At 37.7% G+C, this 72,089-nt stretch overlaps 2 protein-coding genes, 1 long non-coding RNA gene and 1 pseudogene across 3 annotated transcripts in view; all 4 read right to left on the bottom strand.

Annotated features, from left to right (window-relative positions):
- Positions 1 to 26,461: 26,461 nt before the first annotated feature.
- On the bottom strand, positions 26,462 to 30,649 carry LOC104585759 (G-type lectin S-receptor-like serine/threonine-protein kinase At4g27290). Its single transcript, XM_010242736.2, has 7 exons — positions 29,352 to 30,649; positions 28,578 to 28,712; positions 28,044 to 28,171; positions 27,721 to 27,931; positions 27,319 to 27,559; positions 27,040 to 27,190; positions 26,462 to 26,924 (listed from the first exon to the last, which is right to left on the bottom strand). The coding sequence occupies exons 1-7, from the start codon at positions 30,640 to 30,642 to the stop codon at positions 26,607 to 26,609; spliced, it is 2,475 nt and encodes an 824-aa protein (XP_010241038.1). The 5' UTR covers positions 30,643 to 30,649; the 3' UTR covers positions 26,462 to 26,606.
- A 16,614-nt stretch (positions 30,650 to 47,263) lies between these two features.
- LOC104585716 (receptor-like serine/threonine-protein kinase SD1-8) lies at positions 47,264 to 52,101 on the bottom strand. Its single transcript, XM_010242686.3, has 7 exons — positions 50,703 to 52,101; positions 48,984 to 49,193; positions 48,688 to 48,881; positions 48,342 to 48,552; positions 48,004 to 48,241; positions 47,738 to 47,888; positions 47,264 to 47,654 (listed from the first exon to the last, which is right to left on the bottom strand). Exons 1-7 carry the CDS (start codon positions 51,985 to 51,987, stop codon positions 47,340 to 47,342), a joined length of 2,604 nt encoding a protein of 867 aa, XP_010240988.1. The 5' UTR covers positions 51,988 to 52,101; the 3' UTR covers positions 47,264 to 47,339.
- An 11,721-nt stretch (positions 52,102 to 63,822) lies between these two features.
- Positions 63,823 to 66,109, bottom strand: LOC109115921 (L-type lectin-domain containing receptor kinase VIII.2 pseudogene; annotated as a pseudogene).
- Positions 66,110 to 69,264: 3,155 nt separating this feature from the next.
- The window catches only part of LOC104585717 (uncharacterized), a 2,880-nt gene continuing 55 nt past the window's right edge, over positions 69,265 to 72,089 (bottom strand). Inside the window, exons 1-3 of the long non-coding RNA XR_733347.3 lie at positions 71,850 to 72,089; positions 71,629 to 71,698; positions 69,265 to 69,941 (exon numbers count right to left, since the gene is read on the bottom strand). The exon at positions 71,850 to 72,089 is cut by the window's right edge and continues 55 nt beyond it. This is a non-coding gene — a long non-coding RNA (uncharacterized LOC104585717). The remainder of the gene's footprint in view (positions 69,942 to 71,628; positions 71,699 to 71,849) is intronic.

Here is a 72,089-nt window from a genome sequence, read left to right as displayed (position 1 = left end):
ATAGGAAATGCTTATGTATACATTAATCTTTTAAACTATCAGATTTACCCTTCAATCGTATGTTATGGGAAATAGACATTTTATGATCATTTTGATGCTATGGTTGAATTTAAAATAATAATAATAATAATAATAATAATAATAATAATAATAATAATAATAGTAATAAACAATAACATAGTATATATATATTCATAAAATTAATAAAATAATGACAAGATTGAATAAAATATCATAAAAATAATTAAAATAATAACATTACAAAAAATCATAAAAATATATTAACAAAATAATAGTATTAAAATAGATAAATAGTAAAAATATTAAAACTCTGAGATAATAGTAATTAAATCTTAACATATGAATAATAATATGTTTATCAAATATTAATAAAGTATTGATAACATAAGAATCAAATAGAAAAAGATAATAAATGTCTAAAACATATTAAAAAATAATAACAAATATTACCATATTAATAATATATTAAAATGTAGATAATATAAGAAAAATATTTTGTTATTAATAAATTAAGATATTAGTAGTAATATTTTAATAATATATTAATGAGCTAATAAAAATAATAATATCCATAATACAAAAAATGGTAAATATAACTAACATAATAAGGCCATATTGGGGGCTTCCCAATACACCCCTAGAGGGGGTGTTTCGGGGTCCTAACTGGTTCAGAGGGTGGACTGACCTTAAACAGGCTCCTCTGAACCAGATTCGAAAAAACTAAAAGAATAAAAAAAGCTACCGATACTGTCCAGACGTATCGATATTTAGAACCTTGTTTTATAATAATGTTCTATTATATTGAATATTTTATTATTTTAATATGAACAAAATAATATAAGAAAAAAGTAGTAAATTTTCCTAGGAATGTAAGACATAAGAGGGTTTTAATAATTCGCCAAATGGTTTGTTAGTGTAAAGCATAATTGTAGGAGATTTGTGCGGAGGGGGGTTGTTTTTCTCTTACATCTCCATATGCGTGTGCTCCTAGTGATTGGGGTTGTTAATGCTTCAAGAATATTCCTGGAGGTAGCCTTGTTGTTTCCTTCTTTTGATCATGATGGTTGAGAGTTGAGACACATTAATTGCAAGGTAGGAGGTTCTTGGGCTGAAATCTAGAAGGCATGGTTTGTGTTTAGAATATTCAGGGCACTTTTGATTCGTAGGAATAGTGGTCTGAAATTAGAATCATAATTGGTCATTTTAATTTCAATTGTTTGGTTAGGCAGGAATCAAAATTCTATTCTTATTTTTGTTGGAATGCATTTTCCCATTTGATTCCTTTTACTTTCTTGAAAATGAAATTCCATTCCAGTTCATAGGAATAAATCATTCCTATTAGACCATTCCACTTCGGATTCCAAACAGTGTTTCTATGGTGTAGCAGATGGACTAAAAGAGCTGTATGGTGCGTTTTTTCGGTGATGTTGTGGACATACAAATGCCACATGCAATGATTCGTGGGGAATCAGTGTTTGGAGATATATCATTGCTGCTACATCATCTACTGAGAGGTTAAGTTTCATTGTCTCTCAGCTAAGGGAAGGGAGTGATTTCCTCGATAGTGGGGACCTGCTAGAATTACCAGCCGTCGTTATAGATGAGATTCAACTGGGAAGTTACCGTTTGCAGTTACTGTGATTTTCGAAGATGTTGAGATAGTGTCAGTGGTGACATGTTTCTCGGAGATTTCTTTTATCTCACAAATACATTTAACGGAATAATGGTTTACATTTTCTTTTCATGGGATAGCGATGGTTTTGAGTGTGGGAGAGGTAGTTTTTCATGGGCCTGCATTGGTGGAATATATAATGGTTATAGAGAAATTAGGATACAAGTGAGGGTTAAGGAGGGATAATAATAGAAATATAAAATATTATATATAATTTTATAAAATATAATTGGAATAATAATAATTAAAGGGGTAATAATAGAAATAGATATATAATTAGAATTGATGAAGAGTGATTTGGCACAACCTATTAAGTATTGGTCATGTGAATGCATCTGCCCGAAGGGTGGCAACTTAACAAAATGAGCCTACTCAGTAGTTTCAGAGCTCGGGTGTTCGATCACCTCGGCACAAAGCCATCTCGGCATAGAGTCACCTCGGTGTGAAGGCATCTCGGCACCTAGTCCAGTTCAGGGCTCGAAACCCGGAGTGACACGTAATCGACTCCAGAAGCTGCCCAACGAGGTTTGAACCTCACAGGATCACACCGCATAACGGCAGGGCTTATCCTCTCCCCGCCTGGATCGGGTGGCGATAGACTTCCTTAACTGATATCTTACTCCCCGATTAAAGCGGAAACGGATTTCATCTACTCAGGCCGAAGATCTTGGGACTGTTTCGTGAGATCCACAACAACTCAACTATATAAAGGCAACAACCCCTCCAAAGCCCAAGATATGCGTGATTGTTTACAATCAAGTTCTTTAGCATCCAAAACTATAACTCACAACCACAACATATTATTGACTTAAGCATCGAAGTGACCTTACCGGATCTTCCACCCCAGTCTCTCTGATCCCTATTTCACAAAATAATTGAATCACCCAGATATAATAACTGAGGGACAATAGTGGAAATAGATAGGTCTTTTGATGATAACCATTCTCATTTTTATAAATGAAGATGAGATACAGATATAATAGAAGCAAGCATTAATCTTTGAACTCGTTAGAGTTGGTTTTGCAGGCTTGTTTTCTTCATGTTTAGTTGCACTTTGATTCAATCTCTATTGGAGGCAGCAGCAATCCCTCCTTTTTCGCGTTTTCAGAAATTTAATGCCATTTGCAGAGGTTTCACGAGTTATCTTCTCTCAATGCTCAGTTTTTCATTTTTTTTTGGTTCAGTGATTTGGTTTGCTAGGTTTAGGATCTTTATCTTTGACATATTATATGTTTGGTCTTTATTGCTCTTTTGTATATTCTCCTGGGTTGTATCTGAGCATTGGGATTTTGGCTGGTTAGCCTTTCCAAAATAAATTAAATAAATAAGTAAAAGTCTTGTAGCCAGATAGATTCGACTAATCCAATAACTGTACCAAAGATGTAGGGAAAAAGTACAATAAGTTATGGATATTCTGCTTGTTGGCCAAGATTTAGGGTATTAAATAACCTGTTTACGGGTCGGGTTTAGGTCAGTTCTTTTTTTTTTTTATTTTACTTTTTCCAAAATTTGAATGGGCCCGGCCCAAACCAGTATAGAATCTTTATGGGCCGATCCCGAAGACTGGCCTGTGAACAAAGTTTAAGACCTGTGAAGCCATCAAATTGGTTGGTACCTTTCTCTTTGTAGGGCTCTGTTGATTTTTTTTTTCTTTTTATTTTTTGGTGGGTTATGATGGAAAAAGGAATCCTATATTCAATTAGTCAAGGTTCTGATATTCTTTTGGAAATTAACAAAGAAGGGAGAACATTTGATTTGGTCAAATGCAAAAAAGGGTACGTAGACTTGACATCACTACAGTTATAGTTACTGTATTTTAGCTATCGTAGCTAATAATGAGATATAGCGATAGATAATTTAATGTCCGTGGCAAGAAAATGAACTTTAACAATGGGCATTTTGGCGATGGTACAAACTGTTTGCCCGTGGCTAAACGATGCTTATAACCACGGTTTTAAGGTATTCGTGGCTATAGGTTACATCACTAGAAGTTTAACTGTAGCTACGGTCATTGTGCGTGGCTAAAGGATTTTTTTGGCCGTAGGTAGAAGCTATTTACAACTATAGCCACAGATTTTAGTTATCCATGGCTATAAGTATGAAGAAATAGATCTATAGCCACAGATTTTAGTTATCCATGGCTATAACTATGAATATATAGATCTATAGCCACAGATTTTATTCATGGCTAAATTACACTTTGTCTGTGGCTAAAAGCTATGTATAATTATAGCCACGATTTTAGTTATTTGTAGTTATGAATTTATTTGAAAATATTATAAATTAATAAATATATTAAAAATTAATTTAAGGATATTTAATAAATAGATAAAAATTAGTGGGCACCCACGCAATGCACAAGCTTTGTTAAGTGAATTTTAGAAAATAGAAACACATAAGAGTAAACAACTTTTTATATTTTAACTTTTTAAATAATTAAAAATTATTTGTTTATATACTATATTTAATAATTTTTTATAATTCAAAAATAACAATAATTAATTTTAGATAAATTAATAGTCTAATATGTAATAAATGACAATAGCTTAATTTCCAATAATTATTGAAAATTTATAGAAAAAAATATATAATTATAGAAATGAATTTAAGAGAAAAATGATCGTTCATTTCCTCTTATCTCTTTAATCTCTTAAAGAAGAAACTTACATTAATTTTTTAGTTTTCCAATGATATTCAAAAAACACAAAACACTTCTTCTTCCGTATAACTCAAGGGCCTCATATGCAATAAAAATAATTATTAATTTAATAATAATAATAATTATTATTATTATTGTTATAATAATAATAATAATTATTATTATTATTATTATTATTAATAAAAGTTAAGTAGTGCTAATTAATAATAATTGCTATAATAATTATTGATTATTATTTAATTATCAAACATTATATGAATTTTTAATATTACTTCTTTATTGAAACAATAAATTAATAATTATTATTATTAATTTCTAATAATTATTAACTCATAATTAATTATTGTACTAATTATTAATAATTAATAAGTAATAAGAATTATTTTAATTATTTATTTTAATAATTAATTAAAATAATTATTATTATTAGCTGGAAATTAATTATTCATTATTATAGTAATTATTATTAACTATTAACTATGAATAATTAATATAATAATTATTCATTACTTATTAGTTTTTAATTAAATATTAATTATTATAATTAATTATTAATTAGTAATAAATAATTAACATTAATTATTAGTAGTACTAAGCATCAAAAGCCATTAGTCAGTCAAAAACCGTTCACTTGGTAAAAAACCATCCAACCTTATTGGTTCAACTATCGACCCATTTAACTAGGTCACTAGGTCGCAGGTTGCATACTCAACACATGCAAACTTTTGAAGGCCATAACTTTGCACTTCGATGTTTGATTGGGTGATATTTTTTTCATTTTGGGTAACTTTTCTAAATCTATAAGTCCCAAGGTGACGTAGATGTCTTTCCCCTCTACTTTTTGTGAAAAGAAAACCTTTTTTGCCTTAAATTCCATTTTTTATTTTTTTATAGATAAAAATAAAAATTGGATTAAAAACATAAATTAAATATAAAATTTTATATATAACATATCTAAAATATAATTATACATTATTTATTGATAAAATATGTATTTGTACACACATACAGATGTGGCACGGGTAGTCAAGTCAATGCCTAGTCTAGTTATTTGAACATTGTATAAAAACATGCTCAAAATAAAGGTGATCATTTAGCCATTTGAAAAACTCCACGCTTAGACCTAGGTTTTGTGCTTAGGTCCAAGCCAAGGCTTCGGCCTTCATCATCAGAGCAACAAATTAGGGTCAGGTCTACGCATAGTGCTTTCTCAACTCGTCGTCAATCCAACTGGTTGAACTGTTCGAACCATCACTTAATCAGGACTCCGAGTCCGATTTTGTCAAAACTAGGGTGTTCACATTAAATGTCAAATTGATCAAATCGGCCCAACCCAACCCGAGGTGGTCGGTTTTTCAAAATCACTAGTCGATTTCGATTTGTATAAAAAAATAAACCAAAAACTCAATTCGGTTTTGGTTTTCATGTATGAAAACAGAAGCTAAATCGAACCGAACCAATCCTATATTTTTAAGTACTTATTAATTAGTCCCTACCCTATATGTTAAATGTTGATATATTTTATTTGTGTTTTGTTTAAACTTAAAAAAAATGGTTATTTATGATAAAAACTAAAAACATAAAACCAATACAAATATAATACAATGGTACAATATTTAATTCATTTTTGTATAAATTTAATTATATATTGACAAAAAAATTAGTTTTGCATAAAAATTAATCAATTTAAATATACATTTTGGTTTTGCATAAAAACTAAAAAGAAATAAACTTAGGTGGCGTTTGATTACACTTTTTAGACATCTGAGGTTTGAATTAGTTGCTTTTCAGATGCCACCAATTTCATATCTTAATTCGTAAAAGGTGGGACAGGTGCTTAATGCGCTTAAATGTATTTCAAATGTGCGTAAAAGACATTATTGTCCTCAAAGATAATTTAAAATGACATTTTTGTCCTCCGTATATATAAAACTCGAAAGTTAGGTCATTCAACCCTCTCCACGACCTAAACAAGCTCCACTGCTGTTTCTATCTCTTCGAACCCTCTCTACGACCTGAACAAGCTCTACCAACGTGAAACTCTTTTCAAACCTTCTCTGTGACCTAAACAAGCTCTACCGGCATGAAGCTCTCTTCAAACCCTCCCTACGACGTGAACAAGCTCCGCCGCCATGAAGCTCTCTCACAGGTATGGTTTCTTGCTTCGATTTCTCTCCACGACTTTAGGCTTTGTTTTCTTGTTTCTATTTGCAATTTCTCTAATGGTGTGTGTAACATATAGTAGTTGATTTTGGTTGACTGTTTGAAATATGTCGTGTACAACTTTAGCTTTGTTTTACTTCTATTTCTCTCCATTCTAGTGTGAAGCATGACGTGTTTTCTTTTCAATGAAATGCATACAGTGTTTGGATTCTATTTGAAATATCTTCACCATAATGGAGATTTTAGGATTTTTGGCATTTTTTTTATTTTCTGGGGTTTTGTTTTTATCCCCTTCTATTAGAAACAGGATCAAAAGAATTTATTGGATGAAAAAATAGAGGTAAATGCCAATTGAAAAAGGTTTATTGCTAGCTTCTAGTTTCAGCCCAATATTGATGATTCTTTTGTATGATGAATCTAATATGCAAGTGCCTAATGAAAATGTAGAGGAAGTAGAGATGGAAGAGCGTGGCGATGGAGAGAGACCTCATGGGTAAGCTGATGCATAGTTCATGGCTTCGTTGCGGAAGGAAATTGCACAAGATTTATTAAATCGGAATATGCATTGAACTACTTATCTTTGATCCTAGTTATGCACTTGAACTTTATATGGACCAAAAAGTGCCAGCTCGCGTTTGATGAGCTAAAAAGGTACCTAAGTACCGCCTCGATTTTGACCCGACTTGAGGAATGAGACAAACTAAAGCTATATCTCTCCTCGAGTGACGAGGTGGTCAGCTTGATACAAATCAAAGGAGTAGACTGGGTCCAATGACCCATCTACTATGTAAGTAAAGTTTTGCAGGACGTAGAAACTAGATATCCTGACATCGAAAAGCTAGCGTACGCACTAGTAGTAGCAGCTCAGAAACTATGCCCATACTTCTAAGCCCATACCATTATCATCCTTACCGATAGACATCTGAGGCACATTTTACTTTAGCTCGAGGTGTCCGGAAGATTGACGAAGTGGCCATCGAGCTAAGCTAGTACGACATCCGGTTTGAGCCATGCCCAGCGATCAAAGCCCAAGTCTTGGCAGAGTTCATGGTAGAATGCACGTTCAGCATGCCGGCCCTGGAACCGACTGAGCCCGCTAACGTGTTAGAGGCATCAACCAGCGTGGCACCGGTCCCGGTCAGAGTAGTACCAACCTAGGACGAGGAGCCTTGGATCCTCCACATCGATGGCTCGTCCGACCAGCGAGGAAGTGGTGCCATACTGATATTGTACGGCCCGAGCGAGGTGAAGTTGGAGTATGCTTTTCGGTTCGGATTTGAGGCATCGAACAACGAGGCAGAGTATGAGGTGCTAATTGTCGGGCTAAACTTAGCAAAGGAAATGGGTGTAAAACACCTCGTCGTGTGCAACGACTCTCAGTTGGTGGTTAACCAAGTCAATGGTGACTATGAAGCTCGCGACTCAACCATGGCAGCCTATCTAGCCAAAGTAAGAGAAATCATACCAAGTTTCCATTCATGGTTCGCCAGGTAGATACCGAGGTTCGAGAACACCGAGGCCGACGCCCTATTATGATTGGCGAGCTTAAGCGATAACATAATGCGAACTGTGTACATAGAAGACCTACCTCAACCTAGCATTCTCAGGGAGGCAGAAGATGTCGCTCCCGTGTTGCCAACAGAGCTGAGCTAGATCGACCCACTCGTTGATTACCTGCTCAACAGGACCCTACCATCCGAATGCAATGCATCTCGGAGGGTAGAGCATTAGTCAGCCTAGTACGTTCTTATAGATGGGCAGCTATACAAGAGGTCTTTCACACTCCCCTACCTACATTGCTTGCAACCTTTAGAAGCAAACCGAGTACTCCACGATATCCATGAAGGGATTTGTAGAGGACACCTGGGGGGTTGGGCGCTAGCTCAGAAGGCGCTGAGGCAAGGATATTACTGGCCTACTATGAAGGCAGACGCAATTGAGCTCGTCAAAAAATGTGACAACTGTCAGAGACACGCCAACATCCTCTATCAACCTGCTGCTAATCTAAGGTACTTAACCAGTCCGTGGTCCTTTGTGCAATGGGGGATAGATATACTCGAACCATTTTTGCCTACAACCGGGCAGAGAAGATTCTTAATAGTGTTAGTGGACTACTTCACGAAGTGGGTGGAGGTTTAGCCCCTAGTGACAATTACGGCCCAGAACGTGCAAAATTTCTTTTGGAGGAATGTAGCATGCCAGTTCGGACTACCTAAAGTACTAATATTGGATAATGGGAAGCGGTTTGAGGATATTAAGTTCTAGAACTGGTGTAAACTTCACTTTGGTAGCAAGGGTTTGTGGGTGGACGAGCTAAGGGTCATCCTCTACCGATTGAAAGATCGTTTGGTGCGAGCTAAGGGTTTGTGGGTGGATGAGCTGCCCAGTGTCCTCTAGGCCTATAGGACGACTATCAAGACCGCAACTGGTGAAACACCCTTCAACCTGACATATGGAACAGAGGCCGTGATCCCTGCCGAAATCAAGGTGCCGACCTTGCGACTTGATGCATACGATTTGAGGGTCAACAACGATGAGCTCCGGACCATCTTAGACCTGATTGAAGAAGTATGTGACTTGGCTTATATTCGGACTCCAGCCTACTAGCAGCGGGTTGCTCGGTATTACAATGCCCGGGTCAGGAAATGACAGTTTTGAGTTGGTGACCTAGTGCTCCGCAAAGTAATGGTACCTGGGCCCGGCATAGGTAAGCTCGGATAGAACTGGGAGGGTCCGTACCGAGTGAGACGAGTGTTTGGAGAGGGTACTTACGAGCTCGAGACTATGGAAGGGAGACAAGTACCTCAGGCCTGGAATGTCGACAATCTAAGGAGGTATTACCTATGAGCTCGTGACTCCAACATAACAAAAAATTTACTAAGTCCACAAGGCCACCAAGTTGGTTAAAAGGACATTGAGCTAGAGAGAGGACTATGAGTCATTCCCAAAGCCTAAGGGCTATGGTGCTGAGCTAACAAAGACCTTAGCACAAAATAAGTTCCAGTCACCTCTTCGGTATGGGCAAATAATTCCCGGTCACCTCTTCGGCATGGTCAAATGAAAAGGTAGCTTGTGGACAGACAGATCAGGCATATACCCTACAGTGCCTGCCCATTGTAGGCACTGTGAGAAGATAGCCTCGCACTCGGCAAGGAGAGCCTCCTCCTCCTCAATCTCCTTTTTTAGCTCGCAGATATGTTCCTCCTTTCGCTTCGACTCCTCGCGCTCGGCAAGGAGAGCCTTCTCATCCTCAATCTCCTTTTTTAGATCACGGATACGCTCCTCTCCTCCTTTTGCTTCGACTCCGCTTCTCGCTTCGTCGCCAGCTCGACAGCCCTTATCGTATTGGAATGGCACTCCACCGCTTTCGACTCGGCAGCCTAAACCTTAGCCTCCAAGACTTTCACTTTGACTCTGAGATTTGTAATAACTCTATCTGACAGTCGGATTGCTCAACTAGTGAGTGAATCATCGAGTTCGTCTGCAAGAGAGCTACACCGATTAGTAAGGCAGGAAAAGTATCAAGTACAAAGAAGCGAAGTTAGAGACATACCACCATCAGATGACCCCACGTAGTGGCAGCGAGCTTGGAGTGTGGCATCTCAGAGTACTTCGACACCTTGGCAGGCAAGACGGCTTCCTTACACTTGAGAGTGGCAACCTGGGCATTGAAAATGCTTTGGCCCTCCTCGGGGGCTGTGCCAGAAGCAACGACCTTGGGTTGGATAGGCTGGGTTTCGAACTCCTGGGCCACCTCGGGCTTGTGGGCTGTCGACCTGGTTCCCTGGTCATCTTCAACCAGGTCGATGACGGGTGCGTCCTCTTTCATCCTCGAGGCTATAGGTGCGGTGGGACTGGCGACGGGCTCGACGGCTTGGGGATCACTAAGAGATGCCTTTCTCTTTTTCCTCTTCTTCATGTCAGTAAAAAGCTTGGAAACAGGATATCCGCCATAGTACCTGTAGCACAGACATAGACTTAGCAATGAAATCAATGGGAAAGAAAAAGTCCAAGTAGAGACCTACCCGGACTCAACCCTGCATTAACCAACCTCTCCTTAGCTAGGAAGTAGTCCATTTCCAACCTGAGCTTTGCCTAGGCATGGACTTGTTCCCTCATGTCCTTGTCTAACTTGACGTTGGGGTCACTAATGGCTGTCCTCCAGTGTGTCGGAAACGGCCACCCCCCAGCCACAGTGACAATAAAGTAACGTCTCTTCCAGGCTGAGACTTTGTTGGGGAGGCCATGCAGGATCTTGTACCCAGATCGGGGGCTGAGGTAGTAGCTATGGTGTTCGGAAGAAGGAAGGCTAGCCGAGTTTTTCTTAATAGAATAGATCGAGCTAAAGGTGTTCATGGTCAAGGGTTTACTGTAGTGATGGAATAAGGAAATGGTACCTACTATGGAATGAACTGAGTTCGGGTGAAGCTGACCTATGGTTATGTTGAAGAACTGAAGAATTTCCACGATAAATGGGTGGAGCGAGAAGAGCAGCCCAGCTGTCAATTGCTCCTTGAACACCACGACCTCGTCAGGATCGTGGTCCCAAGGGTATCCCTCCAAAGGGATACACCAGCCATGGTCATTGGGGAACTTGTAGTATTTGGCCAGTGTTTGCAATCTCTCCACAGTCATCACGGAAGGACCGAAGCAGTCCGGCCCCGACCTCCGAGAACTACGGGAACTCGAGGCTTCTTTCCCAGAGTCTCCTCGCACCTCGGCTTGGGAATCCACCTCGCTAGGCTCAGAACCTCGTGCCAAGGTGCCCACTTCGGCAAGACTAGATTCTACTGCTTGGCCCGAGGAGTCCACCTCAGTTTCACTCGACTCGCCACTGGCATCCAACAGGTACCAGTGCTAACACTTGACATCGCAATAAAAGGGAAACAAGTTGAAATGGAGGCTTACCTAAATCGAAGAAAGGAGCGGATGAGTTCAAAGAATGAGAATAGATGACATCGACCTAGAAGCAGACATGTGAGCTCAGAACATGAATGCACAGATCATAGCAAAGAAAATGGGGACCCCATGGCCCCTATTTATAGCCACTGTAGTCGGTTTTTGATAGACAAGATCAATGTAATCCAACGGCTCCCATGAAAACCGGTCACACTCCCATCGAGGCAAAAATCAGTGGAGTACGTGTTTTGACGTCCGCGGGGTTGATAAATCCGCGTGACACCCATGCGTCCTTGATACGCGATCTATGATCTGGTTTCTTGGTCGAATCGGAGTGGACGATGAGAACAAACCACTGGACTGGCTGAAGCCAAATCTACCTCAGCCCGACGTAAACTCCTCACACCAAGTCGTGACCCACACATGAGGAGTGGGGGGCAATTGATGAGGGGTGATTTGGCTTGACCTGATAAATAGACACGTGGGTGTAGACTACCAACTGGACGATGACTCAACGATATGCCCACCTCGGTAAGGCAAATCACTTCAAAGTCCCAACCACCTCGGAAAGCTCTGAGCTCCGGGGACACCGGATGGTTGAAACTGTTAAATGCGATATGCAACAAGTTCTAGAAAGTTGCAAATTATCTCCGAGCTTTTCGGGATCATGACACGGAGCTATAGGCCTTATCTGCATCTTGTCCGAATCGGATGGACACGATAAGCGCTATTAGTTAGCACGTTATCCCCCTATCGGAGCGGAACAGACTCCCACTTATCCAGCCCAAAGATCTCGGAAAGGCTCCGTGAGGCCTACGACAACTTGACTATATAAGAGCACTCACCCCCTAGCAAAAGGTACGCGCGATTATTTGCTCACTGGCACTCTAGTACTCTAATATTCAGCTCGCATCCATAATACAGTATTGACTTAAACATCAGAGCGACCTCGCCGGGTTAGCCACCCTAGGTTTTTTGATCCTTTATCTTGCAGTTAGGTCCAACTCGACACAAATAAAGACCAGATCATCTTTTAGCTTGGAGCATCCAGATCGCTCACTATCATTTCCCATCTTCAATCTATCAAAAAACCCCACATCTCTCTCTATCTCGTGGTCTCATTCTATGCCACTTCTCTCTCTATCTTTTACTTGCACAAGAACCCTGTACCTGGAGAAAGAATATACTTGTCAACAATCCTACACGGTTTCTCTTTCTTGAGAAACAAACAAAAATAGTTGTGGTAAGATTACAGTCATTGTAGTGTGTATCATTTAGAGTATTTTCATATTGATATCCTATGTCTTTTATGGACCGATAGAATGGATTCTCAGATCTTCGTGAAGACAGCATTATTTGCGTGATTTCTTTCCATGTAGAGGATGTCCATCTTGTTATTTATTAGTCCTTTGCCTGGGAATATTGAAATATTTTTCTTGGTAATTGTAGTTTATTGTTGTTATTCTTAGGGAGAGGAACTCAGCAGGTACTGATATTAAGGGCGGTGCTTATTTTATTGAGTGTAGCTCAAAAATTCTGCAGGTACTGATAACATATAAAATCCTTTGACCTTTGAGCCTCCTAAGTTCCAGAAGATAAACTAGAGTTTTTCAGTAGATGACATATAAAAAGGGGTTGGGTCAGGTTTGGGAAAGATGGATTGTTGGGTCTCTGTAAGAGAAATTCTTTCTCATCTTTTAGCTTGGTAGGGAGTTTAATTTTGTAGTTATAAACAGATATGGTGCAAATTGGGTGAACCGGGCCAGGTTTAAGGCTAACTCAATGTTAGTAACCCCACCATTGCCGAGCTCATGCCTGAGGCAATGCTAGACAATCTAAGCCCATCCCAAACTAAATTTTGGCAAAATTCCTGTTGTCTCTGTCTCTATGTGCTATGTGTAATACATCTTTTCTGCTTTCAATCAAATTTATTTTGTTTTTTATCAAAAAGGAATCATGTGTCCTCTTATTCAATATGAACTTTTTCAAAAGTCTTTGAGTCATTGATAAGGGGGTCCATATGGCTGTTTTGAACTCTTATAATTTTACTACTATAAGAATGCCAATGCAGCCTGGCAAATTGTCTTTCATTCCACAGTGTGGGGCTTTTTCTTATCTTCCTTGTTGAATTACAAAAGGTCATATCTTCCTTATGATAAAAATTAAATCATGGCTTCCTTGTTCAACTCATGCAGTTTTCTTGAATTTGTATTGTGCATGTTATGGATTGGGTGACTTTTGTCTTGTGTGCTTTCTGAATTAATTGTAAACAATGGTGGGGGGGAAATAGTTACCCTGACTTTGGTAAAGATAGACACAGGTGCATGGGGAGTGAATGGACTTACCGATGTTTAGCCAAATCAGTAACATAGCCCTTGAAGTACTGAATGAAAATCATTCTTAGGGTGGTGCATGAAGAGGATGAGTATACCCCTACTTTTAGTCAAAATGGTAGTGTGATCCTTAAATTGAATGAAAGTAATAAGAAGGAAAGGAGGGATGACTCTAAATTTTAATGGGAGTGTGTTAGCAATCCAGGAGCAGCTGGTATAGGAGGTATAGTAAGGGACAGAAGGGGTATTTCTATTTGGACTTTTAGTGGTCCAATAGGTGTCGCAGACTCCACCAAGGCGTAAGTGTTGGTGGCTCTCATGGGAACCAGAATAGTTAGAACCTTGGGCTGCAAAATTTAGCCATTGCAGGGGATTCCACAAATACCATGAAATGGCTAAGAGACAAAGTGGGTGGTCGGTGGAGATTGAGTCATTTTTTGACAGAAGAGCTAGAAGCTCATTGAAATTACTGCTAAATGCAAATATGACTTGAGATTCCAAGGGATTTAAACTTTGTTGCAGATGGTTTAGCTAAAATGGGTGCCTATTTGGATGTCTTATATAGAAATGGTTTGATTGTAGGTCCCTGTAATTTCCCCTTTGTATCTCATGTACTTTCACTTTTACTAAAAAATCTGTTATCTTTTGCAAGTCCCTGCTATCTTTTCAGATTTCCCATATTTTTCTTATTATTTATTGTGGTATTTTTGTTTTAGCTTTTATATCTGGTCCTCGTTAATTTGTTTGATGCATAAAATGGCTTCACTATTATGTATGATATGGCACTAGGGAGAATGAACATTTGTTTGCTATTTTTCACACGTTCTGACACTGAACATGATTAGTTTTTAAATGGATTTATTCAATTATCCTAATGTTTATTACTTTATTAGATGAAAAACAAAAATGGATCAAAGCTTACAAACAAGATGGTTGTGAATTTTGTGGTAGAATAAGCAGAAACTATTAACTTTTAATAGAGTTTTCTCCACTAGTTAGTTTCTCATTTATTGTTACTATTTCCTTTCTGATTTGAACGCAGTTCATTATTTCACTGTAGTTGGGTGGTAAAGGAGTCTCTAATTGCTGTTATTAACATTCATGTAGGTATAAGCGCAGATAATTACCAAGTTTTCATCTTAAGACTTTGAGCTGTTAAAGTCCTCTAATAAAGGAAAAGTAAGCAAAGTTTTTTTTTTTTTTTTAAAAAAAAAAAGCTAATTTAAAACAGAAAAGGAATTCATTCTAACTAAGCATCAAGTATGCTTGGTCAATGGCCAGAGTATGTAAAAGTAAAACCCTGGATGGGTTGAGGACTGAGGAGGTAGCTCCATACAGAGTTACTTTGTAACAGAGTTGTCAGGTCTCGGGTGGTGAGTGGACTGAAGCTTTGACGGGGATTGGGATGTTGGAGGAGGATGGTCCCGGAACTGCTTGTGTTCTAGGTCTGTGGCTTTCCAACGCAAAAACATGCATGTGATGTAGTCCTGCTCTTGCAGATTGAATAGCCATGACGTGGTCTGGTTCAATGTATTCAAAACATTACCACAATTTCTGTGGATTCACAGGCTCAGTAAGGTGAGAGTTTTGATGTTGTAGAGTTGTAGTGTTAATCCTCAAAATTTACATTTTCGGCATCAGTTGTGGATGCATGGTAGCATCAGCATGGATCCAAAGTCCAAACCCAACACATTTGATATATGGAATGGATACCGAAACAGAGGCATTCAAGTGTCTACTCATTTGAATGGAACATGGAATCAAAGTTGCACCTTTGGTAGGACATCTCCAGCCCAACTTCATGATTCTAAGGAGAGCTCCCTTCTAATTAGTATCCTACCAAATACAATAAGTCTATTGTATTTTCACCTTCGGAATCGCTTCTCTCTTGTTTAGAAACCGAGAGGGGCTACACAAGACGGGGGTAGAAACAACAACAATATATTGGTACCAAAAACAAATTTCAATCAAACCCAAATGATGTACTTACATGGCCTAGAAGGCTATGGCAGTGATCTAGATGGTAAAACCTTCTGTTATTTGGTAGTTCCCACTACTCTCTTTGTTTTTTCCCGAGTTTGATCTCCCCTGAAAGTCCTTGCTACGCCAAAGTCAGAAATTTTGGGATTCATCTCATTAACATCATACCAAAAATAAATCTATCCAAGCTTTTGTTGGACATGTACACATGGACCAACATTCTTTCATCATCTTGAATGCAGCAACCCAAAAGCCTAACAAGATTCCTGTGCTGAAGCTTGGAAATCAAAATAACCTCATTTTTGAGCTCCCTGAATTCTTCGAAAGCCTCTTTACTGCTATTTCTTGTCCTGATGATAGCTGGCCCTAGTGAACGTATAACATGTAAAATAATATGTACATTCTCAGTAACGTTATGAGTCGTTTCTTTTCTTATGTTGATAATTAAAGTTGAGACTTTGTTAAACCAATTTTACCTTGTAAACTGGACGAAACCCACCCTCTCCAATCTTATTTGCAAAGGAAATGTTGTTGGTAGCTGATACAATGGTAACCAAATCAAACAAAGGTAATTCCAGGTCTTTCTCTTTTGTTTGCTTGGCCTGACAAACAAAGCATTATACAAACAGGTAAATAAAAGTTCTATTCTTTGACCCATCTATCCTTTGTCAATAAGGTTCGATTATGATATCGAAATTCAATAATTAGGCCTCCCAAAAAAAGAAGCCTGTTGTAATTGTAGAACCAACCAACAGGCTGGCATGGCAGATTGTTATGGTCTGTAGACTTATTCACAGGCCAGGTTTTGGGCTTGGCTTTGCACTGTATTGGGTTCGGGCTTTGAGCCGGGGATGTGAGTGTTCACAACGATGATGGGGCAACGGGGCCTGACATTACCCTAAAAGTGCAGAGAATAGGATTTGGTCGGTTATGAACTCATATCCTATCCTGTTTCAGTCTTTCAGAGATTACATTGGCGTCCCACAGAGTTCGCCACACGACACATCCAGATGTGCATGTGGGGCACCTGTGGGGCGCGCTGTGTAGGGTGCAGATATGAATTCCACGTTTCGGCCCCGTTGCCGTTGAGCAGGACAGAAGGAATTATTAGCAAAGTAGCACGGGATAATATCAATAGTGGTTGCGGAATGAATGAATCGTTGATTTTACCTTCTCTTTTTCTCCTCTTCATTATAATAATGCAGCTGATAGAAGCCAAGAGAAGCATCCCAGAAACCACAGATACTATGGAAATCACAAGAACTCTGTATTTCTTCTTAGTTGGCTCTTCACATTCATAACATTGAATTAGTCAATTCTATATATAACAAAAAGAACATGTCAGGCAATAATTTCATTTTTCTTTTTCCTTTTTCTGTTCATCCAAGAGAATGTGATTGACTAAGGCTGTTTTTGGTTTGAAAGAACTGTAGGAATTTCCCTTCTTTTTCCCTACCTTTTCTTTCAAACAGAACACATCCTAAATGATTTGTATTCCTTCTCGGAGAAAGTTTACAGCTATACCCAATATAAGAAGCTAGTAGCTATCAAGTGTTGCAGTGAAGAGTTCATCCAGTGGCTAATTGATCCAAACCATTGAAGGACCATAACATACCCCAAGTAATGGAGCAGTCGCAGTCTCATTCTATGTAGGGACTATAGGGAGAGAATGGTAAGCAGAACAAGGCCGGACTCTAGCAGAACAAGGCCGGACTCTAGGAGTTAAAACAGTAGATGTATAGTAATAAAGCACAAGATATTCATACATACCTACATCAGAGAAGCTGCCACTCGCACATAGAATTCTTGCTCACCATCTCCTTTTCCTTATCTCATGTCTATCAAACCGAGCCAAGCCGAGCCGGGTCGGGTCAGGGTGTGGGTGTGTGTATGTGTACGTGCGGTGCATTGAATCATTTTGTTTTATTCGAATTACACCTTTCAATTTTAAAACGTGTCTCTTCAAATTCAAATTTAATTTTCAAAAAATAATTGTTTTCTTTTTCGTGTCTCTTCTTCCTCTTTATGCACTGTTCTGAAGAGGCTCCTGTCTGAAATGACACATCTGTATCCACTCGGGTCTGAGAGCACTCTATAAGAAGAGTGTTGGCCGACCCAATCTTTACACATACACCATTTTTCGACAAGCTTTTCTCTGAGAAATCTGAGCATCAATCTTCAGTGGCATATGGGTTGTTTTATCTTGGCGACCGGTTTGCAATCACCCGTCTGCACTGTAGGGGAAAAATACGGTTTTAAGGAGAGTGACCAAGTGGCACGACTCAGCCCTTCATCTTCCTGCAATTCCCAGTTTTGAGTTCCTGCAACAACTTCGGTTTGGAAAGCGATTACCAATAAGTTCCATTTTGCCTCTCTATTTACTATTTTTACAATATTCTTAAAACCGTATGTATGGAACCTATCTCTGCTACCCCTTCATGAGGAACCGGATACTGTCAATAGTTCCTAATTTCCCTAAACTTGAACCCTTCAATAGAACCAACTACAAGCATTGGAGACAACGCCTGTTGTTTGCCTTAGAACAGTTAGGGGTAGCTTTCACTTTGACTGAACCGAATCCATTAAATATGGAGGAACCAAACCATTCTGTTGTTGCAGAACATTGGACTATAGCCGACCACCTCTACACCAACCATATCCTAAACTGCTTGTCCAATGAACTATACAATGTTTATTCTTCCTATAATTATGCCTATGAAATTTGGAATGCATTAGACACTAAGTATGCTCTAGAAAATGCCAGAAATAAGAAATATGTAATTGCCAACTTCTTGCACTTCACTATAAAAGAAGACATAGATGTGTCTGCTCAAATAGATGAGTTTCAGGTTCTTGTGGAGGAACTAGCAAAGGAAGGCATGGTACTGCCAGACGAATTCATTGTCAGTTCTCTCATAGAGAAACTGCCACATAAATGAAATGATTTCAAGACTAATATGAAACACAAAAGGACACTACTTTGGACCAAGTAGTGATCTGAATTAAAATAGAAGAAAAGAACAGAAAGAAAAATGAGGATCAACTTTCTAAAACTAATCTAGTGTAGGAAAAAACTACAAAATTCAAAGAGAACTTGAATGTGAAAAATGATTAGAAATTCAAAAAACAACAAAAGAAATGAAACTACTATGTATGTGGGAAACCCAGACATTACAAGAAGGATTGCCAGTACCAAAAGAAGGACTCTGGGAAACCCAAAGTCAATTTGACTAAGGATGTTATCGCAGTAGTGATAACTGAGGTAAACTTAGTGGATAAGACGAACGAGTGGGCATTGGACATTGGTGCTACCAAGCACATCTGTGGAGACTGCAATTCCTTCTATGAGTATACAACTTTGTCTGAAGGAGAGCACGTCTTCATGGGAAACTCACAAACTTCGAAGGTCATCGACAAAGGAAAGGTGCTCCTAAAATTGACTTCAGAAAAAATCCTTATGCTGAATGATATACTGCATGTGCTAGAGATCCAATGGAACTTGGTATCGGGAGCACTCCTCAACAAAGTAAGACTGAAACTCACATTTGAAGCAGACAAGGCTGTGTTGACTAAAAATAATGTATTTGTTGGAAAATGGTACAATGTTGGTGGATTATTTGTAATGAATACCCCTGATATTATTATGAATAAAACTGCTTCTTCTTCTGCTTATATTGTTGAATCTTTTGATATTTGACATGCTAGACTGGACATCGCAGTGCTCCTTATTTAAAATGTTTATGTAAATTAGGAGTTTTGAATGTTCCTATTAACTTTACAAATGAAAAATGCCAAGTATGTGTAGAAGCAAAATTTACTAAAAAACTCATAAAAGTGTACAAAGAGAAACTGAATTGTTACAACTTATACATAGTGATCTAGGAGACTTAAATGTCATGAAGCTAGAGGAGGAAAAAGATACTATATAACCTTTACAGATGACTTCTCTAAATATAGCAAAAGTAGTTCTACTTACATCAAAATATGAGACTGATCAAGCTTTCATAAACTACAAAACTGAAGTAGAAAATCAATTAGGAAAAAAAATAAAAAGACTTAGAACGGATAGAGGAACTGAGTATGATGGACAAACTATTAGAAAATTCTTTGAAGAAAATGGAATCATATATGAAACAATAGCTCCTTATCAACCTGAATCTAATGGAGTTACAGAAAGACTTAAAAAAAACACTAAAGGAAATGATGAATGCAATGATAATTAGTTCATGTGAACCTCTGAATTTGTGGAGAGAAGTAATCCTAACGACTTGTCACTTGTATAATAGAATACCACCTAAGAAGAAAGGGCAGATTCCCTTTGAACTTTGGTATAATAGAAAACCTAGTTTGAACTTTCTAAAAGTTTGGGGCTGCCTAGCAAAGGTTGGAATACTTGAACCTAAAAGAAAAAAATTAGGACCGAAAACTTGTGACTATATGTTCATTGGCTATGCACAAAACAGTGCGGTTTATCGGTTCCTTGTAATTAAAACAATTGAAAATATTGTCAAAAATAACACTATAATCGAGTCCCGATATGCAAAGTTCTTTGATCACATCTTCCCTTAGAAAAAAGAAACATCAAATAGGGAACCTTCCCAAAACCAAGTTAAACACCAAGAACTAGTGAATGCTCAAGAAACTAGTACTTCACTTAGGCAAGACCCTGACTTAAGGAGAAGTAAAAGACAAAGAAGAGAAACAAACTTTGGTGACGGAATGTTCACATTTTTGGTGAACAAGGACCCAGTAACCTATTAGGAAGCTATAACTTCACCTGATGCAGTAGTTTGGAAAGAAGCCCTAAAAAGTGAAATAGACTCCTTAGTCACTAATCACACTTGGAAACTTGTAGATCTCCCACCTAGAACTATGGCACTAGGTTGTAAGTGGATTTTTAAGAAAAAAAACTAAAACCAGATGGCACAATAGATAAATTAAAGGCCAGGTTAGTCGCTAAGGGGTTTAAGACAAAAGAAAGATGTAAACTTCTTTGACACCTACTCCGCAATTTCAAGATTAACAACAATTAGGGTTTTGTTTGCTATAGCACCCATTTACAAACTGGTAGTTCACCAAATGGATGTGAAAACAATTTTCTTAAATGGGGAAGTAGAGGAAGAAATTTACATTAGGCAACCTGAAGGCTTCATAATGCCAGGATAAGAAAATAAAGTATGTAAACTAATTAAGTCTTTGTATGACTTAAAACAAGTTCCCAAACAATGGCATGAAAAATTTGATAATGTGTTAGTAAGTAATGGATATAGCAGAAATAATTCTAATAGATGTGTCTATAACTAATTTGAAAATAATACAGGAGTCATGATCTGTCTATATGTTGATGATATGCTAATAATGGGAACTAGTCTAGAGGTAGTAAAAGAAACAAAACAATTTCTAATGTCCAAATTTGATACCAAGGACTTGGGTGAGGCTGATGTAATATTGGGGATTAAAATTCATAAAGAACAAGGGAACTTTATTCTCTCCCAATCACATTATGTACAGAGTATTCTTAGGAAATTTGGACACTATGATTGTAAACCGGTTAAAACACCTCTTGAATGTAGTATTCACTTAAAAAACATGTAGGAGAACCTGTTTCACAAAAAGAGTATACAAGTATAATTGGAGTTGTATCTTATTTAATGAATTGTACAAGACTAGACATAGCTATAGTTATGGGAAAATTAAGTCAGCATACTCATAAACCCAGAAATGAACATTGGGAAACTTTATTAAGATTATTAAAATATTTAAAAGGAACCATAAACTTTGGTTTACATTACTTAGGTTTTCCTCTTGTTTTAGAAGGATTTACTGAGGTAGAGTGGCTAAGGATTGGCGGGGTCTGCGGCAGAGTGGCTAAGGAGCTTGCTGGCAGATATACCACTTTGGCCGCGACTGGTTCCGTGCATATCTCTCCATTGTGATAGCCAAGCAGCAATAGCCAGAGCCAAGAACCAGATGTACAACGATAAAAAAAGGCACATCCGCTTACGGTATAACTTGGTAAGATAATACCTCAGTGAAGGTACAGTCGCTCTGGATTTTGTAAGGTCTAAAAAGAACCTTACAAATTCGTTAACCAAACTACAAACTTCTAAGGTGGTTTATGAGGCATCGGTAGGAATGGGGCTGAGGCCCATTACAAAGTCATTAGTGATGGACACCCAATCTATGTAAAAGGAGATCACTGGAATTTGGTTGAATGGGTAAAAACGAGTCGCTAGATGACTTGGGAAAGCACTATCATTTGTGTCCCATTTCAGATGCCGAGGTAAGATAGTGCTCACTGCAGATTGAGGAGGTTGAGCATAAGTCTCTTAATCAGTTAGGAATCGTGTGAGCAATGCACACTAATAACTGACCTAAGTGAGTATGAAGTGTGACCGCTTCTAAGAGAGATCTAGGGCTGACTCTCGAAAACACTCATGATTCCAAGAGGGGAACAAGGCCAAAATGTTCTAAAACAAAAGAACCACTAAAGAACTAGTGAATTGAGTTGGTTGGCCGGTTAGCTAGTTACGATAAAGAGGAAAGGTTGAAGGAGTCTGACTCCACCCGTACTCTATAACATAGCCTGTTATACCTAAGTGTTGATTGAAGTCCAAAAGGCATCACCATGAATACTTTTCTCACTATGATGCTCAGATTGTTCGATCTTCTTGTAATTTTGAATCTTGTGGGAGATTGTTGGAGGGAGATTCAAATTTATAAGAATCTCTCTCCTCCCTCTCTTGCTTTTGTTCTTTCTTCCCTTGAATGACTCCTTGTCCCATATTGCTTGGGAAAGGAGTGGGAGTGGAGTATATTTTTAGTTTTGCTCCCTCTATGGGTAGGAACCCATAGGAGGAGAGGAGAGGACTATAGATATTCCATGCATGGGGGGGGGGTGCTTTTCACAAGTGCGTGCCGAGCCAGACCGAGTCGTGGGCACGGGTATGTGTACGTCAATGCGCGATGCAGTGAATCATTTTGTTTTATCCAAATTACACCTTTTTAATTTTAAAACGTCTCTTCAAATTTAAATTTAATTTTCAAAAAAAATTGTTTTCTTTTTCGTGTCTCTTCTTCATCTTTGTGCCTCTTTGAATAGATGCACTATTCTAAATAGGCTCTTGTCTGAAAGGACACATCTGTGTCCATTTGGGTCTGAGAGCACTCTATAAAAAGAGGGTTGGCCGACCCAGTCTTTACACACACACACCATTTTTCAACAAGCTTTCTCTGAGAAATCTGAGCATCAATATTCAGTGGTTCGTGGAGGTCTGGTAAGTGAGTGCACGCCTACCAATGGCCTGTGAGCTGTTTTATCTTGGCGACTGGTGACCGGTTTTCAATCACCTGGTTGCACCTTAGGGGGGGAATACGGTTTTAAGGAAAGTGACCAAGTGGCATGACTCAGCCTTTCATCTTCCTACAATTCCTAGTTTCAAGTTCCTACAACAACTTCACACCACTACAACTTCGGTTTGGAAAGCGATTACCAATAAATTACATTCTGCCTCTCTATTTACTATTTTTACAACATACTCTCATATGTAAAGGACACTTAATCTGAATTTGATATAAATCTGGGTTTGTAAGCTACACTATCCTTGAGGGCCATGCTGACACTAAATTTATCCCCAAACCATGCCCCAGTTCGGTATTATTTAACCAATCCTTTCAGAAGTACCCCTTGAGAAAGTCCTCGAGGCTCTACGGTGTACATGAAATTTCCTGGAGAAGGTCATCATCATTCTTCCAAGATGTCAAACACCGATAGAGACCGGTTTTCATGTTCCATCCCAACTTCATTCCCGGTAACAAAGTATCAGATAAATGATCAAAACTCTGCCATAGGTAGCCATGTGGACTAAAATCGCTTCCAAGTTCCATCCCTGATAACGAGATTTCCAGAATCCAATAGCTTTGCAACTAGATTCTTGGCTCGTGTGGAAGAATTCGAAGACCAGAAAATGCTCCTTGTTTGATTGATGAGGATAAGATTCTCATTGTCGGTGATCATTAGAACTCTGGATGAATCTGTAAGAGGATTCTCTCTGTTTGCAACCCAAACATATGTTCGCACTGAGATATTCTTATACCATATCCCCACATATCTGCCCTTAGATTTACCAGGACTGAAGAATACTAGTTCAAAGATTTGTCTAGAGGAAACTTGCGTCTGCCCATCACTGATAGATTTTGGAGTAATGGCATCAGCTGCAATGGAGACATCAATAAATACTGAAATTATGAAGTAGAAAATCAACGAGTAAAATCTATCCAGTGGTCTTTTCTGAGCCTTCTCCATCTCCTACCCCTCGCAGCTCTCAAGTCAGTCAAGTTGAAATTTTGATATTGTTGGAATTTAAAGAGAATTTTCGACTGATATATGGTGACTCAGTTGGTAGGATATTTGACTTGTTAGAATAGAGACCTGGATCGAATCTTGTGCTACCAGGGTTTGGATGGGTTTAGGGAGGAGGAATAACTACCCCCGTTGTGTAGCACCATCATCCATGAAGCAAAAAGAACCTATGGTCAGTGTGAACGACAAGGCTTTTTTTTGACAAAATTACATTCTTTTTTCAATTTGGTACATAAATGTGATCACATATTAGGGGATGTTTGGAACCGTGGTCGTTTTTCAAAAAAATGGTACAACGTCGGATCCATATAGGCGTTTCAATAAATGCCCATGTATCTCATTGTTTGGTTCAACCGATTATTAAAAAATCGGGTATGCCTCGAAAACCAGGACCCCATCGATGCATCGGTGAACCGTTTCCCCAACGGTTGACTGATATGTATCCTATGTGGTGTTTACCTGTCAGCACATACATAAAAAACGGTGATGAAAATCACCTTACCAAACAGCATAGTATTGTTCACTGCTTACATGGCAGCGGATTTTGGAAACATCGATATTTTTTCTTAAAAATCAATCCAAAAAACGCCCACACTTCCAAACACCATATTTATAAAAAATGACAGAAGTCTTCAACTACATTGTATGACGATGTCTTCTATATCCATAGTCAATGTACATAAAAGTCAAAAAAGTGGGATGGCAGTAAAGAGAATAACAAAACTGTTCGGTGGTTGGGTCCATTCGAAATGATGCAATGTCATAAGGAAAACAAGAGATAAAAGTCACTAAGGATAACAGAAAAGTAGACCAACAAACCCATGACCAAGTCTGACATGTCCAGGTGTCTCCAATAAAAGGGTGCTTGTAGAGGTGCTCCTATTGCTTCCTGCAATTCCTCTCAATTTTCAATAGAATGGTATATTCGATAGTTGAATTTGTTGCTTATCTTGTCTCTGAGTTCATAGCTCACTTGTCAACTTCGTCCGTCTTTTTAATTACAAGATGGATAAGTTTGATGTTAAGCCAGAAAGTCCCATTGCCTTGGCAGCTTGTAAGCCAATTATAAAACAGAATCCATGTGAAAAATCAACTGTAGGAACCGTGTCTAATACCGTAAAGCATAAAAAATAAATAAAATGTAGAACAATGTCTAATACCATAAAACATACAAAAAAAAATCAACTATAAGAACCATCTCAATTTTCTTCTTTTCTTTTATATTTTTATTTTTTCAATTTGCGCAATGACTGTTGAAATGGAAGGGCAGCTCTCTTAGATTACACATGCCAGTTTTAGTTTTCTTTCTATATCGATATGACCCAGTTACCTATATTCACTTCCCAATACGATTAAGTTTCTTATATCAAAGATTAAGCTGAATGATCAATCGCCTCCTTGGTAGTTCTCAATAAAAGCATTGATCCCAGACAGACAATACAACACCTCATTTAATCAGAGAAGTAGTGAATATAACTCAAAAACTTTTTTATACAATAAGAGAAAATTTTTTATTAGTATTCTATATTGAATTAACATATTTTTAAAGTTCGAGTACTGAATTGTTATGTCTTAAAGTTCAATGACTAAAGTGGCACTAAACCCAAAGTGCAGGATATTAAGAATTTTACCTAAGAAAAAGAAGAAAAACCCTTATTTTGGGGATTTTAGCGCCTCATTTGGATGAAACAAGGTTGAAAACTTGAAAGGTATACTACCACGGGTGTTATCTGGCCCATTTACTTAGGCCCATAAAAATGGCATTGTTCATTATTTAATAAATTTTCTTTTATTTTTTTAAGTTTACTAGTAGAGGAGCACTTGCATTTGCACGTGCATATCTTAGTTGAAAATATTTTGTGATATCCATATTTATTTGGGTGCCTTTTGCAATATATCTGACTGGTTTGTATGTTGGTACTTTCAATAAGACTATGTTTGGTTTGAAGGAAAAGGTAGGGAAAGGAAAGGAAAGGCAATAAAACTTTTACAAACTTTGAATAGGTTTTTATACCTTTTCCTTCATTTCCTTACCTTTTCCTTCAAACCAAACATTGCCTAAAAGTTTGTTTTTCTGGATTTAGATTGCTTCAACACCCATTATTGGAATAATCAGATCAGATGGAGGCAACCGAACCATACACACGTGTTTTGGCCAAACAAAGGAGGACCCAAATGTCGGTTAAGTGGATCAATTGGCATAGATAGTATAAAACAAAAGGTAGGGGTATTATTGGAATCCAAAAATTACAATATCGACAAAATGAGGGGAAGTGAAACTCACTTTTTTATATAGTAGATAGATTAAGAGAAGCCTTTCTCCACATTGCAATTAAATTAAGAAAACTAAGAAGGTTATGATCACACTACATTCTATGAGTAGACCATAGATCCAGTGATAAGTACAGAGGCTCGAAACATTGAACATGTGATAATTTATGGGCTCTAGGCCCACATGTGGTTTCTCCATCCCCAATTTACAAAATTTAGCCCACAAGCGTAAAATGCAAATATTCATTATCTAGCTTCCAATGATGTAATAGTTGCTACATTCTCAGTTTGGCAGTCCTTGTTTACCAATAAAAAACCGCAACCAATGGAACTCCTTTCTATGAAGAACCCAGGCTGTTTGGGTTGGGGTAATGCTGCACATGAACTCCCATTATTGATCAGCATGAAAAGCACAGAAGCCATGTCTGGTCTATCTTCTGGAATTTGTTGCACGCATAATAAACCCACTTGAATACATCTTGATACTTCAGACACCACACACGACTCCATTATATTTGCATCCACTAGTTCTAAACCCTTGCCTTCCTTCCATGCTATCCACGCCTAAAACAAATAGCCCAAGTTTATTTTTTTGAGCTTTCATTAATAAATCACAATACAAAGACTGGGTAAACAGATCAATATTAATTAGTACAGAAAAAAAAAATCTCTTACTTACATGTCCTAAAAGGTTATGGTGGTGATAGGGATGATGAAACCCTCTATTCTTCTTTCCGGTCACTATCTCTAACAACAGAACCCCAAAGCTAAATACATCGGATTTAAAAGAAAAATGTCCATCTATTGCATACTCGGGAGACATATAACCACTGCAAGCCACAAGAAAGATGCATATACATATATAGGTAAGTTGTAAGTGGGGGAAATATTTGATTCTATTCTATTGGTAAAACTATTATATGATGAATATACAACTTTTCTTGCTAGTAATACTTACTATGTTCCAATCACTCTCTTTGTTTTTGCCTCAATTTGATCTCCTTTGATGATTCTTGCAATGCCAAAGTCTGAAATTTTAGCATTCATCTCATTGTCTAGCAGAATATTGCTTGCTTTGAGGTCCCTATGTATGATTCTCAATCTGGAGTCTTGATGAAGATAAAGAAGTCCTCGTGCAATCCCTATGATAATGTTGAAGCGCTTTTGCCAAATCATCAGTGGAGCTCTCCTATCATGGTCTGCTCAATCAATTTATATATATATATATATATATATATATATATATATATTATGCCTTAATATCTTCAACCAAATTAAACTAAAAAATTTTTAAGGAATTCCAATATCAAAAACAAATTAAAATATATGCATGGAAATTAAGCCAAGGGACCATGTATACCAAAAATAAAATAGTCCAGACTTTTGTTGGCCATATACTCGTACAGTAATATCCTTTCGTCCCCTTGGATGCAACAGCCTAAAAGCTTAACAAGATTCCGGTGCTGAAGTTTGGCAATCAAAGCAACCTCATTTTTGAACTCCTCAAGGCCTTGCCCAGAATTCGTTGAGAGTCTCTTCATTGCTACTTCTTGTCCGGTTGGCAATACACCCTATGCATGGTTGTATATATAGAATAGAATAGTATTTTGAAAACGAACGTTAATTATACATCATTTACATATTTCTTTATATATAATGCTAAAATTAAAGAAGAGGCATTACCTTATACACAGGACCAAAACCACCTTGTCCAATCTTATTTGCATATGAAAAGTTATTGGCACTTGATACTACAGTAACCCAATCAAACAATGGTAAATCTAGCTCTTCCTTCTTGCTTATTTGTTGATCTGTTGAATAAAAAACTAAAAAAGGTTATTAGGAAATGAATTAGAAGAAGATTGAAGAGCTTCCAAAAGACGAAGCCCCTTGGACAAATTTATTCCTTTAAATTATAATGCAAAGAGAACACACTCTTCCTAGCTATATCCTATATTGCAACATTTATTCTATATAAGATGCATGCTTGCTTCGATTTTATGCATATATATATATATATGATAAAAGTTTAATTCAAACTACTTGCTAATTACACATGTCATGTGCTTTTACACTAATTTAATTAAGATAATTAGTAGCCAATAAATTTGACAGGTCCGAAACATTCTTAAATAACATGGTGAGTAGGAGAATAATTAATTGTCCAGCTGGTACAGGAGGATTTCCAAGGTTGGATTACATATTTACATTATTTACCTTTTGTTTTTCTCCTCTTGTTCCGAATCATAAACCAGCTGATCCAACCCAGTAGTAGCATGGATGAAGTAATGGATATCACTACGATTACCAAAACCCGTCGATTTGTCTCATTTGAAGCAGCACCAGTTTGATCTGACAAACACCAAATATTAGAGATCAGAAGGTAATATTTTTCTTCGATAACCACTTCATTCGAGAAATCCGATATGACCATGGATCCAATCCTATACAGCTGTTGCATAAAAACTATTCCCATGCACAAAATCGCCTGCCTAGACTGATGTAACACTCAGTTTTTCAGCACTCTCTATTATTGGACGATTAATTTTGTTGAGTGAACTTCTACTCGACCAGAACAAGAATCCGTTTTCCTTTCTCAACAAACTGATCCAGTTAGGAATTAGCTAGGCCCAGTCTGTTTTTCTCAAAAATTGATCACAGTTGCCAGTTAAAGAATGGTCAATTTCTATGATGCCAGCAGGAAAGTATAATTTCCGAAGAAGCTTTAACCAATCAAATCCCCCCTCCCGGGCGAATTTTGATGAATTTCGAAGGGAGATTTTATATAATTTCCCTTTGTCAAAGTCAAGAAAAAATTGGAATTGGTATACATATCTCTGTAACTTAATTTGAATAAATTAAGCACTTTGCCTACAAAAGCCTTGGCTTTGGTGCTCTATGAGAAAGATAGATAATTAACCTTTGAATATTGAATGAATTTTGCCATAGGCCGGGCTTCCAAAGAAAAAAATTAAGTGATGCTGTAAGTACCTATTTCTGGCGATACCATTGCTGTCCATATGTAAAGGTCTTGCTCAACGTTGCCATCCTTGAACTCTCTGACGTCGATCAAATCCCCAAACCAGATGATGCACCCACTACCGCTCCTATTAACAAATGGGTTTGCATAAGCCACGCAAGAACAGTTGTGCAAACACTGTTGCTTGCATTCCTCCAGGCTCATGCTGTTGTTCACCCAAAATTTCATTAAGTCCGGCAGTTTCACCCCTTGGAGCTTCACAAAATCCCTTCCGTTTTTACAGTCCGACGGCCTCGGCCGCGTACATCCACCGGACCAATCCAGCATGACCCAGTCTTTCGGTGATTTGGGCGTAAATCCATTCAAACACTTGCAGATGGGAAAATGATCAGGTCTACATATCCCATTAGCGCCACACTGGTTATAAGCGTTGCACATATCCTTCAGAAGATCAAACATCAGAACCCATTTTTGCCTCTGTCTATTCCATACATAGCGTTGTAGAGCCCCTGATTGGTTCAGCACGAACCTTGTAATAATGGAATTGGAGTCATCGTTGCTTTCGTACGTGTAATATAGCTCGTCAGCATTAGAGACGAAAATAGGTCTGAAGATTGCACTCGAGTTCCTGAAAACGCCACTGAACCGAAGCCCATTCCATGTCCCAGTTCGGAACATCTTGATTGATCCCTCCCGAAGAACTAATTGTGGTAATCCAATATTATCTATTATTCTGTAAGAGAAGTCCCCTACCGCAGGATCATCCGTACTCTTCCACGACGTCAGATAACGATTCAAATTGGTCTTAAAAGTCCAACCCACCTTCATGCCCGGTAACAGCGTGTCAGACGGGAAATCGAAGCTCTGCCACATATAGCTTTCTGAGTCACCCTCTCTTAGAACAAGATTTCCAGAATCTAGAAGCTGCGCAACTGATGACTTCTTTGCTACTATTGACGAATTTGAAGACCAGATGAGGCTTGATGTTTTGTTAACAAGAACGAGATTCCCATTTTCATCGATCTTCAAAACTCCGGATGTATCGGGAATTGGGCTGTTTCGGTTGGCGACCCATACGACTGTAAGCGGAAGCGGTATGTTCTTGTACCAAATGCCCAGGTACCTGTTCTTGGAACTCCCAGGACTGAAAAAGCCTAATTCGAATCTTTGACCAGAGGAAACTAAGGTCTCGCCATCACCGATGGATTGCGTTAAACTTATAGTATCAGTTGCAATGGAGATCCATGAAAATAATAATAAGATCACAGTGCAACAGACAACGAAGAGCCACGGAACCTCCATTGGTTAATTTCTGTTTCTGGATCCAACTTGCTCAGAGAGATAACCCATCTTTTAGGATAGAAATATACAACTTAATACATAGAAATCCACAGAGGAATTGACCCGCTTGGATGCTACACAGTCAAAGAAGAGAGAGATGGTGTCTTAGATTAGAATGCTAAATTAGCAAGTATTAGTTGACTATAAAACAAGTAGTAAGCCGTAACCTAAGTATGATGAATTCACTTTTGACGCATATGGCTAAAAACGTAAACCATGACTATTTATGTAATGCTCCGGCGGTCTGGCCCCACCACGACGACATTTCATCTAATTCAATGTGGGATCACAATAATACATCAAGGCATTGATTCGGAGCTCCGATCTCCTGTCTCATGATTTCATGAATGATAAGGAAAATATTTCCAATGCACATTTGTGGTGTTTGGATATGCAGGGGTTCAGGGATCAGAGATTCGATTGGGTCGAATCAGAATTTTTAAAAATAATATATACTGTGGGTCATATAAATAATATATATAATATATTTTACAATTTTTAATATGCTTAAATGTGGTAGATGGATGGTAAGCTTCTTAATTTTTAAAATAAATGATTATGGTTCAATCCTTCTAACTTATATTTTTACCATAATGTAATATGTATAATAAATAGTCATTAATTATAATAAATAAAGAGGTAGATTAGTGGTAATCAAGTAATTTGTAAAAGCAAGAGGCCATGAGTTCTAATCTTGTTAATAACATTTTAAAATTTCACTTATGTATGAACCTAAGTATTTTCATGAAACCGGGACCGGTTCACCGATTTTCCAGCTCAACTGGCCGGTCATCAGGTTTTTCTAAACATTGGTGTCGCATGTCCAAGAACAGGGGTACGAGTTCAAATCTTGTTAATAACATTTTAAAATTTCACTTATGTATGGACCTAAGTATTTTCATGAAACCGGGACCGGTTCACCGATTTTCCAGTTCAACCGGCCGGTCATCAGGTTTTTCTAAACATTGGTGTCGCATGTCCAAGAACAGGGGTACGGGTTCAAATCTTGTTAATAACATTTTAAAATTTCACTTATGTATGGACCTAAGTATTTTCATGAAACCGGGACCGGTTCACCGGTTTTCCAGTTCAACCGGCCGGTCATCAGGTTTTTCTAAACATTGGTGTCGCATGTCCAAGAATAGGGGTACGAGTTCAAATCTTTTTAATAACATTTTAAATTTTCACTTATTTATGGACCTAAGTATTTTCATGAAACCGGGACCGGTTCATCGGTTTTCTAGTTCAACCGACCGGTCATCAGGTTTTTCTAAACATTGGTGTCGCATGTCCAAGAACAGGGGTACGAGCTAGGGATGGTTCCAAATTCTCAAAACCCGCCCCCACCAAGCTGGTTCTAGGGTCTAAGGGTTTATCCTACCCAAACCAACCCGATGAACCGACCTTACACTCGAATTTGCCTTGAAAAAAACCCCAAAATACTTTTAATGATGTAAAGATTTAAATCTAAGCACTCATGGTTACAAAGGCCATGGTCTCACTTGACCATTGAGTTAAGTGATTTGATCATTTGTTTTCATTTTACTATTTCATTTTATTAATAAAGATAATGTAAGTTTTAAACTATATATTATATTTATTGAAAGTCAAGTTTTTAAAAAAGAATATGCTTCATTTTTTTTTTGAAGGGAGATGGTAAAGAAAGAACAAGTTCCACATGTAGACCTTGGAGCTGACCCCAAGACCGCCAAGGTCAAAACCGTCCTTCATAGTGTAGGTTTTGATTCCAAAAACCTCTTCATCCTATTCTTTTTCTTCCCATTCTAGTAGTTCTGGTAGTAGTGAGTCTGAGTCGGGAGCCTTAACTAGAGGTTGTCACACTCACAGTCCTTGAGACCGATGCCAACATGGCTAAGGTTGAGGGGCCTGAAGGTGAGAAGGGAGCCGAGGTTGCGGAGGTTTCCCCTTGGTGTAGGCACTATGGCCATGCTGAGATGGCACCACGTCTAGCTTGATCAATTAAGTCCAAACTCTTTTAGGTACCTCGTCAAACTTCTCTACTATTGTCCCATCTATGATGTAGATATCACCTTGCCCATGTTCACGTACTTTTTGCACATGAAGAAGTACTAGCAGGACTACTACTATTGATAGGCTCAATCGAACACCGAGGTGCTCGTCAGAGCCCCTTCTTCAGTCAAGCATTGGAAGGAGGAGTTCTTCTTTGTGCATCATCAAGGGCACTGGTCGTTCCCTACCGAATTTTAGTCTTAAACACCAGGGTGAAACCCAACCAAATGCAGAGCTCATGGCAATAAGGTAGATAATAAGGGTGCACATCTAGGAATGCACCTCATTTATGATGTTGATCTGAGCTCGACTGATGAAGCCCTTGATTGGTTTGTTCTTAGTTTAAGTCCTTTTTTTCTCTTCGGCTTCAAATGATTGACATGCCCTTTGGTCTTGAAGATCTAATCGTGGGTGGGTGAGGCGCATGTAGGTTGCAATGCAAATGAGGACGGTGTTATGGTCCCGCGCGTAGGATCCCGTCACGGGTCGGTCCACGGTGTGAAAGCCCTGCTTCCCCTTGCGTGCAGACCCTATTGTGGAAACCCAATGGGTGATTTGTCCAAGAGACCACCCAAACTCTCCTTTGGGGTGATTTGTCCAAGAGACCACCCGAACTCTCCTCACTCTTTTCTTGGCTGGAAAACTAAATCATTTACTTCAATTCGTAGCTCCTTAAATAGGAGATTACAGAAGGAAATTCCTAATTAAACTCAAACTCCAAATTGAACTCAAACTCCTAATTACCTACTCCAATTGGTAACACATTCTTACTTAAGATAAGATAAAGATAAGGATAAGATAAGATGAGGGATAAGGGATAAGATAAGGATAAGGTAAGCTGGCGGCGAGTTGGCTTGACGTGTCCAGATAAGGGTGGGCTCACCCCTATGAGCTGTCGTGTGGGCCCCGCTCTGTTGCTGTTGTCGGGTGCGTGCGCGCGGCTCATGGTGCTGCTGCCGTGCAGTGCGTGCACGCGGCTCATGGTGCTGCTGCCGTGTAGTGCCGGGCGTGTGCGCGGTGCGTGTTGCCGTGCAATGCGTGCGGTGTGCGCTACTGCTTGGCGGTGTGTGCTGCGCGCTATCGGCGGTGCGTGCTGCTGTGCGGCGCTACCAGGCGGTGCCCGCTGATGTGCATGCTGCTGCCTATGACTGCGCCGCAGTGCACTACCGGATGGTGTGACCATAACATTACACCCTTCCCGGACTACGAGCTTGTCCTCAAGCTCGTATTTCGGATACATGGCTTGGGACTCTACGAATGGATCAAACGGCTGCACACTATTTCTCAGTCCACCAACAGTAAGAACAACAGGGACTGCCCCGTATCTCCATGCATAAAGCTGGATTATTTGATGCAGACCCCAGCCACCTTTTTTAGTTTCCAGCTCCCAGGCGTAACCATGGCTTACAGTGACTACACGATATGCTCTACTCAGTCCAGCCGTAAGGACATTGAAGTGTTCCCCACCTCCTGGGTCATATAGTTTGAAGTAGTTTTGCGGAAGATCCACATAACAAAAATCGCGTACTGGACAACGACCCCGGTGTGCTATGTTGTGGATCACAGGAATGCACCGGGTATGCTTACAGTAGAGAACCTCAAGAGCTGCCTTACCGAAGAGAATCATGCTATTTAAAGTATCCTCTCGGCCTCCCCCATATATATTTTCCTCAATATTGCGAAACATAGGCCTGTCTGTGAACACAAAATCCATGCCATCAATATAAGCTTGAGAGAAAGTTACCTCTATATCCTGCCCCTCCACCTTACATCTCTTGCGCACTCCTGTTTCTTGGATTTCTGCATAGTTACCATACTGTGCTGCCGCAACCGTAACTCTATGTCCACGCCGAGCCAAGGCCTTCGGTAAAGCCCCAGCAACATCGCCAAGCCCACCTGCCTTCATCAAAGGAGCGCATTCTGTAGGTTCTACTATAGTGTTCGTGACATTGTCCCCGGCCAAAGGGGGAAACTTTACAGTTTCATCCTCCGTGCGCTGATCCTTGGAAATAACTATGGCTGTAGGGGCAGCGATCTGTTGTTCGCTGCATGCCTCTACCCAGTCCAGACGGCGTCTGTTGGTGTTGGCGATTCCCTCCGAACTCATTTCTTTATTGGAGAGGAATGCTTCCAGTAGGCGTCGCATCTCCCAGACGTCTTCCCTAACTACACGAACCTCCATGCTGGTTTCTGCAAGTTGGTGTTCCAGTTCGTGGTCCTTGGAAGATAGCTACTCCATATTGCCCATGACGTTTGGCTCTGATACCAATTTGTTTTGGTCCCGCGCGTAGGATCCCGTCACGGGTCGGTCCACGGTGTGAAAGCCCTGCTTCCCCTTGCGTGCAGACCCTATTTTGGAAACCCAATGGGTGATTTGTCCAAGAGACCACCCGAACTCTCCTTTGGGGTGATTTGTCAAAGAGACCACCTGAACTCTCCTCACTCTTTTCTTGGCTGGAAAACTGAATCCTTTACTTCAAATAGTAGCTCCTTAAATAGGAGATTACAGAAGGAAATTCCTAATTAAACTCAAACTCCAACTTGAACTCAAACTCCTAATTACCTACTCCTATTGGTAACACACTCTTACTTAAGATAAGATAAAGATAAGGATAAGATAAGATGAGGGATAAGGGATAAGATAAGGATAAGGTAAGCTGGCGGCGAGTTGGCTTGACGTGTCCAGATAAGGGTGGGCCCACCCCTATGAGTTGTCGTGTGGGCCCCGTTCTATTGCTGCTGTCGGGTGCATGCGCACGGCTCATGGTGCTGCTGCCACGCAGTGCCGGGCGTGTGTGCGGTGCGTGCTGCCGTGCAGTGCGTGCGGTGCGCGCTGCTGCCTGGCGGTGTGTGCTGTGCGCTATCGGCGGTGCGTGCTGCTGTGCGGCGCTGCCAGGTGGTGCCCGCTGCTGTGCGGCTTGTTGTGCGTGCTGCTGCTGCCTATGACTACGCCGCAGTGCGCTGCCGGATGGTGTGACCATAACAGATGGCATCTCAATCATTGGGCATGGCCTTGTAGCAAGGACGTCTTGGCGAGACAACTCAACAATCAAAGAAGTCAAAGTTAGAGGAAGGGAAAGTCATGGAGGTTGAATCGGAGGAGGTGCATCCACAGCACGTCCAACTACAATTGACTACCTGGGGGAGTCTCGAAGTTTAGTCCCATCAGCTCAAGAGGAGGAGGAGGTTTGGACCTACCGGCCGAACTGGAGTGTCTGCTCGAGTGACACTTTGGAGACTGGGGGCGCCCCCAAGTAGTTGGCCCGAGGTATTCTACTATTGGAGGTCTAGAGGGAAGCTTGTAGCCATAAAAGCAGGGTCCTCGAGAGCACGACCATCTGCAACATAGTGGTGGTATAACTCTTATCTTATCTACCCTTCTTTTCCATTTGCTTCTGTTCTGCTTATTGAACTCTTCAGCACGGTGCAAGCTACCTGTGCCATGGCAACTTTGGTTAATCAAATGCGTAGCCTCCAAAAGTTAGCCAAGGCCATGGAAATAGAGAACTCCCACCTGAAGGTTGAGGTGGCTGAGCTGAGGAAGGTCACGGTGGACAAGGATGACGGCTTGAAAAAGATGAAGAGTTGTTTGCATGACTTGTAGGACGCTCAAGACAAGGCTAGGAAGGTGGCCTAGGAGGCTGAGGCGAAGCTAGCTCAAGCAAAGGATGAGGTGGTCACCGAGTACAAGGATTCTAAGGAGTTCGAGATCAAGTTTGACAACTACACTACAAACTCTTGGCAAACCGGCTTTGCTTAGTGCAATACAAGGGTCCTACGTCTGTGCCCTGAGGTGGCCCTGTGGTGGAAGGATTCGGTCCTTGGGAAACTGTGGAGACAATCGGGGAGAAATCCACCCAACTTACCAACACCACGACCGTGTCCAAGGAGCAGGCCCATATTAACGTCGCCACTGCCGATGAGTGATGACTAAGTTGCTTCCTTTTCTTTGTCTCTCTGATGTACAACTCGGGATGCCAAGCTATTTCCTTTGTAAATAACTTTTGTTGAAATGAATGGAAGTTGACTTTTTTTTTTGCTTCAGCTCTGTGCATCCTTCTTATAGTCTATTACTTCCCTCCTTTTTTATTGTTTGTAACTGGCCAAGGATGTTCTTAGTCTTTGGTTGGCTAAGACCGAGAACATAAGTGTGTGCATACTAGGCAAAAAAATTTATCGTTAGACCACTTTAGTTTGTGTTGGTTGAGGTGGTTCCAAGGTCTTAGAGGTCACAATGGGGAGCTCAGTGGCATCTAGTCTTGTAGTCTGTAGAGCCCGCGTTCCTCGGCCAGGTTGGCCATCGTCCTCGATTGACTTTGCTCTGACATAGGGTCAGATGGGTGCTCGGGCATCTTCAGCTCAGTGGGCCATTGTTGACACTAGGAAGAGGAGTTCAATTGTTGCCCTCTAATCATGTGTGGCAGGAGCACCATTCCCACTAAAATGTTAGTCTGAGCTAACATCGAACCTCGACCATTATCGTCTAGTCAGGTCCTCATGCGTGTGTGGTCCTCAGTCATTACAATTCAGTTGGGCCTTAGTGTGTTGTGTGAAATGTGTGGTGCTTACTCAACTCAATGAGAAGAAACTGGATTTTTATTATTTTGAATGTAAAGTACAGAGGGCTTGCCCACCATTGGGCTCGGTGTCGGTTACTAATAGTACATTCTCAGATTACTCATATTCATATTCCTAGGTATTGGCCTACCATTAAGGTCTTCCAGCTTATACGAGCTTGGTTCAAACACTATGGTGACTCTGTATGGCCCTTTACATTTGGGTCTGAGATTGCCTTCATTGGCTTTGAGTATGATCACCTTATGGAGGATGAGGTTAATTGTACTGAACTCTCTTCAGAGAACCTTGGTGTCATAGTACTTGGCCATCTATCCTGACCTATGCTCGATCTAAGGCTTCTTTTAGGAGATCCAATTCAGCATGAAGGTCTTCATTGTTGATCTCTTTGTTGTAGAGCTCGGTTTGGAGCATCGAGGATCCGATCTCTATGGGGATCATCACCTCGGCCCCGAATGCCTGACTAAATGGGGTTTCTTTGCCCTTTGCCTTGTCAAGCCTCGTCTTCAAGCCATGCAGTTGGGTGCGGTTCATGACTTTCGTCTATTTGTTCGTGACTTCGATCTCTTTGCTCAGTGGTCAGTGCACTTCCGTTGTGTAGTGATCTATCCCAAGCTCAACGTAGTATGCCTCAAACTTCTTGTCTATGAACTACGATCTATTGTTAGTGCTGACCACCCGAGGAATTTCAAACCGATAGATAATGTTCCTCCATAGGAAGCCTTAAGTATTTTGAGTGGTGATTTGGGCTAGTGGCTTGGCCTTGACCCACTTGATGAAGTAGTCTATGCCAATGATGAGGAAATTTTTCTATCCAAAGGCGGTAGGGAAAGCACCAAGGATGTACATTCTCCATCAGGTGAAGGGCCACAAACTAGGAATCGGCGTTAATGGGACCACTAGTTGGTGGAGCAAGTTAGAGTGTCTTTGGTAGCAGTCACACCTCTACACAAGTTGAGGTGTGTCCTGCTTCATGGTTAGCCAAAAGTAGCCTTGTCAGAGGGCTTTGTATGCTAAGGTTCGAGCACCAAGGTGGTCACTGCAGATGCCTTCCTGTATTTCCCTAAGGATGTAATTGGCTTCGGTTGGAGGGAGATACTTCAAGCACAGTAGGTTGTGCAATCTACGGTAGAGCTGACCCTGGATGATGCAGTATCGAACTTCCCTTGGCCGATTTTTCTGGTTTCTGTTTGGTCTTCGGGTAGGGTGTCATTATAGAGATACTACATGATGGGGTCTATCCAAGACGACTCCTACTGCACCGGGAAGATTATCAAGGTTGCTTTGGAGATGCTAGAGTAAGCTAGGGTGTCCATCCGAATTATGTCTTCAAGGCCAATTCGCGACGAGTTCGTGAGTTTGGATAGGCATCTATTAAGAGGTTCTTGGCTCTCGGTATTTGCTGTATGGCAAAGTTCTTGAACCTTCTGATGAGCTCATGTACCTTTTGTAGGTAGCTTTCCATAGAGGGTTCTCGTGTTTCGAACTACCTGATTACCTTGTTCACCACTAGTTGGGAGTCGCTAAAGACTTCAACCCACTTCGCTCCAGTTTCTAGAGCAAGGTGGAGTCTGGCTATGAGGACTTCGTACTCTGCCTCATTGTTGGAGGCTTTGAACTCGAATGGAAGGGCATGCTCAAGAATGATATCATTCGACCCAAGGATATTGAGGCTAGCACCATTCCCTTGTTGGTTGAACAATCCATTCACATGCAGCATCCAAGCTGGAGGTGACTTGACTAGGTTTGGGACCGAAAATGTGCACTCGGCCAAAAAGTTGGCCAAGGCTTGTGCTTTTATTGCAGGTAGAGGAGCATAGTCAAGTTTGAACTCACTGAGCTCCACACTCTATTTTATTAGCCACTCTGACACAGATGTTGTAACATCTGCTTTAGGGGCTGGTTAGTCAAACACAGATGTTGTGCACCTAGAAGTAAGGCCGAAGCTTCCTTATCGAGGTGACAAGGGCTTTCTTCATTCCTATTGGAACATAGTTCCACCCTTCAAGCCCTAGCTTCTTGTTGTGACCATACTCCAACTACCAATTTCCACTAGTGGTGGTCCATCCAACCAGGTCACATTCACCGACAATTAGATCTTAATGCACAATGGAAGAGATGGGATCTCCTAAAAACAAAAATTGTGAGTTCATGGTTTTCGCTCAAACTGATTTAACATTCTCTTCATGTACATTTAAATTAGTTATTTTCTTTCTTGCAAAGGATTTTCCAATCTAATATGGGTTTTGGGAATTGCAAAAGGGGGTTGTGAGCCTTTTTTAGATTGTGTTGAATATGATTTTGTTTCAGTAATCCAAGGAATCTTAAATTCAGAGTACATGGTGGCAAGTAAGTAATTCAACCATCTAGGTCAAGTGGGCTAATCTATGATATCATAATTATAAAGTATAAATAAATAACGAACAAAGAAAAATTGGGCATGTCTCTAATGTTTGGTATATATTAATCATATTAAAGACAAATAAGTGTGATAAATAATTATTATTATTCTTATTGATGTTGGAATGAAATATAAATTTAAAATCAATCCAAAAATAAAAATTATTTTTGGTGGTGGCGGGTCAACAATTCAACCTTTTGAGTTAAATGTGTTAACCCTTGATATCATAATTAAATAAAAAATAGAAAATATAAAAACACAAAAACATTATAAAATAATACAAAATTTTGTAAATAACATTTAGGCACCTATCTAATATTTTATATTAATCATATTAAAGAAAAATAAGTGTGATAAACAATAATTGCTTTATTGATATTGGAAATAAAATATAAAATTTAAAAGCAACCCAAAATTAAAATTGTTTTCCTGGAGGCAGGCAATAGTTCAACCTTTTGGCTCATATGTGCTAACCATTGATTTCATGATTAAATAATATAAATTAAAAAATATAAAAATACTAAAAATATGAAAAAGATAGAAACACTATAGAAAACATTTGGACACATCCCTAATATTTTACATTAATCATATTAAAAATTAGACACAATAAACAATAATTATTTTTAACTTTTTAATGATATAAATAAAATACAAAATTCAAAACTAACCCAAAAGTGAAATTGTTTTCTTGTTTGGTGGTAGATCAATTCAACATTTTAGGTAGAAAACATATGGGCATATCTCTATATTAATGATACATAATAATTTTGACAAAGAAGATTCATTTTTTATAGACATAGAAATATAAAAATAGTAGAAAATTTTGGAAACATATTATATACTATCATCATCATCACAAAATTTGTTGCGTGCAAAGCACATACACGTGTACACATACTAGTTTCATTTAAACACCTTAATCTTTTAGGTATCAATGCTAATACCTAAGAGAATACTGCTTAAAAACACGTTGAATGCTAATCAGTAAAAACACCAACTAAACAAGTTTCATGTCAAAATGCTTGTGTGTGGCATTTTGATATAAAATGTCATTGCCTCTTTAAACATTTAGGCTTGAAATGGCAATGGAACCAAACACAACTTAATTACTATAATTGAATTTTGGAGAATCAAATTCAGATTTGGATTCAAGCAAATCAAAATGGTCATATCCATGTATAACCCTACAAAGGAGCAAGCTTAGATGTGGAGGAATAGGATGGTTAGGGTAGGGCCTCCACAACAACCACAATGCAATCACAAGGTGCCAACTAGCCACTTGGTAAGGTCTCCAGCTGGTTGTAATGGAGACATGGGATCAAATCCTGTCTACACTTATCAGAGAGAGAGAGAAACAAATAAACATCCATATAATTATAAGACTTAATGAAAGCGGATTAAATGAGGTAGGAAGTAATAATTGAAGCTACATTTTCAACCCTTAGCATTAGAGATGAACTAAATACACAAATATGGAAATTTTAGTAGCCATTAAAGCTAGCATTAAAGCTATAATAAAATGACTTTTATATCCTTTCTCAAACAAAAAAAAAATAAAGGGTAATTTTAGTCCAAAAAAACTTTCACGCTACATCCGCACTTTTATATATAATATAGATTCATTTCATTTCCTCTTATTGGGTACTATATTTAAGGTATTAGCTCCTATCTCCTCTCATTAAATTCTATATTTAATATATATTAAATAAATGAGTATTGTGGACTTTTTTTCTACTAAAACACCTCTACTTTCGAGCACAAACTCTGTCTAACCTGCACAATTTGCACCCTAATGGTCCAATTATTTGGGTAAAATGAATCAATTAATGATCTCATAATTAAATAACAAAAAATAAAAAATATAGAATTATAAAAACAAAAATATAGAAAAGTTATAAAAAATGGCATATCTCAAATACTATAACTTTGTCGTTAAAAAGGGTAAATTATAGATAGGTACCATGTATTTTGGGGGTAATTACAAATAGGTACCCTGAACTTTCAAATGCAGCACTTGAGTGTCCTAAACTCTTAGAAATAGTCACCATGGTCCAATGCCGTTAACCAATGTTACAGTGTATGGTAAAATTACTGAAATGCCCATATATATGAATTATTGAAAAACAAAAAAAATTAAAAATGACCAAAACAACCTTGGTTAAATGGCATGTTTCCCTTACTTGAGAATATCTAAGAACAATCCAACGTGATAATAAAACCTGAGAGTGAAATTTGAGAAAAAAATAAGGATTTCAAAAATAAGATTTTGAGAATGAAGACATTAGGACTACAATTTTATAGAGGAGAAAGGGCAAATATTGCAGCTTTGGGTGTTTATTTTCATTAATTTTTAAACATTTTCTTCTTTTTAAGCTCTTGCATTGGAAGGGTATGTTTGGTTTAGAGGAAAAAGTAAGGCAAGGAAGGAAAAGGTAGAAAAACCTTTACAATCCTTATATGAGTTTCCCTACCTTTCTTTTCCTTTCCCTACTCTTTCCTTTAAACCAAACAGAGCCTAATTTTAAAATTTATCAGTTGGCATTATGTCTAAAAGAAAATTATTTTTCACATTAATCATTTTCTTATAGTATATCATATCTACCATACTGTTGGCACACGAAATCATTTTCGAAGGCAAGGTCTTATCTTCCCTACTGATCAAGTTACCATGGCAGTTCAAGCATTATATCTCAGGTGTAACCTTTGCTGTTTGTACCCCCACCCCTCTCAGTTTTTGACCTCCTCTGTCCCAGTTCAGTCAGCCTTTGGACCCTTGCCTTAAAAGATCAATGTTGATGGAGCTTGGTCCGGTCCAACTGGGGTGATCATAAGGCTCATTTTGAAAGGAGTACAAATATAAATATGTAAAGTGCAAAATTTTACATTTTGTATTATTTTATATGTATTTATACTGTATATATTTGTATTTATGCTCCTTTCAAACTGAGCCTAAGGAATCATAGAGGTCAGTTTGTAACTGGGAGGGCTAACCCTCTTGAAGCAGAAGCTCTGGCAATCCTTGAAGGTTTTCATTTTTCCCGTGCTCTGGTCCTGATCCTATCTAGTTGGAAAATAAAGTGACTAAAGTTGCATTTGGTATTTCTTATTTTAAGGATTTATCTCCTTTTTCACAATTAAAATGCTCCTAATAACACAGAATTTAACAATAAAAATGAGATAAATCCTTAAAATAAAGAATGCCAAATGCAGCCTAAAAAATCCTAGTGAATCTCTTCTCTTCAAGTAAAGATCGACCCTAGAGAATTCATACAACTATGCATCTCGGATTGCAAAGCTCTTTTAGCCCCTTTTAAAGCCCATATTCTGTCTTTTACATCCCGAAATTTTAATGTGGCAACGACTTCACATCCTGTGAACCCGTGAGTTCATGGGAAGTGTGAAACCACCAATAAAAAATGAGCACATTGACAATATAGAAAATCACAAACGTTAACGGAAATTCACACATTAGCCGAAGAAATTTGGTTGAACATGACACGAAAGGAGAAAATCACATTCTTTCTGTCATTTGGGATTTTTGAACTCCCACCCATTTTCTCCTCTCCTCCACCGAGCCCCAATCCAGAAGCATCTTCCACCGGCGACCTACTCACTACAAATCGACATTTGTGAATGTGAAATCTACCATCGACGATAGATTTTCAAACTCCTCCCTCCCCAAACTAGATTTCACATCTCTCTGCCTTTTCTTCTTCAACCCAAATCAAGGTTTAAAATTTTGATACGATATATCCGATACAGGGCATATTGTATCATATCTTTGAAAAACTGATACAAGATATGCATAAAAATCAAGCGTTTCGTCTTTTTTATGCATGTCGGACCCATATCGGGGGTGTATCGGGTGGGTATCAGGGGTGTATTAGGGCATATTGGGGGTGTATCAAGGCATATCGAGGGCGTATTGGGGGTGTATTAGAGTGTACTGGTAGTGTATCGATGAAAAAGATACGACCAAAAACTGAAAAAAAAATAAAGGGGAAAAGCAAGCTTTTTTCCTTGAAATAAACATTCTTTCAACCCCAAATGACCCTAAAACTCTAAACCTCATTCCTAGAGTGCTAGATTTGCAAGAAACAAGTGTGAATCGTTAATTTTTTTGAAGATTTTTCAAATTTTGAAAATATATGGCAAAAATATGTAATTTTTTTTCAATTTTCTATAATGTGTTGTGATTTTTTTTCTTGAATGCTTAAATTTATGTTGATCTACATTTCTTACATTCAAAATCACAATTTTTTGTGTTATCAATAGATTTATGGAAATTTCATGAAGATATTTGGGGAAAATATAAATTAACAAAAAATTTGAAAATATAATTTTTTTCTCTGCCTTTAAAGACTAAATATGTTTTAAATCTATGGATTTATCTATCATATCCATAGAGCAATTGAAATTTATTCCTTAATAATTATTTTTTTTATTTTTATATCTTTAGAATTAAAAAATAATTATATTTTATCATTTGATCACAATGATTGAATATATTATAATTCTATGGATGATCTATCACATCCACAAAGCAATTGAAACTTCTTTAATAACAATTTTTTTAATATATTATGATGTTGCACGATCTAGGCACTCCTAGCTGGTTGTGACTTGGCTTCTAGTTGGAACGAACGACACCTGAGAGGAAGGAGAAGGTAGAGGGTTCCCAAGGAGTTCTCCCGGTGGGAATACTCCGATGGCTAAGTTAGAACTGGAGAAATCTCAAAGAAAGAACAGAGAGTAAGAGTGTTGAAAGTGCTTAAGCTTCAATACCTTTGCTTCGTGAGGATTGGGGCTCTTTTATGTCAGAGCTCGGCCACACCTGGCATAATCGCCACTACCCTGGCCGTTACTGCCAGGGCAGGTGTGGCAGGTGTAGGTTGCGGCTACAGACTGCTATTGCCAGGTACGGACTTGACAGACGTGTCACGCTTTTCAGAGATAGCAAACAGAATGCCGCCTGGCAAGGGATCAGAGCCCTACCACCGGATCCGGAAGGTACGGATGTCAGGCAGGTTTCTTTGCAGCCTGCCGAGCTATTGCACGCTGGACCACCTGGGGCAGGTTTGTCTCGGCACCGAGGTGCCGAGATGCCTGCATTGGAGGCAGTGTTGCCCCGAGGTGCTTCTCCCTCGGGACACTTGGACAAAAACCAGGGTGCTCCCCTCTTAGGAAGGGAGAGCTCGGAGCTCCTTAGGAGGAGCTCGGGTCTCAAGGGGAGATCGGGCCCTAGGAGGAGCTCGGGATCTCCTACACTTGGTGGGAGTCAAGGTTGAACAGGTGTTAGTCCCCGGCGAGTCGCTTAACCCGCTGAGTGGCTAGTGTTGGACTCGGCGTGTCTCTCTCGTCGAGTCACGGTTGTGCTGTCAGGCTGAGCTATTCGTTGAGCCAGGTCACGCACACGTGTCCCTGTGCTATGAGGTCGGGCCAAATCACCCTCCATCATATTATATAATGTTTATTCATTTTTATAATTTTTAGAAATAAACAATAATTATTTAAATAATTATTAATTATATTTTCACTTAGAAGTTGTGCCAATGCATGTTTTATGAATATATCATAAGGCAGTTCACCATTCTTTTTTAAAGGGAAAATTCCCGATCAGTACACTATACTTTAGTTCGAGTGACAATTTGGTCCCCGAACTTTAAAATGCAACAATTCAGTACCCGAGTTTTCAAAATGTGACAATCTAATATCTATCGTTAACTAGTCCGTTAATCAGCCGTTAAGTGACATTTGAAAAGTTAAAAAAGCCCTTCGAATGCGTCTAATTCTCTTTATCAACCATCAAAATGTTGACAAAAAACTAAACAGTCCCAAAACCTAACCTCTTCTATTCAAAAAAGTTGGTGACTACTTAGAAGAATCTAGAATTTGGGACTATTCATTTTATTGTCAATATTTGGATGGTTGATAAAGAGAATTAGATGACATTCCTAGGACATTTTGACTTTTGAAGTGTCACTAAATGGTTGATTAACATACTAGTTAACGACAAAGTACTGGATTGTCACATTTTGAAAGTTCAAGTACTGAATTTTCGCATTTTAAAGGTTGGAGACCAAATTGTCACTCATGCCAAAGTACAGGATATTGATCAAGAATTTTCCCTTTTCTAAACCGATCTCTTGGGATATGTAACCTTGATTGGCAGCTAATTGAATTCCAGCCTTAATTGCTTTTCCAAAAAAAAAATAATAATAAAAAAACTACCATATTGCTTTTAAAGCCGGACTGGACCTACCGGACCATAACCAAACACCCACTAGTTCAATGAAAACTCTGCAAGGTTTCGAAGGTTTTTATCTTATAAATACATGAAATCATATACTGAGAAACATCCTAGTGCTAAAGGAGCTCCTCTAGATTAGTGGCGATTAGAAAATCCTAAGTTCAGGGTTTACCTTTTTTATCTAACGTGAACAATAATATAAAAGAGTTTAGCGTAAATTTTTTAAACTACCCTTATGATTTAGCTAATTGATTAAGTGTACTCTTACAGTTTAAAAATTGACTAACGTTACCTATTATTTTTGACAATTGATTAATACTTCTCTTTGATTCGTCATAAACCATTCAAATACGTAAAGGTGTGAATGATATTCAAATATCCGATTTCAAATTCGATATTCGGCATAATCAAATCGAATTCGGATAATTTGAATATCTAATCGGTCAAATTCGGATATGACCCAATTCGATTCGATAAATATCTAAATTTGACTGATTATTTAATTCTTATATATAATATACAAAACATTTTATATAATTTATATAAAATAATTAATTTATATATTTATATACTTTATATCAATAAAATGTTTATTTTATATATTTATTAATTATCTAAAATAATTAATTAATAGAATTCGAATCAATTCGAATATTTAATCAGATTTGAATTCGGATATTAATTTTTAATATCCGTCAGATATAAAATCGAATTCGGATATCAGATTTTCTAATCAAATTCAATATCGAATTTTCTAATTGGATTCGAATTCGGATATTAACTGATCCGATTCAAATTCGATCCGTTTACAACCCTATAAATATGCATCACGTTTCGTCATAAACCATTCAAATATACATCACATAACTGTTATAACTTATCAACTTTTGACACGGACACTGACATTTCTGAAACCCAAACCTTTCAAAGCCGACGAAACATACGAGGAATTGATGAAAGAGGGAGACGAAGGTGGCGGAACACCGCCAGTCGTTTTCCATGAGCTCCGATCGAACCACCACCTGCTCGCCGTGTCGAAAGCAGAGGATAAAAAGAAGAAAAAAGGTGGTGATTCTCTAAAATTCATCTTTCATTTATATACCGAATAATCGGCATAAAGTTACCAGAAATTCCGTGCTCTTGTCCTGATAAGGGAGACACAAATTAGTACGTCGCAAATTTGCAATTGGCTGGTCTGCCGTGGATGATAAATCCCACTGGCACTCCTAACACAGCCGTAAATATGCTGGGTTTATGCCTGTTAGTTATCCAAAATATTAATATACCTAAATTGACCTCGGTCAACGAGAAAGTGAATATCGTCATTCAATTTTGCAACTTCCTTTTCATTTGTAAGATATACATGTATTTGCGATGGGAATAAAGTAATAACACCCACTACCGAGCTTCAAGCATTGTAACTGTTACTTCGTTTATAGTGCAAGAGTCTTGTTCTTGTTTATTAGAAGTTGACATCATTTCCATGAAATTCCTTCCCAAACAAAAACCCGGTTCTTTTGGTTGTGGCATCGTTGCAGTTTCACTACTGAGCATCAGAACCACAGTTGACATTATTGGCCTATCTTCCGCACGTTCCTGCACACACAAAAGACCCACCTGTATGCATCTCAACACTTCGTATGTGTGATATGAATCGCCTACTGATGTGTCCACTAATTCCAGGGCCCTTCCTTCTTTCCACAACGTCCACGCCTGCAACATTAATTTTCTCCTCACCGTCAGGTTAGTGAAACAGCAGAAGAAGATGACCTCGCTGTGTTCATTATGCTACTTACATGTCCAAGGAGGTTATGTTGGTTGTTGGAGTAATAAAATCCTCTGTTCTTCTTACCACTTATTATTTCCAACACCAGAACACCAAAGCTAAACGCATCAGACTTCACTGAGAACAATCCGTCCATTGCATACTCAGGAGACATATAACCACTGCACATCACATCCATATCAAAGAAATACAGTTATATAACGTTGGTGATGGAGATTTAGTTTGTTTCTAAATTAAAATTTGAACTCGATCATCCGTATGTTTTATGGTACTTACTATGTTCCCACCACTCTTTTTGTATTTGCTTCAGTTTGATCTCCTCCAAAAATCCTGGCCATTCCGAAGTCTGAGATTTTGGGGTTCATATCTCCATCTAGTAGAATGTTGCTTGCCTTGAGGTCCCTATGAACTATTCTGAATCTAGAGTCTTGATGAAGATAAAGAAGTCCCCGAGCAATTCCTACAATAATGTTGAACCGCTTTCGCCAATCCAATATAGTGCTCTTTGTCTTGTCTGCGAAAAAAACCATAAAAATAGCCGGTTTAATTAGATTGTTCAGTCGAGCTGGGTCTGTCTATGACACGACTGAGTCAAGTATCAAGCAAAAACTTACTAAAAATTATTGAATCCAGACTCTTGTTTTGCATATACTCGTAGACCAATATCTTTTCTTGGCACTCGATGCAACAACCCAAAAGCCTAACAAGATTTCGGTGTTGAAGCCTAGCAATTAACATAACCTCATTTTTGAATTCTTCAGCTCCTTGCCCTGAATTCTTCGAGAGCCTCTTCACTGCAATTTCTTGTCCGTCATCCAATTCACCCTAATATATTTATATATATAATTGTAAATTCAACTCTTAAGCTTATCTTCCAGGATGCATTTGTCATATATTTAACAGAGATTCTAATTATATATATTAACAGAAAATTAACAGATATCATGGGATCTAACTTACCTTATAAACAGAACCGAAGCCACCTTTCCCGAGCTTGTTTGCATCTGAGAAATTGTCAGTGGCAGTTTCTATTGTATCAAAATCAAACAGAGGCAACTCAATGTCATCATTGTTGCTTTCATCTGAGTAACATTCCCTTGTGCTTGCTATTGCCCCATCAACTGCTTGCAAATCTTGGCTTTTCTCCCTGATACCTGTGTTCAATATGGAAAGAGTATCGTTAGAATAAAATGGACAAGCTTTGAAGAAAATCATGTATACATTAATGGTGCTCTGTTTCTAAGAGAACAACAGACTTTTTCTTCGGATACTTCTGTCCTCTGCCTTCCTCTTCCTCCATAGTGGGTGCATCGTATCTTTCTTCCATTGAGACCTGGTTTTCCTCCATCTCCATACGATCAGATAAATAATACTAAATGCCAATGCAAGCAATCCCAGACCGCCGATGATGCTAGTGATGAGAATTATTCGTCTTCTTTTGTCAGCCTTCGTGCCCTCTGCTGCATCTGAAAGTGATGACCCAGATTATCATCAGTTATACACACCTTAACAAACCTTACGATTGAGAGACTAGATATATATATATTTTTGACTTGTAAGAAACTCAAATGCTGTCAAACGCTAAGTAGACGAGGCTCCCATCCATGGAAAGTAGATAGAGAGGTCAAGGCATCCTTATCAGACCCAACATGGATGGATGGCGATTGCCATGCGCCAGTGCCTAGTCTAAACTGATAAACTCCTACCAAGCTGAGAACAGATCGCAGATCACCACTTATTAAGTGGAGAGAAAAGAAGAGAGAAAGCCCGCCTAAGTCAGACGAATTGACTTTGGCGTCAAGAGATTCTAATAGTGGGACCTAACCCGATGATCAATATAATATTTTTCTGTTGCTTTCCACCTCTTTACTAGGGCGAATCATTTTGAAACATCCGTCTCTGTAAGGAACCACAACCCAATCAATTGAAGAGCTCCAAACGCCTCTTAGCCCTTATTTACTCCTTTTGTTATAACCAACAGCAGGGTGCTTTGTTTGATCAATGTTATAAAGGCAAGTGTGACAAATGAAAATCATTGTTAATTGTTATTAAAGGCAGAAATGAATGAAAATGCAAAAGAAAAAAAAAATAGCAAAAACAATTAGGCTATGTTTGGTTTCAAGGAAAAGGTAGGGAAATCCATACAAGGTCTTCAAAGGTTTCCCTATCTCATCTTTTCTTTTCCTACTTTTTCCTTCAAACCAAACACAGCCTTAATATCTTACCCATGGCTAAATTGTTTAATTAATCAGGTAATGGAATCATTGACTGAGTCAACACTTTTTTTTATTTTATCAAATAAATGGTTTAGAGCTCGGCTAAAAGGGATTTGAAAGTTTGGCTGGATGACGAATTGACCTGTCCCAGCAGTCGATTTTACTGAGTTGAAAATCGCAATCCTCTTATAAAAGAGGAAAAAACGAAGAGCAAAGGGAGAGCATGTTGGGCGACTTGTTGGAAACGTTTGTTGGGAGAATATTCAATTTCTGATCTGAATAGGGGGGAAGCATGTAATTTAATATCTGATTGAGACAAGTGTATATTTGCCACATGTACGATAGAAAATTTCTTGGGTTTCTTTGCTTGATCGTCATACCTGCCACCACCAACTTTATCCACGTGATAGGTTGTGATTGGTCAGATGGGTCCCTTTTTCAAATCTCAAACACATGCCGAGGGAACAAAGCGATGCAATCGAGAGAGGAACGTCACTGGAATTAATTGACTGAATTAAATTCGAAAAGAAAAGGAAAACCAACTTTCGTTCTCTATCTCTTGGAAAGTTGGAATACAATGGACTAGAGTCTCGACAGGGATTTCACGAGTCATATGACCCGGTCACTTAAGCCGGCCGAGTCGACTCACTGGCAGATATATACCTATAGCAAACTAGAAAAGTGGCAAAGACCAAAATTTGAGAAGAACCACATCTAAAAAGTGAATCAAATTAAGAAGGTTTGAAGTTTTATACGCACCTAGTTCTGAAGCTGCCACCCTCACGTACAGATCTTGACCACCTTCCTGTAGGTACTCCCGAAGATCGATCAGTTCAACTACCCAAAACACACAACCGCTTCCTTCTCCGTTGATATTAGTATTCGCATAAGCTGTACAAGAACAGTTACTCCGACACTGGGTTGCGCATTCCTCAAGACTCATGCTTTCGTCTACAAATGCCTTAGAACTATCCGGCAGCTTCATCCCCTTCAGTGTTAAGAACCCATCATCCTTCTGACAGACATAGTTGGTTTTCCGAACGCACCCATCAGACCCGTCTCTTAGATCCCAAGTCTTCTGGTTTTGGGGCCGGAATCCCTGAATACACTCACAGATCGGCGATGTATTGCTGTCACAAATACCATAAGGGCCACAATTCTTGTAACCGTCACATTGGTCCTTCCGAGCGTACCAGAAAAGGATCCAGAAACTGTTAACGCCAAGCTCCCATGTATACCTTTGAAGCAAGCCGGTCGTATTTACCATTAACCTTGAAAACACCGAGCTTTTCTTGACTGTATATTTGTAATAAACCTCCTCCTCATTGAATGTGAAGTCAAAGCTTACTATGTCGTTGGACTTCATTTCTGGAACCCCACTAAATTGGATTCCATTCCAAGGCCCACTTCGGTAAATCGGGATCAGTCCTTGGAACAGAAATGCTTGTGGAAATCCATGAGGATCTATCTTGAAGGAATAATCTCCTACTGAAGGGTCGTTTGGGCTCTTCCAAGACGTCAGATAACGATTCAAACCGGTCTTCAAGTCCCAACCCAGCTTCATACCTGGCAACAACGTATCAGTGGGATAATCGAAGCTCTGCCACAAATAGTCCTGGGGATCGGTATCGCTACCATCTCTAACAACAAGATTCCCCGAGCCCAGCAGCTGGGCAACCGGATTGCGTGCCTTGGATGTTGCATTCGCTGTCCAGAAGATGCGCGCCTGTTGGTTGAGAAGAACGAGATTCCCGTCTGTGCCAATCGATAGAACTCCCGATGAATCTGGAATTGGGCTGTTCCTGTTTGCGACCCAAACTACTGTTTTAATCGGAATTTTCTTATACCATATTCCCACGTATCTGTATTTCGAGCTGCCGGGTGTGAAGAATCCTAATTCGAAGTTTCCGTCGGTGGATACAAGGGTTTGGCCGTCTTTGAGCGACAGAGTCGGAGTTATGGTGTCGACTGCGACGGAAATTTCTGAGAGCAAGGTCAGTGAAGTAATCATGAAAACGAAGCAGAGACGAAGACGGCCACTCATTTTTACCTCGCCTGAGAATGCGCGAATGTGGTTTCTCTTTTCCTTCTTGTTCAAGACATTTGGAACTCTGAGATTGGAAGGGCGGAATGACGGGCACAAACCGTTGACTGTGGATATATGAACATGAATCCGGTATTAATTAAAGCAAAAACCCTTTCTCATCTCTTTCCAGCTTTTCTATGGGGTATAGACGTATGGTCTATGGACGTAATTGACGGGGCATGGGCTGGGCTTGTTAATTAGTAAGAATGCTGAACTGAAAATGTGAATCTGACGTGGGCCAATCATGGGGAAATTGAAATTTTCATCAGTCTGACATGGGCCAATCATTATAAACCACATCAGCCTGATGTGGGTTGGTATGATTGAGCCAGTATAACCTTAGGATGCGAACTCAGTCCTCTAAAGTTGGTGACATTGTCCAATCTACTACAAAGTCCACCCACCCAATAGATTGATAAGGTTAGGTGTGATTCATCCATGCTAACTTAAATGGGCCTTGAAATTAGGCCTAAGCCAGGCATAGTTTAACAAAACGCCCATGGTCGAAAAAAAACAGGCTATTAATGAGAGTCCATCAAGAAGCCCAAGACCACCTAAGTCCGACTACGTTCCGTTCTTCCTACAGAAAGTAGTAGCATATACATCGGTCTTGGGAAATATTCAAGAGTGAAAGTAGAAGAATCTTTAATTAGTTCATTTAAAAATTAACAAAGACGCTAGACGCAACCAAACCAGCGCTTTGGTTAGTTTGTGGGTATATAGTCATATCTGATGAAAAATTCAACAAACTGAAAGCAACATTGGGAATTAGAATTTCAAAAGCCAAAAAGCTCAACTAACGCGCAGAACATCCCTTAGGCTGAGTTCGCATTCTAGCCTTGTGAGTCAAACTCGAAGCTAAATACATAATTAACAAGGAAACTCCCGAGTCATCTGATAGAATTGATCCAACCATTTCCATGCTTACGAGAGTCAGCTAAGTTGTAAAACAATTACACAACGAGTTTGTAAAGTGAGCAACCACAAAATTCAGTGGCCGAGTTACAAGTTGGCTCGTCATCTCCAGAATGCAAATTCTTTATAGAGTAGACTATGCAGACAGGGACCAAGTATCCACTTGATGTATGAGATATGATAGCAACCATCCAACTTAATCACAATTTTTCTTCCTTCCTTTTTTTTTTTTTTCCTGTGTGTGTATGTCAAACAAAGCTCCCCATAAGTTCAGGGAAGCAAAGAGTTCTGACTTCTGACTTGTGATATATTGTTATTAGCATTTTCAAGGAAGCTATTATATATAAAATCCCGGTCAGTGAAATCGTTTAATGATCGGAATCCCGTGTTAGTCCGTGAACCCATTTTAAGAATATGAAGTTTAGAACCACCAAGAAAGCAGAATTCTTGGCTAAACTAATAAAATTTGGTTTGTTGGTGTTGTCTGATGACGAATTGTTCAAAGTGTTCACATTTACCTTCCCAAATGTACCATTTCAGTCAACGCCAATCGACGATCGAGTCATTACTTACTCTCGTTAATTAGGATCCATTTTAACTTTTATGTATTTATGCCACATGGCTGCATCAACGTTATCAACAATTAAGTCATATTTGCTTAAACGCCACTAATTTATTAATATTACCCTTAGTTCCTATGACACCTCAAATTAGACAATAATAAATAAGATAAAATCTAATTAACACCACCAAGAAATAATCGTCCTCCATTGGCATATATAAAATGAATGTTGGACCTACCTCTAGCTGATCTCCTTCTAACCAAGAAATCAATTAATTAGAATGATCACCTTTTTGTTTGTTTGTTTGTTTTAAATTTTAATATTGTTATAGCCTAGCTAGCTTATAGGTGAAGAAAGATGATTGTATTTTTGGCTCAATTTAGAAAGAGTATAAATACATATAAAATAGTACAAAATGTAAGACTTTACAGTTTAGATATTTATATTTGTACTTCTTCCAAACTGAGCCAAAAGTGCAAAACCATGTATTTTCCATTATGTTGTATGTATTTGTATTGTCATATTTATATTTATACTCGTAAATTGAGTCGTTAGACTGTATTTAGTTGCAATGCAAATAAATTTGCACTGATACAAAACCATGACAGTGCAAATGATTTGACTGTAAATTCTAACCTACTTTTATTTTAAATTTTAGTTCATTTTGTTTGATTGTAATACAAATGAAATAAATTAAGACATGAAGCAGAATAAAATAAAACCCAAAATAAAATTAAACATGTTTTTGCATTTACACTCTCATGCTTTTATACTAGTGCAAATAAATTTACACTGCAACCAAACACAGCCTTTAGGAGTTACTAATTCAATTTGAGATCAAGTCTGAATTGGCTTGGCAAACATCAACACATGCATACAACCCAAAGAGTGCATGAGAGTAGATTTCTATTTCAACACTACAGAATTTAAGTCAAAACATTCCTCCAATCACCATTAGACCATCTTTAACTATGAGCATTCCATTCATGATTTATCAAGAAAAAATTTTCAAAGCAATCTGACAGCATTACATGTATGGCTTTGACCTCTCGTTGAATGCAAAGTAGTACCATCTTCTTCGTACAAAGGGAGGAGGCTTGCTGTTGCTGTGTAGACAGGGCAACGGGGAGAGAGGATAGTTTGGCGTATATCTATATCCTCGTTTCTATCTATATATTTGTCTACTAATGCTTTTGTATGGTGGAAAATCATTCATCCATACTAAATTGGAAATATTTTATTTGTACGAAAATTAGAAATACGTGGACGTTTGTTTTGGTATTAGGTTTGAATAGTGCTGTCTACCCGTCGGATGTGGTTCAGGTAAGGGTAGGCCTGCTATACCTAACCGATAAATAAATATGAAGAACAACTTCCACAAACCTGATAGGGTCTGTGATAATAAGAGACCCATAATCAACCCAACTATTAATCAAGACTATTGGATCAGATTAAAGATTCCACTATTATTCTAATATTTGACAATAAAACATTAAAACTAAATATCTGTTAAATTGACACATTTGGACAAAATAATATGATAATATAATAAGTTTAGAAAGATGGGTATTAGTAGGGATGCCCACGGTTTGATTAACCTAACCATAGATAATTTTTTCAGATTGAATCGATTTTTCTGGTTTTTCAAGTTTGAACGTTGATTGGTTTTGGTTTTTAATCAGTTCGATTCTTCGATTTTCAATTTTTTATATTTATAATATATATTATATAAAATATGTATAATATTATATTATAAATAATAAATGATATATAATATATCTAATATATTTATTAATATACTATTATAAATATAATATATGTATATATTTATATATAATATATAAAAAATATGTGACATATATTAATATATATATAAATATATATCAGTCGATTCGATTAACTGCATTTTCTGATTCATTTTTCTTGCTTCGGTTCAGTTATTCAGGTTTTTATGAACACCCCTAAGTATTAGAATGGAGGTAGATATAGATAAATGGTCAGTTTGGAACAACCAAAGCTCATAAATTATAATCAATGCATGTAATGCAGATCCGGATTCAGACCCATATCCTATACAATTGGATCAGTTTGGTTTAGTCTTGTTGGGTCTATTAAAAGTGTGAATGACATCTAGATTTTGAAACTTTGGTCTCTCTTTATTATGAGGCAAAAAAAAATGTAATCTTAACTTCTACTTTTATTAAATTTATTTTATTCTCTTTCATTAAGTCCTATATTTAAGGTATTAATAAACTTTCATTTCCTCTCATTAAGTCTTATATTTAAAGCATTAGTTCATAATCTCTCTTATTAAAATCCTAATTAAAAAGAAAATCAACAATGAATTTTCCGAAAAGAAAAAAGAATATTGGCAATCAAATAAGGAAAAGGATTCTTTCCTCTTTTGCAAGGAAAAAATTCAACAAATTCGAGCTCTAAAGCAATTGCTCTGGAGTTTGAATCAGAGATAAAGAAAGAATAAACTATATCTAGCTTCCTCTTCAGCATGAACATCCATAGGAACCATAAAAAAATCATTTGTAGAATCCTTGGCATACCCCCTTGATCCCTTCTAGTAGCAAAGAAAAATATCTGGGTGCCAAACTTTGAACAAACAGTCCCCTTATCAAGCTATATTGACAACCTCAAAACAGATATCTAAGCTTTTATTGAAAACAAGCTAAACAATTCTATTTAAGTCAGTTGTTCAAGCCCTTTCAACCCATGTCATGTCTACATCAAAATTTCCTCTTAAAGTCAATAATGAATCAACAAAGTACAATGGGATTTTTGGTTGAATGGTAAAGAACAAAGAGCTCACATCATAACTATATCATGGCCCAAATTATGTCTACCCAAGGATAAAGGCGCATTAGGGTTTCGATAGCGGTGAAAAAAAAACCGAAAAATCGAATCGATCAAAACTAAATCAAGAAATCAGTTAATCGAATTGGTCGGATTGGTTTCGGTTAACTAATATAAAAAAATGGCGGTTAGTCAAATTGGCCGATATATATATATTTCTATATATATTTATATATATTTTATATATTATAAATTAATAAATATGCATTATATATATGTTTATAATATATATTATTTATTATTTAAAATATAATATTTTATATATATTTATAATATTTTATTATATATTTATACATATTTTTATAATATATATATTATAAAAATTAAAAAACCAATGAACCAAATTAATGATTAACTGAACTGGTCAAATGGTTAACCAACTAGCTTTGGTTCGATTTTGATTACCAATTTTTCAAAATCGATAATACTAGTTCAGTTCCAAAAAATGCCCCACGGTTTGGTTAACTAAACTGTGAGCACCCCTTGGTTTCAAAATTTATACTCATGAAAATAGAGTTATCTCTTTGGAAATTAAGCAACTACCAAGAGGAAAGAACTTCATTTGCAAAGTAATCTTTGTGCTAAATTCTTGAGAGCGAAGTACTTCCCTCACTAAAGTCCTTTCAAAGCAAATTAAAGCCAAGTCAAACTCTTTTTCTTGGTGAGGGGCAGCATGACAAATAGTTCGCTAAAACCCGCTCTTCTATAGGTAATAAGAGATGGCTCTCACATCACATTGATGCTCTACATGATCCCATCACATTTTGATCCAACATAAGATTCTCATTCTATTAAAGTAGCTGATCTTCCTGATCCAACTGTAGCTGAACACATCTCTAATAGCAGTATTGAATTAGAAGAAACTCGTCAGGTGTCTATACTGTCAAATCAGAAGCAATATATACCGAACTGTTTTACATGAACAACCCTCAAAATCTATGCTCATGGAAACCTTTTTCTGTCGTCAAACCAAACACAGCCTAATATTCATTCCCATGGGCAAAGGTATGAAAAACAAAGGTTCCTTTCAGATATCAGCTATATTCACATGGAAAGCTCTCTAGCTGCTAGAATGGGATGTTAGCAAAGGATAAAATTCTCAAATAAACACCAAGAATTGGCCCTACATGTTCTTAATGCAACCTAATACATGGAGAGCTTCAACCACTTATATATTTTCATTGTCATCCATATATATGCCATTACTCTATGGTGTCGTGCTCAAATAGATGTGAATCCAAATAACATCTCAACTGAACCATACCATCAAATCCTCAAAGACTGGCTAGAAAGTCTGGCACGACTCATGGGCAAATCTGATTGCATGCATATATTACTCTGGCTTCTTGCAAGCAATCCTTTACAACATATATGAATCTTCACATTCATCAAAACATTATACAAGATCCAGCACAAAGGATAAAGAGCATAAGCGAAGAGTTACAACTCATTGTGCATATAACACATCCTCAAAATCACATGGACCATCAAGACTCATCACAACTCGACCCAAACATGGTCTTTATCTATACTGGTGGATCCGTGGATCTTATGATCCTATGCTATTAAAGAAAACACAAGACTTGGATACATCGTCAAATTAATGGGTCCGGATTTAGTAGGCATATTAGGTAAGTACAATGATTGAGCACATAATAGCTGTGTGACACATGTTTCAGTTAGTGTGCCTTTCATTCAAATGTATTTTCTCCGTTAGACAGAATTGTTCATTATTTTATTATTTTTGTCAAAATAATTAAAAATAAAAAAGAAAAACGTAAATGAATCCCAACTCTCAATGCATTTAGGTTTTCCTTTATATTGTTTTTATTTTTAATTATTTTGACAAAAATAATAAAATAATGGATAATTTCTACGTAATGGAACAAAAACATTTGGATAAAAGACACATTAACTGGGACATGTATCACACAGCTATTATGATTGTACTTACTTAACATGCCTACTACATCCGGACCCCAAATTAACATACCTTAACCTCGAGCTATTCTCTCAATAGGTTTCCCGTGATGCAAGATTCAAAGGACCTTACCACATAGAAGTTAGAGCACTGACTTCGGAACTTGAAAAAAACAAGATTAGTGTAGATTCAACAGATCACAGCTTTTCTTGGATTTAAAACAGTAAGTAGACATAGCTTCAAGGGAAAAATAAAGAGCGTAACTGGTTTGATCAAATTCATGAAATAACTCATTCTTTACCAAAAGAAATTCATGAAGCTCATCTCCTATCTATATATACTTAGATCACAATATCACTTAGCAGGGCCTGTTTGGTTCACAGGGATAGGGGTCTAGAATTGGAATTGAAATCGGCCACTTCGATTCCAACTATTTAGCTGGGTGAATTGAAATCCCAATCCTATTCCTGGTGGAATGGCATTGCCCTATTTGAGGGAATAGCCATTCCATTCCCCCCCCCCTTAGAATCCAACCATTTGGCTGGGTGGAATATTCCTATTCCTGATCGAATGACATTGCCCCATTTAAGGGAATGGTCATTCCCTCCCCTCCATTGGGAATGAAATCTCAATCCAACTAATTCTAATTCCCATTCCTATTTCTGGTAAAATGGCATTGCCCTATTTCAGAGAATGGCCATTTCATTCCCTCCCCTCCCTTATAATCCAATCATTTGGCTGGACGGAATTGGAATCTCATTCCTATTCCTAGTGGAATGACATTGCCCCACTTAAGGGAATGGCCATTCCCTCCCCTCCATTGGGAATGAAATCTCAATCCAACTAACTCCAATTCCCATTCATATTCCTGTCTAAACCAAACAGACCATGGGAGTAGACGATTCCATTCGGGTTGGATCAATATCCGGTCCATCGATACCAACCAACCTGGAACCAGGTTTAACTTCAAGCTTGGCCTAGCCCACTTAGGCTCAAAAATCCCCGGTGTCAGGTCTGTGGTTTTGTGCCAGAAATATGTCTAGGCCCAGCCTACACACATGACGGATCCAAGTTGTGTCTGGGCCTTCATTAAGCCCTTATTTCTGTTATCAGGCCCTGCCCCAGGCCAACCTGGCGTTTGGTTGGAGTTGAGCAATGCCTTTTGTTGCACCTATGAAAAGCCCCACACATATGTAGCAATTTTGCTCTGCAAATTAATAAATGAATGGTCGATCGCCTATCACTTTTTGTTTTTTATTATAACTAGCGACGACCCGTGCGATGCATGGGATTTGTTGAGAGAGTATATAATTGTTTTACATTTTTAACTTTTTAAATAATTAATAATTATTTATATTTTATGTATTACTTTTAATAATTTTGTTATAATACAAAAATAGCAATAATTTATTTTAGTTAGGTTTTTTCATCAAATCAATGCCAAGTTGGTTGGTTTTTTAGTATTTCCAGTTGGTTTTGATCAATTTTGCTTTGGCCATTTGTACACTGACCAAAATCAAACGATATATATATCATAATGTCATTGTAATTTTTTTAAATTCAAATTTAATTTTTTAAGTTTAAATCTTTTGAACCATCCAAACAAACCGAAAATCAACCCGAATTGATACAACCTGAGTTGGTCGATTTTCACTAATGGTTAGTTGGTTTTGAGTGACCATCTCCCAAATTTTACCAAGTCAATTTGATTGGCCAAATACACTACAACTAAACCAAACCAACCTGTGAACACTTCTAATTTCAGCTAAATTAATAGTCTAATCTTTAATAAATAACAATAGTTTAATCTCCAATAATTATTGAAAATTTGTACAAAAATATAAAATTATTGAAAATATATTGGTAATGAAAATACAATAAATAACTAATAAAAATACAACAATTACAAATATACAATAAATACTAAGAAATATATTAAATTAGTCAGTAAATAGTGAAATCTCAACTAATAGTTTAATGTCTAATAAATATTAACAATAAATTATGACATTAATACAATAAGTACAACAATATAATTTTAAAATGTTAAATAACAGTAGTTTAATGTTCAATAATTATTGAAAATTTTCTATTAAATAACAAAACAAAAATAGATTTATGCATAATTATTGAAGATATATTCATAACAGGAAACTATAAATAATTACTAAAAATACAATAAATATTAATTTTAGTATATATAAATATATAATAAATATGAATTAAGATTTTAAAATATTCATAATAAATATTTTTTTTGAAAGTTATTTTCTAGAATTATTAATTGAGATAAGTGGAATTAGTTATTTACATTATTATTGAGTTATTTAAATAATATCATTATTTACATTTTAAAACATTATTTATTTATGGAATTTAATAATATGTGAAATTATAATTTATGCTATTATTACATAATTTCGCTATTAATTTTTTTAAATATAAACATACTATTAATTTGAATATTATATTATAATTAATTTTCTAGTTTTAAGAAAATTTTTAAATTTATTATATAATTTTGTTATTTTAACTATTTAAAATATAGTTATGTTAAATATTTTATATTTTTAAATATTTAGTTATTTAAGAGAAATTTTAGGAGAGGAGATTTTTTTAGGTTATCGGAATGTGTATGTGTGTGTGTGTGTGTGTGTGAGAGAGAGAGAGAGAGAGAGAGAGAGAGAGAGAGAGATTTTAGGTAATTTTTTATGGGGAATGAGAGCGTCTCATTGGTTGTTTCAAAATGATATAGTCTAGCGGGGACATGTGGGATGCACAGGCTTTGTTAAGTGAAAGTTAAACAATAGAAATACATAGGAGTATATAATTGTTTTATGTTTTAACTTTTTAATAACCAATCCGATCGAACTTGACTCGAGTTGGTCGATTTTCTAGTATTTTCGATCGACTTTGGTTTAGCAATTTTCCAACTCGACCAAGTTAGGTTAGTTTTCGTTTAGGCCATTTGTAAACCGATCAAAACTGAACCAACTCGGCCATAGATATAGATTAATATTATATGATGCGGCACGATCCGGGCACTCCTAGCTGGTTGCTGACTGGCTCCTAGCTGGCAACAGACGGCACCTGAGAAAAAGAAGGTGAAGGATTCCTAGGGGATTTGCCTGGCGGGAATACTCCGAAGCTTAAGTTAGAACGCTGAGGGAGAAAGTAAAGAGTGTAAAGAGGCTAAGAGTGTAGGTCGCGCTAGATCACTAAGCTCTCAAGATTAGCTCAAGAGCAAGTAAGATGACTCAAAATCAAATTCGATCAGAGATTTCTCTCCCCTTCGACAAAGGGGCTTTTATAGGGGCGTTCTTGTCAAATCGGGCGTAACTGCCATTGGGTTTCTGTCGCAGCCGTTACCTGCCACGGCTGCACAGATGACCGTTGCAGGGTACTACCCAATTAGATGGGTGACACGTCCCAGGAGGACAGGCACGCCACCATCTATCGAGAGACGTGCGTGCAATTTGTCGAATGGGTAGGGACTGTGCCGTTAGTCAAGAGACGTGACGCAGTCTAACGGGTATGGTCTTGTCAGATAGAAGCTTCTTGAGAGCATCACGTTGCTTAGTCGCGAGCTATCTTGTAGCGAGCTACTCTGTCGCGCAACGAGATATCTTGTCGCGAGCTACTTCGTAGCGAGCTCCCAGGGGTACTTCGAGGTGACCCTCATCGGGATTGTCTTTGGGGCAGTCTTTCTGCCTAAGTGTTGGAGCGAATTGGTTACCCTATCTCGCGGGTTGGGATAGTCTTGGAGTATTCCCTTTCGGTAGCTCGGGGGAGCTCGAGCTCGCGTTGTAATGAGCTCCCCCTACAACGAGCTATGACGTAGCGAGCTATCCTGCAGGCTCGTTACTTAGTCGCAGTCAGGCTGCGATGCTGAGTTGTTTGCTCGTGCTGAATCAGGTCCACGTGTCATTGTCTTAAGGGGTTGGGTCAAATATTTTATATCATAAATTTATTTTTTAATACTACCACTGTAATTTATTAAATTTAAATTTTAAGTTTAAGTTTAAATATTTTAAACAAACAAAACAAATAGACCCAATTTAATACAACCCGAGTTGGTTGTTTTTTACTAATGTTCAATTGGTTTCAGGTGATAAACTCCCAACCTAACCAAGTAGATTTAGTTAGAAAAACAACTTGCAACTGAACTGAATCAATCCTTGAAAACTCCTAATTTCAGCTAAATTAATAGTCTAATCTCTAACAAATAACAATAGTTTAGTCTCCAATAATTATTGAAAATTTATAGCAAAAATACACAATTATTGAAAATAAATTTATAATGAAAATGCAATAGATATCTAATAAAGATACAATAATTAAAAAAATACAATAAATACTGAAAATATAATAGTTATTCAATAAATAGTGTAATCTCAAATAATAGTACAATCTCTAATAAATATTAATCAATAAATTATAAAAAAAATACATAATTACTAAAAATAAATTTATAAGTAAAATACGATAAATTAAATTTCAAGAGTTAAATAATAGTTTTTTTAATCTCCTATAATTATTGATAATTTACTATTAAATAACAAAACACAAATAGATTTATAAATAATTATTGAAAAAATATTTATAAAAAAATACAATAAATAATTACTGAAAATAAAATAAATATTAATTTTAGTATATATATAAATATATAATGAATATACACTACTATTGTAAAATTATTTCTAGTGAACATTATTTTTTTTGAAATTTGTTTTATATAATTATTAATTGATATAAGTGAAATTAGTTATTTAAAATATTATTTAGTTATTTAAATAATATTATTATTTAAAATTTTAAAATATTAATTATTTTTTTAATTTAATTTTGTAAAATATTAAATTATTATTAATATGAATGTTATGAAATCTATTATAATTATTTGTCTACTTTTAAGAATTTTTTAATTTTATTACATAATTTCGTTATTTAAATATTTAAATAATATCTAAAATATTTAAAATTTTCATTATTTGAATTTTATTTATTTTAATGTTATTACGTCTTATTAAATATTTTGTTATATAATTATTTAGCTATTTTAAATGTTATGTTATTTAAATAGTTAAGCTATATTATATTATTTCATTATTAGTTTAATGGATGATATTATGAAATTAAAAAAAAAATCAAAAAATAAGAAATTAGAAATGGGGTTTGGAGCAAGGAGAGACAGTAGGGTGCCATGAAGGCATATGATCAAGCGTCTAAAGTTTTAGCATCCATCAATTATATTTGATTTTCCTCGGCTGTCTCTAAATAATCTCGCGAGGTCCATAATTCTCTACGGGGTTCCTTTCGTTTAATTAGACTGTTTATTACCATCAAGGAGTCTCCTTCAATCCACACTTCCACAATGTTGACACAGTTATCTCGTGAATTCTTGTATAGGTAATTTCTAGAATTGGTGGGATGTGGTCCACGAGAGGGACGTACACCCAATGCCCAATTGAAATCTAGTCGGTTCTGGTCATCAGTCCATTCAATTGGAAATTAGCGGTGTGACCATGACCAACAAGGCATCCCCCACGTCATCCAAATGGAATACAACAGATGATGCATCAGAACTCGGTCAAAGATGTTGATTGTTCCTTTATCGACCTTACGTTTAATATTTTAAAAAAAGAAAAACGAAAAAAAAAAGGGTAAATTATAAATACTTGTCTGGGACAAAGACCTTCTGTACTTTGTTTTGCAATAAAGACCAAGACTTTCTTTACTATGACCCCCTTCCGTTCGCCTTTGGTATAAAATCCTCTGTTCCTTATACTATCCTTATAATAACTATTCGGACAATTTTAACCCTCTTTTGACTTGTATGTTTTCTCACCTTATTTCTCCCTTGCAATCAATTTCTTTTGACAATTTTAACCACCGCGCCGGGTCTTCGCTTCCAGAGTTGGTTATGGCAGGATGACTTGTTGGAGTCGTAAGTAGAGATGGTAGGAGCTAAGGAAGGAGTTGCCGAATTCGATGTATTAGCCGTTACAGAGGATGGGGACGAGGAGACAGAAGATGAAGCTCCGCCAAATGAAGAACTAAAACTCCACTGTTCAATGCTGTGAATCTCTGTACTCCCCTGAGTCGAACCAGAGAAACCCACGTACATGAAATCGTTGGCGAACCGTTCCAGGTCGAGGTTGAATGACAGAAGCGGATCGGTTGGCCGGAGATTCGAGTACGAAACAAAGATATTAAATGACCGAGTCGGGCCATCATAATCGATCCAAGCATTCACGAGATCCCCGCTTTTTAGCTCCAAATTAACTGCACCCAAATCACCCACCTGAGTAGAAAGCAAGCATCCAAACCCACATGGTTCCCATTAATGTCCCTGAATTCTACGTCCATTAATGTGTTGAATTCAACCGCAACGAATCTAGACACCGCATTTCTTCCAACCAGGCCAAGGAACCAACCCACCAGCATCGCCAACCGTCTCGTCATCCGGCGAGATTAGAAAAGCGAGTCCCCCACCAATGGAAGATGGGTTGAGATTAGTGACCGAGAAGGAGCAAAAGTCAAGAAAGAAGCCGGAGGAGTCTCTGGCTGGCGGAACCTAACGGACTTACTATACAAGATCCTCCCAGGGCCGGAATTAGGGACGGACAAATCACGAGTGAGACGCAAGCTGCCATTACTCAAATGAGCATCTCCGAGAAGCTTCAGACTGTACAGAGTTAAAGTTCCAAGATCAAATTGCGTTGATTGAGAATCAACTACGTCGCCAGAGAAACAAAGAGAGAGAAGCGAGTAAAGGCGGATAACGGAGGGAATCTCGTCCGAAAACAACATTGCTAATCTATCCGACGATCCATTATTGCAAAAGAAAGATATTCTTGTCTTCAAGCTATATAGAAGAATCGATCAGGGGCGACTGGTTGACACTTCGATAGTAATGTCTTCTAATAATTTATTACTATTCTTGTCTTTTTTTACTTTTTTTATTTTTTTCTTAAACTGGTTCAGGGGTCAGTTTAGGGCTCCTCCTCTACCCCCTTGAACCGGTCAAACCCCGATACACTAATCTCTAACGGTTAAAACGGGTAAAACGGAATTCCCCCGATGCAAAGGAATTCGACTAGACAGAGACGGGCATATCGTAGCTGGGTGACACGTACTCATCTCTAACGGTTAGATATTGGGTAAAACGGAATCCTCTCTCTGACTTGACTTCTGGTCTGGGAGAGGCGGACGCAGATTGCAGGCTGTAGACAATAGAGTACCCTATTCTTAATTTTAGCGTAGTGCTACCTACACGGACCTAAGGTAATATGTTTCAACGTACAAATGGAATCATGGAATTATTATCATTTATCAACCACCTGGGCCCCACATAGTGTTGCTTTGGCTACGGGCTACGGTGAGTGATGACAGTGTCAGTATTGATTGCTCCCCCTGCGACATCGAAAAGAGGCTTCTTCTTTGGCAATGGTGAAAATAGATTTTTTTCTTCGACGACTGTGATAAGATCTTCTTTTCTAGTGATAATGACACTTGTTGTGGAATTGGTGTGATCTCCGACAAAGAACCATCATTGAGATGGATTACACGAGGGGTTTTAGTTAGATTTCAGCTAGGGATTTACATGAGGGTTTTCGGTGTGTTCTGGTAGCCGAGTTAATAGGGAAGGGGGTCTTTCTCTCATACTTATAATACAGGGGATCTTTATTGCAAAACAAAGTATAGGGGGTCTTTGTCATAAATCCCATAGTAAAGGACCAAGGTTCAAAGTATCAATACGTATCAGTCCGTATTGACTGATACGTATCATTTTGGGACCCTACCAATACGCCCCTATAGTGATGTATCAGGGGTTTGACTGGTTCAGGAGGTTAGAGGAGCCCTAAATCGGTTTCAAAAAGAAAAAGGTAAAAAAAAAAAAGTATCAATTCACCCGATACGCCTATACCGACACATCGATATTTTGAACCTTGCAGGGGGGTCTTTGTAATTTACCCAAAAAAATTACTTTAAGGATTCTATTTAAAAAAAAAAATAGGGATAAGTGGACTACAACGTTAACTAGCATCGAGGTAATTTTTAATATGAAGTATGAACTGTTATATAAAGAGCTTCATCATCTCTCAAAGTAGAGTAAACTTAGGGCTCCTAAAAAATGTGAATGGCAATTTCTACCTTACCCCATGATATCCGTCTCTACTCTCTCCATTGGGGTGTTTTTCTTTTCTTTTCTTTTTGTTTAAAGGACGAGTCTTGAGATTCTATAGTCTGTACAGGTATGGATAGGGTACGGTATTAAGCTAAACTTGATCTTCCCTATTCCACATATTATTAGAAAGAATATAACCTCTATGTATTAAATGTTAAATTTAATAGTATTTTGAATTTTATGTAAAGGATAATTGATAGCTTTGTTTTTTACATGTTTTAATCAAATCATGTTCTGCACATAACGTTAGCTGCTATGATCCAGTGCTTTGACGTTGCCAATGTTGGAAAGGATGGGCTGGTGGACATGGCAGAGGGAATGGGTTTAGCAACTCCTTGAATCACCTATTAAAATTGGTCTGACGGTTTGACCCAAATGGCCAAACCGATGATCCGCAACCCGGAGGTAAAAATGATTCAATCTTTGGACCGATTTTTAAAACATTGACAGAATTAGTTGTTTGGACAATTTTTGGGCCAAACGGTATGACCATCTAAATCAATAACAGTTCAAAAACCATGATTGAAAGACCTACCATTCGAATTCAAGCGTGCATTTGAAAAATTGTAGCAAACTTAATTCCCTCTCTCATTTTAGCAACCCCCTTTCCCCCTTTCAACCGAATCACTCAATCTCTTTTTCGCTCGCTCCAAGGCGTAGTCCATTTTACCTTTCTTTCTTGTAGCACTAGGAATTCAAAAATTACAAAAAAAGAGAGGAAAAGATTTTTTTTCCTTCGCATGCAACCTATTTGCATTTGGCCATTTCCTTGCTAAAACACCTCTTCACTCTGATTCAATTTTCCCAAGTTCAATCATCTGCTTTAATTCCCCTTTAAAAAAACTCAATATTTTAGCTTCGCTTTTTGATCGAATCGAATAATGGCCATGTTCCTTTGGTTTTAAAAAACTCAATCATCTGCTCAATATTATATCTTTGCACATGTTCCTTTGGTTTTTGTTGTCCACTTCAGATTTTGGTGTTTAGAGCAATCGGGTAAGCTTCTCAACATTTTCTTATTTTAATTTTTGTGCTCTTTTGGTTTGGTTTGAATATGTGCAATCGATGCATTACTTTTCTTCTTCTTTATCATAATCTGAATAGGTATTTACCCTCATTCTAGGTATGCTTATCAGTTATTTGTTAAGAGTAGATCCGTAGAGATTATTGTTACCTTTAGCAAAACAGGGGCACCACCCTCTTTTTTTATTATTTCTCTTTTGTTCTCTTGTCTCTATTTGTTAGGTTTCATTGGTTTTAATGTGGATCTAGTGGTGCTTTTGTTCAAGTCTTGCATAACCTTGTGGGTTTTAGGATTCTATGATTTTACTTGGCTAAATGAGCATTGATTGTGGCTCGGGCTTAGCCAAGATAATATGCATGTTTTTATAGTAATCATGTATTAGGTTCAAGTTAAACTTACAATGCATCTGCCCCTCTAGGACTAGGGTAGGAGCCTCTATTTTGGGCTGTTGGTTTGGTGGGATGAGTATTTATAGTAGTTTAGGGTTGCATTATTATAGTTTATCAATTGGGGTGACTGGTAAGGTTCTTTTGGCCGGGCTGCTCATCTTTTTGTATCTTATTCTTTATTTTAATATATTTTTATCATAAAAAACTTATAATGCAAGTTATATTGAATACAAAGACAAAAAACCATGGAATAATAAACCCTTTGTTCTTTACCAACTGATGTCTTGGTTTATAAGTATTGTGATTATTAACAGTTTACATATGGAATAGTAAACCCTAGGCCTAACACAATATCTCTTTGCAGTCCCTTAAGCTCAGTTTGGAAAGAGTACAAATATAAATATGTAGAGTGTAGAATCTTGTATTTTATATTATTTTATATATATTTGTATTTATAGTCTTTTCAAATTGAGAATTAATTTTTCCATTTGTATAGGATGTTTTAGTTTAGGTTTCGATGACTTGTATGTCTATTGCATAACTCCCTTCTTGTTTTTCTCTTCTTGCAGCATTTAGGCTTCAGATTGGATACCCCACTCTACTCTTTAAGGCTGCCTTCTATGAAGTATTTTTGGTACAGCATCTATCCCCTAAGGTACAATCATTTTGCCAAAAATTTTCAGCACTTCAATAATATTGGGTACAATTCCAACTTCCCAACATCATCAATTTAACCTTTTACATCTTGGTTCTTCAACAACTTAAGTCTTGGATTATAAGTATTGTGATTATTATCAAGTTACATATGTAATAGTAAACTCTAGGCCTAACACAATAGCTCTTTGCAGTCCCTTAATTTTGTTAATTGTATAGGGTGTTTTGGTTTAGGTTCTAACTCATATGTCCACGGCATAACTCCATTCATGTTTTTATCTTCTTGCAGCATCTAGGCTTGAGATTGGATACCCTACTCTAGTCTTTAAGGCTGCCTTCTATGAACCATTTTGGTTAAGCATCCATCCCCCAAGTTGCAATTCATTTTGTTAAAATTTTCAACACTTCAATAATATTGGGACACCTTACAGCTCCAACTGCTCAACATCATTAACCATTTACATCTTAGCTTGCTTCAGCACACATGTTAGTGGACATAATCATATCCTCAGACCAATCCATACAACAATTTTATATTTAGTTGAAGAGAAACAAACTTTGTTTTCTTCCTCAGATGTCCAATGGCTTGAAATGTTCTTTGTAGATTTCTTTCCTCGTTAGAACTCAAAACAATCAAACATAAAATGTAAAATGAAAATGAAAATTTGTACAACATAAAGCATTCATTGATCTAGCTATAGAGGACCTCATTATGGGTTTGACAGTTTTCAAGGCTCCAACTGCCAATACTATCAATTTAACTTTTTATGTCTTGGCTTGCTTCAACTTACATATTAGTTATGACTATAGCTTTAACATGCTTGTTATTGGACATGATTATATCCTCAAACTAGTCCTTAAACTTCATACAAACTAGTTCATAGACTCCATAGGCTATTCACCTCTCCATGTGTCTAAAATTTGGAATCAACTATGACTTATCCTCATATCGACCTCTAATCTTCTACAGGAGTCTGAGGATACATAACTGGCCAATTATTAAGGCTGCGTTTGGATGAGGTGTAAATACAAAAATACACCAGTGTAAATGAAGAACGGTCACATCTATAAATACAGAAGTTGAACCACTTCTGTATTGTTTTTACACTGATGTACGTTTGGAAAAAACAGTGTAAATGTGAATGTATTTTAAACACTTGTTTGAAATTAACAGCCGTTAATTTTTTTTTGTATGTGGATGGCCACATTATTCGATCCCACCACACCTCCATGACCATCCCCATGGTCATGATGTCCACAATTATCTTTCTTGTACACACAACAGACCTACATGAATGCATCTGAGCGCTTCATCTTTGGGATATGAGCAACCCAACACTGGATCTATTATCTTTTGGCCCTCACCTTCTTTCCACATCTCCCAGGCCTGAAACAATTCCAAAATTTCAGTTGTCATGTTAGATATGGTGGTCTACATAAACAAAAACAAAGTAAACAAAATGCTAAAGAAGTAAACAAATATGATATGGTGGTCTACATAAATAAAGAAATAAATAAAAAACTAAAACAAAAACTCCTCATCCAGTTCTGATATGGTGGTCTACAAGCAATTTCAAGAACAAACATGATGCTGAAGGTGCAGGTAATGCTTGAAGTCATAGGTTAGTTACTTAAATCTCAACCTAATGCTAAAGAAAAAGTAATTTAAGAATCTGTTTATTTTAATCTACTTTTAGCCTAAATTACATTTGATCTGATATTTCCTGGTATTGAATCTATATTGTTCATAAAATGGACTGCATATAGAGTTCTAGATTTATCTATTCATGGTTTTTAGTTTAGAGCCTCTCTGGTGGGACTAATAGTTGCTGGTCTCAGTCCCATGGGTGTCCACATGTGTTTCGGAGAGTCAGGAAGATGGCTTGAACTGAGCCCCACCTGATTTAAAATCACATGTTGTTTTCCACCCCTAATCCAATCTGATACATGGAATACCGTTCTGGCCCAACCTAAAATTGTATTGTATTGAATAACATCAGCATTCATCAAGCACTGAAAGTCTGACTTAAATTCAGTTTATCAACTTCAGTTGTGTATGTAAAAAGAATGATGATATTCAAATTAATGAATATCATTAGTAATCACTATGGAAAAGCATTGGCAACTGAAATTCAACTTCTAAGTTTCAGTCCTATTCATGATGTACAAATTTTCTAGCCCTGGTCACAGGAAGATTGATATGTTTCCAGTGGAAAAAGAGGAAAAAACAACAACAACAATAACAGCAACAGCAGCAAAACCATGAAAACAAGAAACTACAACCATACCTAAGAAAAATGAACCCTTTGCTAAACTTACTAGATTTCAAAGCTCATTGACTTCTCTGCCATAAAAGATTATCATGTTGGTTTCATGCTGAGTATTAATACAGCCTTGAGCTTTAAAGATTTTGTCATTTTGATTTTTTTGTATCCTTTTGATTTAATGTACACTCCAACTATTTAAAGCTGTTACTCAAAAATCTGAGAAATATCTTATAATAGTTTTCTTTTACTCCCCCCAAGACCCTATTTAAATCCTGCTCCTGTTAACCATTAAATTTTCTTATTCATAAATCCAAATGACCCCTGAGATAAAGTTCAGAAATTTTCTTTAACCTGAGCCCCCCACCACCAAAAAAGAAAGAAATGAAAAGAAAAAAAAAAAACACACAGCAAAAATGGAAAAAGGGTAAGAAAGAAAAATAAACTAAATATGACCCATCTTGGCCAAATGCAGATGAGCGATGATAATCTCCATGTTATACCTGAGACGGATCCAACACTTGGGAAGCAGATCCAAGAATGCAATTGGCAGGTTGTGAACGTTACAACCCCATCAGCTAACTATTTTCATGTTCTGCGGTGCCAGGTACATATTTCTAATGTCCAAACTAATATTCCTTTTGCATATTCTAACCTCAAATCTCAGATCTACGAGTATGAATGAGCAGAAATCGCAGATCTAAGAAGTATACAAAAATCGCAGACCATAAACTGAGAGAAAAATCACAGACCATAAACTGTGACAAAAATCACAGAGGAGGGAGAGAGAGGGAGGGAAGGCGTTCGAACCTGTAAGAACCAAGCTGCAGATCTGAGAGCGTCCTCTCAGAACTGTGTTCTGAGACGAGGGCATTCGAACCTGTGAAAAAAATGTAAACTGATCAGAACCTGCAGATCTGAGAGCATCCTCTGAGATGAGGGCGTTCGAACTTGTGAGAGAAAGAGAGCAAACTGTGAAAAATAAAAGAAAGAGTGAGAGAGAGCGAGGGAGTGGAAGAGAAGGGGGTGACCAGCAGAACGGCGGTGAGGGTGCCGTGCTCGACGGTGAGAGAAAGGATGGGAGACGAAGAGAAGGGGTGAGTTTTACACCGTATTTACTTCGATGGAGTTTTACTTCGAAAAAGTCAATGTATAAAATACATCGATAATCGAAGTAAAATAAAATCGAAATTCACTTTTACAGCGATTTTCGGGGTACTTTTACATTCCATCCCAACAGTCACAAAATTGGATCGGAATGTAAAATTACA

The sequence above is a fragment of the Nelumbo nucifera genome, chromosome 1, assembly GCF_055504915.1.
Source record: "Nelumbo nucifera cultivar China Antique chromosome 1, China Antique-T2T, whole genome shotgun sequence".
In the NCBI taxonomy this organism is placed as follows: domain Eukaryota; kingdom Viridiplantae; phylum Streptophyta; class Magnoliopsida; order Proteales; family Nelumbonaceae; genus Nelumbo; species Nelumbo nucifera.
This window is presented reverse-complemented; position numbering and strand designations above follow the sequence as displayed.

Coding starts and splice junctions, on each gene's coding strand:
- LOC104585759 (XM_010242736.2), bottom strand. CDS start 30,642: ATGGAGGTTCCGTGGCTCTTCGTTGTCTGTTGCACTGTGATCTTATTA. Junction 28,713..29,351: donor AATGGTATCGCCAGAAATAG/GTACTTACAGCA, acceptor GGTGTTTGTCAG/ATCAAACTGGTGCTGCTTCA. Junction 27,191..27,318: donor AAGAGAGTGATTGGAACATA/GTAAGTATTACT, acceptor TGTGGCTTGCAG/TGGTTATATGTCTCCCGAGT.
- LOC104585716 (XM_010242686.3), bottom strand. CDS start 51,987: ATGAGTGGCCGTCTTCGTCTCTGCTTCGTTTTCATGATTACTTCACTG. Junction 48,242..48,341: donor TCTGGATTCAATAATTTTTA/GTAAGTTTTTGC, acceptor TTTTTTTCGCAG/ACAAGACAAAGAGCACTATA. Junction 47,655..47,737: donor AACATAACCTCCTTGGACAT/GTAAGTAGCATA, acceptor TTAATGTTGCAG/GCGTGGACGTTGTGGAAAGA.